This window comes from Anser brachyrhynchus (genome assembly GCF_964034855.1).
Source record: "Anser brachyrhynchus genome assembly, chromosome: 12".
NCBI lineage: Eukaryota > Metazoa > Chordata > Aves > Anseriformes > Anatidae > Anser > Anser brachyrhynchus.
In genome coordinates, this window is record NC_137707.1 from 22,049,997 (window position 1) to 22,120,998 (window position 71,002).

General features: G+C 50.8%; 2 protein-coding genes across 3 annotated transcripts; one reads left to right on the forward strand and one right to left on the reverse strand.

The window, feature by feature from the left end:
- Positions 1-21,849: 21,849 nt before the first annotated feature.
- LOC308176358 (uncharacterized protein) lies at positions 21,850-40,762 on the reverse strand (the record flags this gene model as incomplete). Its single annotated transcript, XM_080551982.1, has 3 exons — positions 21,850-22,186; positions 38,636-39,697; positions 40,739-40,762. 2 exons carry the CDS (start codon positions 40,760-40,762, stop codon positions 38,723-38,725), a joined length of 999 nt encoding a protein of 332 aa, XP_080408108.1. The 3' UTR covers positions 21,850-22,186; positions 38,636-38,722.
- On the forward strand, positions 33,086-57,170 carry LOC308176294 (uncharacterized protein; the record flags this gene model as incomplete). 2 transcript variants are annotated; one of them, XM_080551850.1, is made up of 5 exons in its annotated part: positions 33,403-33,472; positions 51,519-52,010; positions 53,146-53,189; positions 55,539-55,598; positions 56,834-57,170. In XM_080551850.1, 4 exons carry the CDS (start codon positions 51,962-51,964, stop codon positions 56,903-56,905), a joined length of 225 nt encoding a protein of 74 aa, XP_080407976.1. In that variant the 3' UTR covers positions 56,906-57,170. The 2 variants fall into 2 exon arrangements, with proteins under 2 accessions (XP_080407975.1, XP_080407976.1); XM_080551849.1 differs by lacking the exons at positions 51,519-52,010; positions 53,146-53,189; positions 55,539-55,598; positions 56,834-57,170 and adding exons at positions 33,086-33,148; positions 34,125-35,665 and having other exon boundaries at positions 33,334-33,472.
- Positions 57,171-71,002: the final 13,832 nt, after the last annotated feature.

The following is a 71,002-nucleotide window of genomic DNA, read 5'->3' on the forward strand; positions in this document are numbered from 1 at the left end:
TGTGCCAGCACCCCCAGAGCCATCCCTTGTCTCTCATAGGAGTACAACCAAAAGGGTTTAGACAAGTCCGGTAGACCCAAAGCTGGTGCTCGCATTAACTCCAATTTAAGCTTCTTAAAGGCAGCCCGTGCTTCCCCCGTCCAGACCAATTTTGATTGGTTATTCTTGATGAGGTCATATAGGGGTTTTACAATTAGTCCATAATTATTAATCCATAGACGGCACCAACCTGTCATCCCTAGAAAAGTTCGTAATTCCTTAATGGTCTGTGGTTCTGGAGTACGGCAGATAGTTTCTTTCTGTTCTGTTCCTAACTCCCTTTGTCCCCCTGAAATCTCAAACCCCAAGTAAGTTACACGTGACTGAATCAGCTGAGCCTTCTGTTGAGAGACTCGATACCCATTCAAACCCAGAAAATTAAGGAGACTTATCGTCCATTGCATGCAGCTGCTCTTATTCTCAGTGGCTATCAAAAGGTCATCAACGTATTGCAGCAGAACTCCTTCGGTGTTTGGGGCCTCCCAAACCTCAAGCTCTTTTGCTAGTTGATTCCCAAAAATCGTGGGGCTGTTTTTGAATCCCTGCGGCAATACGGTCCAGGTCAATTGAGCCTTTCGTCCTGAGTCTGGATTTTCCCATTCAAAAGCAAAAAGCTTCTGACTTTCTGGGGCTAAAGTCAGGCAGAAGAAGGCATCTTTTAAATCCAGTACGGTAAACCAAACTAAATTATCTTTTAATTTAGTCAGTAATGTGTACGGGTTGGCTACCACAGGGTGTATATCTTCAGTGATCTTATTTATAGCTCTTAAATCCTGCACTAATCTATAGTTCTTCCCATCTGGCTTCTTAATTGGTAGTATAGGAGTATTATATTCAGATTCACACTCAACCAGCAGTCCATGTTTTAAAAACTTATCCACTATCCCCTTAATTCCTTTCCTGTCTTCTAATCTTAGGGGATATTGCTTAATCTTAACTGGCCTTTCCCCTGGCTTTAATCTCACCACTATCGGGGCTGCATTTTTGGCTCTCCCAGGGATGTCAGTAGCCCAGACTCCTGGGTAAACTTGGTCTAAAATCTCCGAAGGTACTTTACCGATGGGGTCTGCTTGTATCAGCGTTAAGCTTAGCGCGGTTATCAGCTTTTCTTCTCTCACCTTTAACCCCACCTTCCCTTTTTCAAAGACAATTTCCGCTTCTAATTGTTCTAGTAAATCTCGCCCCAGCAAAGACTTCGGGGATCCTGGTAAATATAAAAACCTATGTATTCCCATCTGTTTCCCTAACTTATATTTTAAAGGCCTTAGGAAAAAGGCTTTCTCGTGCTGGCCTGTAGCTCCTATCACCATCACAAAATCCTCATCCTCTGGTATCAATTTCTGGTTTAACACAGAATAAGTCGCTCCTGTGTCAATTAAAAACTCCACTTCCTGTCCTGATTTCCCTAGCTTAATTTTAACCAGCGGATCTGCTAGGGTAGAATCCCCCGGTCCACTTCATTGGTCGGGAGATACACTAGCTACCATCAACCTGTTCTTCTCCCGTTGTTTCGGACATTCCCTTCTCCAATGACCCACTTCCCTACAATATGCACACTGATTCGGTCTCAGGGGAGGCTTTACTGACCTTCCCCTTATCCCATTCCCTCTTCCTTTTCCCCGAAAAGGTTCTTCTTGCCTCTGTAAGGCCGCAACAGTTGCCGCAGCAATAGCCCTACCCAGCCTTTGTTTCTCATTCCCTTCTTGATTCCTAAATACCCTCCATGCCTCTTCCACCAGCCTTTCTAAATCTCTCACATCCGGCTCTTTCATTTTCTGAAGCTTCCGCCTTATATCGTCCGCAGACTGACCCAAGAACAATGATACTAGCTGGACTTTACCTTCCTCAGAAGAGGGGTCTATCGTTGTAAATTTTTGCATTGCTGTCCTTAGTCGATCGAGAAATTCTGACGGGGTCTCAGTTTGCCCCTGTTTTATGGTATATAACCTAGACCAGTTTACAGACTTTGGTATCGCACTTTCCAAGGCGATCCTAATCCATTCCTGATATCTTTTTAATAACCTATAATCACCCTCATCATTATAGTCCCAGTTTGGGTCCACTCTGGGCACATATACCTCCACAGTTCCAGGTAAAACTCCTGACGTTACCTGGGTCTGTACTTGAGTTTGTGCATTCTTAATTACCAGTTGCTTTTCCGTTTCCGATAATGCTGCCAGCATTATCTCTATATCTTTCCAATCGGGATCTAAATTCTTTACAATCAGCTCAAACCTCCGGGCCACTGATTCTGGATCATCCCGGTATCCTTTCACAGCTTCCTTCCATGAATCTAACTCAGCAGTTGTGAAAGGTACTTTTATCCGAGCTGGTCCGTTAGCCCCCATAGCCTGTCGTAACGGGGCTTGAATAATGGGCCCGACCTTACTTCGGGTTCGAGCCGTGATCGGGGTAAAGTCTCCATTCCCCCAACTCTCATTTTTCTTATCTATTCTGCCGTTTCCTGAGCTCGCCCCCACGCCTCGTTCTATTATCTGGGGCGGGAGGACATAATCCTCCATTCTCTCCTCTGACTCATTCAATTTCAAACATCTCTGCCCGATACTGCACGCCGAACAACATCTTTTCATTTTTCCTGCCCCTTCCTTCTTCATATCCTTTTCTATTGCCAGGATCAAAGGATCCTGTGGGACTAAGTTAATTCCACACTCCTTCTGCCATTCCGGGTGGTTTCTCAAAGTGAAAAACATATCTGCGTATGACACCTCATCCCACTTTCCTTCTCTCCTTAGAAACAACATTAACTGTAGTAAAGTATTATAATTTAAGGTTCCATTCAGTGGCCATTTTTCCTCACAATCCAACTTATAAAGTGGCCCACGTTGCTCAGGGCAGTTATTTCCTCCCCGAGACGACATGGGGTGCGTTTTTCTGCCGTTTTCATTTGTGGTTTTCTACGCCATTCGCACTGCTTCCGTTATTGAGAAAACGGTTTGGGAAGCTGTGTCTGCCGTTCTCAGGATGAGGGCGGTAGCGCCCTCTGCCACCACCTGCTGGCGAAAAAAATCAGTAAGGCAGGCGGAGCCATGTAGGACTTCTCAGAGGTAAGAAGCCTTCAATGTATGGGGACCCCTAAACTTGTGCGCCAAGCCCACAAGACAAATGTCCGTGGCACGAAGCTCAAGGACGACTTCTCAAAGGTAAGCAGCTTTCCCTTTGTTTCCCCATTGATTCAAAGATCATAAATCCAATTTCTTTAAGTGATTTATTCTTTATTGACGGCGCCGGATGCACGGGGGATCTTTCCGCCTATCGTGCATCCCGAAGTGAAAAGCCGTCCCAAATTTATACATCACAGTGATTAATATTTTATTAACGCCTATACATATTCATTATCTAACCCCGCCTACTCTCGCTTCTCATGCTAATCAGTTTTTTGTGTCCTGCGCCTGCGCAGATCCTCTCAGTGGTCTTGGGCAGGGGTCGTCGAGCTGTGGTCGGTGGTCTCAGAGAGGAAGGCCGTAAGTCTTCCTCACAGTGTACTTTTCACCCTTGGTCAGGATTCTGCTGAATTAGCTTTCTTCCTAACCGCAAGGACTGTTTTTTCTTCGAATCTTCTGCTCATTATTTTCTTATCTTGGATTCCAATGTCTTGTTCGAGATATATTGCCCGTATGTCCTATTTTGAGATACATTGTCCGTACATCTGTTTCCTGCCCTACACCTAATGTTCTGTTCTCCTTTAATAGTTTCATTCTTAACCCTTTCTTATCTGGAATCGCCTCAGCTTCCCTAATCAATCCCCCCTTTTCTTTTCCCCATGCAAATTCTTTTGCATTGCATGCCCTTATCATTAGCAGTATCGCAGTGACATACATACAAATATTCCTACTACCAATAACATAACCAGATCAGTAAAAACTTGTTCTAACTATTGAAAGTTGGGTAACCATGAGGTTAACTTATTCCATATTTCCTCAAAGCCCCATGAAATGTTATCCTTACTAATCTTATACAGAACCTTTGTTTGTTTCTATATTTCCTCTATGTCGGTAGAGACCTTTCCGAATACAAAAATTCTTCTTCCCAGCCTCTACGATATGTATCTCTCAATACCTTGCCATGTACTTTCGTCAGGGAAGCTAATATTGCCATTCGTTGTAACAATTTCCAATTCCAAACAAGTATTACAAAAGACAATATTAAACTTATACCAACTAACATCAATAGAACAATAATTGGGTGACACAATGTGTTCAAAATCCCAGTTGCAGTTGGCGACCATCCAAAGAGTTTGTCCCACCAGCTATGATCTGTGTCTTGTTTTACTCTTTGCAAAACTCTGTTTATTTCTTTTGTATCATGGTGGACAGTGATTAAAGTCTTCTCTCCATCTTCCTGAATGCCTTTTAAAATTTTGATCAGGTCTTGGTGTTTAAGTAATTGCTTCACTAGCGTGAGGTTCATCCCAATAGGTGTGGGTAATAACTTGTGATACATTGTGTGGTTGGACTTGATCAACTGGTGGGATACCACTGGTGCTGAATATAAAAAATCACACCCGATGATTCTAACAAAGTTACAAATACAAAAGTTAGAGTGATTTTTGCTAGGTAGAGTTATGTTTTCCTCATCTACTTCTACAAAAGCACAAGCAGTTCTTAAACACACACAGCCTTGACCAATATATACAAGCACAGTCTTTTGACTAGTATTTGGATGAATTTCAAAGTGGCAAACACCTTGCTCAGTGTCAAGACAGACATCCTGAGCATCAATTGTGTTGCTCTCACAAATAAATCCTTGTTGTTCCCGGGTAACACATGATTCTAGATTCACAGACTGCCATTTCCCGTTCTTCATCCGGGCCCAGCTTCTATGCTCCGAAGGATAGAGCACTGTTTCCTCATGATTTAACCCTAGTGCAACAATGGGGTGGATAACATAAACTGTAGCATTACGTATAGTAAGCACAAAGGCAGTAGCCATGTTAATAATGGGATCATAGGTAAAATTTACCAGAGTCCACCAAGATTGGAACTTCTTTTCGAAATCATTGGCATTGTCCCAAACAATCTTTCGGACTTCAGCCGGAAAAATGCCTTCGCTTCCTTCCCTAATGATCAAGGCAGCCGTTGCCTGCATCCATAACTGTACCTGTATACAACTAAGAGCTAAAGATACATTATCTTGTGCCATACTAAGTGCATCTATTATTAGTCTGTGGTCCTGGTCTTCAGCCTTTTCCCATATTGGTAACACCTTTGAAACTTGCCATTGGCTAGTTCCCAATGCCAGTAAGGATGATTGCAGGGGCTGTTTTAGTTTTGTCAAATCGCTTGTTGCTGTGGCTAGCTTATTCATTAGTATTTCTGAATCAATTCCATTTAAAACTCCTAATCCTGTTCCTAGCATTCCAGTTAAGTCTCTTTGTGTTCTGCCCCTGAGGTGTACTTGCTTTTGTGACCATATTGTCCAGCCTTCTAATGATGTCTTCAGGAAAGGAGAACAGGCTGGTTGAACTGCTGAGATGTTAATTTGTATTAGCAATTCAACACGCTTGAGAGACCATTCTGGATTAAATAACAATTGTTGTTGGCCTGTGTTCCTTACTACATATGGGCCTGTTTCATAAATTTTGGGTTCCAGCTTGACTGGGGCTTGGGCATAGGTTGTAGGGGAAGGAAGTGCAATAGGGGGTCTCACTGTCGTAGGAAGTATAGCATATATTGTAAAATTTATCATGAGGCTCTCGCCTTCCTTGATCTCGAGCTTTTGACCATTATTAGTCCAAAAACAGTTAACTGCTACAGTCTGTGTTAATATAAAATTATACCAACAATCTAATTTACCTGGGCGGATACAACCTTCTTGTTGGCCACTTTTGGAAGTCGGTTTTACTAAAATCCCCGTTGCTTTCTCGTGGGCTGTTCCATTAATCATTCGGCACCCTATTTCAATTTCGTCCCCTACAGTTCTTTGGTGTATCCACCCTTCCCCTAAATTTTGCCATTCTGATAATGCATGTAAATGATCACCATTTGTTCGCCAAATAACCACAACAGCTAACTTTCCATTAATGTTCTTATCCTCCGTGGTTACGGCTTCAGACCAAGGCCACCCACCATTCTCTATCATCATAGAAGCACCTTCCAATTCTTGAATCACAATTACAACTATAAGCCACAGAAATAAAACAATTCTGTTAACTAAATTTCTGCTAACTACATTACTAAATACTCCTGACCATAGTGTCTTCATTTTGCTTGACTGAACTTTAGTTTCAGTTCACCGTCACCCAGCGTTACTTTCCAGGGGGCTTTTGGAGCTTTCTTCACTCTCGAATAATGGATCCAGGCCGTTTGCTCCTTAATCTTGATGGCGGTATGTGTTGTCAGCAGCACCTGGTATGGTCCCGTCCACTTTTCTTCCAAAGGGCGACCTGCAAATGCTTTTACATACACATAATCCCCAGGTTTAAAGGGGTGGATTGGTTGGTCCAGCCCTCTAGCCCTGGTTCCTGAGACAACTTTAGATATTTGATCCAACTGTTTTTGGAGTCCTATTAAATAATTATACAAGTATCCCGACCCCAGTTGCGTCAGGTCCTCCCCGCTGAACAAAAACTGATAGGGTCTTCCGTATAATATTTCAAAAGGGCTTAGATTTTCCTTTGTCCGTGGTTTTACTCTAATTCTAAGTAAAGCCAAAGGGAGAGACTGAGGCCATGATAAATTAGTCTCTTGCCCTATTTTGGCTGTTTGTTGTTTGATTAGATGATTCATCTTTTCCACTTGTCCGCTTGCCTGTGGTCTGTAAGGGGTATGGAGTTGCCAGTCTACCCCTAAGACCTTACTTACTTCTTGAACTATTTGCGCACAAAAATGAGAGCCTCTATCCGAGGACATTGCTGCCGGAATTCCGAAACGCGGTATTATCTCATTCAGTAAAACCTTAACCACTTCTCTTGCCTTGTTGGTTCGACAGGGAAAAGCCTCCGGCCACCCGGAAAAAGTATCTGTCAAAACCAACAAGTATCGATACCCCCCTTTTCTTGGCAGTTCTGAAAAATCTATCTGCCATTGTTGTCCTGGATAGTTTCCTTTACTGATTATTCCGAACTTTACCCTATTTTCTGTATTAGGGTTATGATGCAAACAAATACTGCATTGCTGGGTTACTTGTTTTACCGTAGTATACAGATTTCTTCCCACCAAGACTCGACTCAGATTTTTTATATAAGGTGTCTGCTCCCCAATGAGTCTTATTATGTTCTGCCATGACCATAGGCCATATTAAATTAGAGGGTAGTACAACCCTATTATCTTTCAGGTATACCCATCCATCACTCCTTGCTTTTCCTCCCAGGTCCCCAATTAACTTTTGATCTTCCTGTGTGTACCTAGGTTCCTGTCCTTCACCTAAAGTTTGTATTTTACCGTCTGGTATTAAAGTGAGCGCTTCTGCCTCAGCCAATCCGGCCACCCTTTTTGCTTCTTGGTCAGCCAATCGGTTCCCTACCTCGAAGTCAGCGGTTCCTTTTTGGTGTCCCCGACAATGTATAACAGCCACCTTCTCTGGGTGCTTTACCGCTTCCAACAACTTCAAAATCTCCTCAGCATATTTTATTTGTTTTCCTTGGGCCGTTAATAATCCTCGTTCCTTCCAGATAGCCCCATGTGCATGCACCACACCAAATGCATACTTAGAGTCTGTCCAGATATTTACTTTCTTTCCTGCTGCTAGTTCCAATGCCCGCGTAAGGGCAATTATTTCTGCTTTCTGAGCAGACGTCCCAGGGGGTAATGGTTTCGACTCAATTACCTGTTGAGTGGTCGTCACCGCATACCCTGCTTTGCGTTGTCCTTGTTTCACAAAGCTGCTTCCATCAGTATACCATGATTCGTCCGCGTCTTCCAAGGGCTCCTCCTTGAGATCTGGTCGGCTAGAATACACAGTTTCCATAGTTTCGATACAATCGTGGACCACTGGCTCGTCAGGAGCGTTACTAAGGAAAGAAGCTGGGTTCACAATGTTAGTAACCACAATTTCTACGTCATCTTGCTCCACCAGTATTGCTTGGTATTTTAAAAATCTTTGAGGGGATAACCAGTGTGCCCCTTTCTGCTCCAAGACTGCCGAGACAGTGTGTGATACCAGCACGGTTATCTTCTGTCCCATAGTGAACTTCCGAGCCTCCTGTATATTCATGATGACAGCGGCCACCGCTCGAAGGCAACCCGGCCAACCTTTACTTACTTCATCCAGTTGTTTAGAGAAGTAGGCCACAGCTCTCCTGTAGGGGCCCAGCTTCTGTGCCAGCACCCCCAGAGCCATCCCTTGTCTCTCATAGGAGTACAACCAAAAGGGTTTAGACAAGTCCGGTAGACCCAAAGCTGGTGCTCGCATTAACTCCAATTTAAGCTTCTTAAAGGCAGCCCGTGCTTCCCCCGTCCAGACCAATTTTGATTGGTTATTCTTGATGAGGTCATATAGGGGTTTTACAATTAGTCCATAATTATTAATCCATAGACGGCACCAACCTGTCATCCCTAGAAAAGTTCGTAATTCCTTAATGGTCTGTGGTTCTGGAGTACGGCAGATAGTTTCTTTCTGTTCTGTTCCTAACTCCCTTTGTCCCCCTGAAATCTCAAACCCCAAGTAAGTTACACGTGACTGAATCAGCTGAGCCTTCTGTTGAGAGACTCGATACCCATTCAAACCCAGAAAATTAAGGAGACTTATCGTCCATTGCATGCAGCTGCTCTTATTCTCAGTGGCTATCAAAAGGTCATCAACGTATTGCAGCAGAACTCCTTCGGTGTTTGGGGCCTCCCAAACCTCAAGCTCTTTTGCTAGTTGATTCCCAAAAATCGTGGGGCTGTTTTTGAATCCCTGCGGCAATACGGTCCAGGTCAATTGAGCCTTTCGTCCTGAGTCTGGATTTTCCCATTCAAAAGCAAAAAGCTTCTGACTTTCTGGGGCTAAAGTCAGGCAGAAGAAGGCATCTTTTAAATCCAGTACGGTAAACCAAACTAAATTATCTTTTAATTTAGTCAGTAATGTGTACGGGTTGGCTACCACAGGGTGTATATCTTCAGTGATCTTATTTATAGCTCTTAAATCCTGCACTAATCTATAGTTCTTCCCATCTGGCTTCTTAATTGGTAGTATAGGAGTATTATATTCAGATTCACACTCAACCAGCAGTCCATGTTTTAAAAACTTATCCACTATCCCCTTAATTCCTTTCCTGTCTTCTAATCTTAGGGGATATTGCTTAATCTTAACTGGCCTTTCCCCTGGCTTTAATCTCACCACTATCGGGGCTGCATTTTTGGCTCTCCCAGGGATGTCAGTAGCCCAGACTCCTGGGTAAACTTGGTCTAAAATCTCCGAAGGTACTTTACCGATGGGGTCTGCTTGTATCAGCGTTAAGCTTAGCGCGGTTATCAGCTTTTCTTCTCTCACCTTTAACCCCACCTTCCCTTTTTCAAAGACAATTTCCGCTTCTAATTGTTCTAGTAAATCTCGCCCCAGCAAAGACTTCGGGGATCCTGGTAAATATAAAAACCTATGTATTCCCATCTGTTTCCCTAACTTATATTTTAAAGGCCTTAGGAAAAAGGCTTTCTCGTGCTGGCCTGTAGCTCCTATCACCATCACAAAATCCTCATCCTCTGGTATCAATTTCTGGTTTAACACAGAATAAGTCGCTCCTGTGTCAATTAAAAACTCCACTTCCTGTCCTGATTTCCCTAGCTTAATTTTAACCAGCGGATCTGCTAGGGTAGAATCCCCCGGTCCACTTCATTGGTCGGGAGATACACTAGCTACCATCAACCTGTTCTTCTCCCGTTGTTTCGGACATTCCCTTCTCCAATGACCCACTTCCCTACAATATGCACACTGATTCGGTCTCAGGGGAGGCTTTACTGACCTTCCCCTTATCCCATTCCCTCTTCCTTTTCCCCGAAAAGGTTCTTCTTGCCTCTGTAAGGCCGCAACAGTTGCCGCAGCAATAGCCCTACCCAGCCTTTGTTTCTCATTCCCTTCTTGATTCCTAAATACCCTCCATGCCTCTTCCACCAGCCTTTCTAAATCTCTCACATCCGGCTCTTTCATTTTCTGAAGCTTCCGCCTTATATCGTCCGCAGACTGACCCAAGAACAATGATACTAGCTGGACTTTACCTTCCTCAGAAGAGGGGTCTATCGTTGTAAATTTTTGCATTGCTGTCCTTAGTCGATCGAGAAATTCTGACGGGGTCTCAGTTTGCCCCTGTTTTATGGTATATAACCTAGACCAGTTTACAGACTTTGGTATCGCACTTTCCAAGGCGATCCTAATCCATTCCTGATATCTTTTTAATAACCTATAATCACCCTCATCATTATAGTCCCAGTTTGGGTCCACTCTGGGCACATATACCTCCACAGTTCCAGGTAAAACTCCTGACGTTACCTGGGTCTGTACTTGAGTTTGTGCATTCTTAATTACCAGTTGCTTTTCCGTTTCCGATAATGCTGCCAGCATTATCTCTATATCTTTCCAATCGGGATCTAAATTCTTTACAATCAGCTCAAACCTCCGGGCCACTGATTCTGGATCATCCCGGTATCCTTTCACAGCTTCCTTCCATGAATCTAACTCAGCAGTTGTGAAAGGTACTTTTATCCGAGCTGGTCCGTTAGCCCCCATAGCCTGTCGTAACGGGGCTTGAATAATGGGCCCGACCTTACTTCGGGTTCGAGCCGTGATCGGGGTAAAGTCTCCATTCCCCCAACTCTCATTTTTCTTATCTATTCTGCCGTTTCCTGAGCTCGCCCCCACGCCTCGTTCTATTATCTGGGGCGGGAGGACATAATCCTCCATTCTCTCCTCTGACTCATTCAATTTCAAACATCTCTGCCCGATACTGCACGCCGAACAACATCTTTTCATTTTTCCTGCCCCTTCCTTCTTCATATCCTTTTCTATTGCCAGGATCAAAGGATCCTGTGGGACTAAGTTAATTCCACACTCCTTCTGCCATTCCGGGTGGTTTCTCAAAGTGAAAAACATATCTGCGTATGACACCTCATCCCACTTTCCTTCTCTCCTTAGAAACAACATTAACTGTAGTAAAGTATTATAATTTAAGGTTCCATTCAGTGGCCATTTTTCCTCACAATCCAACTTATAAAGTGGCCCACGTTGCTCAGGGCAGTTATTTCCTCCCCGAGACGACATGGGGTGCGTTTTTCTGCCGTTTTCATTTGTGGTTTTCTACGCCATTCGCACTGCTTCCGTTATTGAGAAAACGGTTTGGGAAGCTGTGTCTGCCGTTCTCAGGATGAGGGCGGTAGCGCCCTCTGCCACCACCTGCTGGCGAAAAAAATCAGTAAGGCAGGCGGAGCCATGTAGGACTTCTCAGAGGTAAGAAGCCTTCAATGTATGGGGACCCCTAAACTTGTGCGCCAAGCCCACAAGACAAATGTCCGTGGCACGAAGCTCAAGGACGACTTCTCAAAGGTAAGCAGCTTTCCCTTTGTTTCCCCATTGATTCAAAGATCATAAATCCAATTTCTTTAAGTGATTTATTCTTTATTGACGGCGCCGGATGCACGGGGGATCTTTCCGCCTATCGTGCATCCCGAAGTGAAAAGCCGTCCCAAATTTATACATCACAGTGATTAATATTTTATTAACGCCTATACATATTCATTATCTAACCCCGCCTACTCTCGCTTCTCATGCTAATCAGTTTTTTGTGTCCTGCGCCTGCGCAGATCCTCTCAGTGGTCTTGGGCAGGGGTCGTCGAGCTGTGGTCGGTGGTCTCAGAGAGGAAGGCCGTAAGTCTTCCTCACAGTGTACTTTTCACCCTTGGTCAGGATTCTGCTGAATTAGCTTTCTTCCTAACCGCAAGGACTGTTTTTTCTTCGAATCTTCTGCTCATTATTTTCTTATCTTGGATTCCAATGTCTTGTTCGAGATATATTGCCCGTATGTCCTATTTTGAGATACATTGTCCGTACATCTGTTTCCTGCCCTACACCTAATGTTCTGTTCTCCTTTAATAGTTTCATTCTTAACCCTTTCTTATCTGGAATCGCCTCAGCTTCCCTAATCAATCCCCCCTTTTCTTTTCCCCATGCAAATTCTTTTGCATTGCATGCCCTTATCATTAGCAGTATCGCAGTGACATACATACAAATATTCCTACTACCAATAACATAACCAGATCAGTAAAAACTTGTTCTAACTATTGAAAGTTGGGTAACCATGAGGTTAACTTATTCCATATTTCCTCAAAGCCCCATGAAATGTTATCCTTACTAATCTTATACAGAACCTTTGTTTGTTTCTATATTTCCTCTATGTCGGTAGAGACCTTTCCGAATACAAAAATTCTTCTTCCCAGCCTCTACGATATGTATCTCTCAATACCTTGCCATGTACTTTCGTCAGGGAAGCTAATATTGCCATTCGTTGTAACAATTTCCAATTCCAAACAAGTATTACAAAAGACAATATTAAACTTATACCAACTAACATCAATAGAACAATAATTGGGTGACACAATGTGTTCAAAATCCCAGTTGCAGTTGGCGACCATCCAAAGAGTTTGTCCCACCAGCTATGATCTGTGTCTTGTTTTACTCTTTGCAAAACTCTGTTTATTTCTTTTGTATCATGGTGGACAGTGATTAAAGTCTTCTCTCCATCTTCCTGAATGCCTTTTAAAATTTTGATCAGGTCTTGGTGTTTAAGTAATTGCTTCACTAGCGTGAGGTTCATCCCAATAGGTGTGGGTAATAACTTGTGATACATTGTGTGGTTGGACTTGATCAACTGGTGGGATACCACTGGTGCTGAATATAAAAAATCACACCCGATGATTCTAACAAAGTTACAAATACAAAAGTTAGAGTGATTTTTGCTAGGTAGAGTTATGTTTTCCTCATCTACTTCTACAAAAGCACAAGCAGTTCTTAAACACACACAGCCTTGACCAATATATACAAGCACAGTCTTTTGACTAGTATTTGGATGAATTTCAAAGTGGCAAACACCTTGCTCAGTGTCAAGACAGACATCCTGAGCATCAATTGTGTTGCTCTCACAAATAAATCCTTGTTGTTCCCGGGTAACACATGATTCTAGATTCACAGACTGCCATTTCCCGTTCTTCATCCGGGCCCAGCTTCTATGCTCCGAAGGATAGAGCACTGTTTCCTCATGATTTAACCCTAGTGCAACAATGGGGTGGATAACATAAACTGTAGCATTACGTATAGTAAGCACAAAGGCAGTAGCCATGTTAATAATGGGATCATAGGTAAAATTTACCAGAGTCCACCAAGATTGGAACTTCTTTTCGAAATCATTGGCATTGTCCCAAACAATCTTTCGGACTTCAGCCGGAAAAATGCCTTCGCTTCCTTCCCTAATGATCAAGGCAGCCGTTGCCTGCATCCATAACTGTACCTGTATACAACTAAGAGCTAAAGATACATTATCTTGTGCCATACTAAGTGCATCTATTATTAGTCTGTGGTCCTGGTCTTCAGCCTTTTCCCATATTGGTAACACCTTTGAAACTTGCCATTGGCTAGTTCCCAATGCCAGTAAGGATGATTGCAGGGGCTGTTTTAGTTTTGTCAAATCGCTTGTTGCTGTGGCTAGCTTATTCATTAGTATTTCTGAATCAATTCCATTTAAAACTCCTAATCCTGTTCCTAGCATTCCAGTTAAGTCTCTTTGTGTTCTGCCCCTGAGGTGTACTTGCTTTTGTGACCATATTGTCCAGCCTTCTAATGATGTCTTCAGGAAAGGAGAACAGGCTGGTTGAACTGCTGAGATGTTAATTTGTATTAGCAATTCAACACGCTTGAGAGACCATTCTGGATTAAATAACAATTGTTGTTGGCCTGTGTTCCTTACTACATATGGGCCTGTTTCATAAATTTTGGGTTCCAGCTTGACTGGGGCTTGGGCATAGGTTGTAGGGGAAGGAAGTGCAATAGGGGGTCTCACTGTCGTAGGAAGTATAGCATATATTGTAAAATTTATCATGAGGCTCTCGCCTTCCTTGATCTCGAGCTTTTGACCATTATTAGTCCAAAAACAGTTAACTGCTACAGTCTGTGTTAATATAAAATTATACCAACAATCTAATTTACCTGGGCGGATACAACCTTCTTGTTGGCCACTTTTGGAAGTCGGTTTTACTAAAATCCCCGTTGCTTTCTCGTGGGCTGTTCCATTAATCATTCGGCACCCTATTTCAATTTCGTCCCCTACAGTTCTTTGGTGTATCCACCCTTCCCCTAAATTTTGCCATTCTGATAATGCATGTAAATGATCACCATTTGTTCGCCAAATAACCACAACAGCTAACTTTCCATTAATGTTCTTATCCTCCGTGGTTACGGCTTCAGACCAAGGCCACCCACCATTCTCTATCATCATAGAAGCACCTTCCAATTCTTGAATCACAATTACAACTATAAGCCACAGAAATAAAACAATTCTGTTAACTAAATTTCTGCTAACTACATTACTAAATACTCCTGACCATAGTGTCTTCATTTTGCTTGACTGAACTTTAGTTTCAGTTCACCGTCACCCAGCGTTACTTTCCAGGGGGCTTTTGGAGCTTTCTTCACTCTCGAATAATGGATCCAGGCCGTTTGCTCCTTAATCTTGATGGCGGTATGTGTTGTCAGCAGCACCTGGTATGGTCCCGTCCACTTTTCTTCCAAAGGGCGACCTGCAAATGCTTTTACATACACATAATCCCCAGGTTTAAAGGGGTGGATTGGTTGGTCCAGCCCTCTAGCCCTGGTTCCTGAGACAACTTTAGATATTTGATCCAACTGTTTTTGGAGTCCTATTAAATAATTATACAAGTATCCCGACCCCAGTTGCGTCAGGTCCTCCCCGCTGAACAAAAACTGATAGGGTCTTCCGTATAATATTTCAAAAGGGCTTAGATTTTCCTTTGTCCGTGGTTTTACTCTAATTCTAAGTAAAGCCAAAGGGAGAGACTGAGGCCATGATAAATTAGTCTCTTGCCCTATTTTGGCTATTTGTTGTTTGATTAGATGATTCATCTTTTCCACTTGTCCGCTTGCCTGTGGTCTGTAAGGGGTATGGAGTTGCCAGTCTACCCCTAAGACCTTACTTACTTCTTGAACTATTTGCGCACAAAAATGAGAGCCTCTATCCGAGGACATTGCTGCCGGAATTCCGAAACGCGGTATTATCTCATTCAGTAAAACCTTAACCACTTCTCTTGCCTTGTTGGTTCGACAGGGAAAAGCCTCCGGCCACCCGGAAAAAGTATCTGTCAAAACCAACAAGTATCGATACCCCCCTTTTCTTGGCAGTTCTGAAAAATCTATCTGCCATTGTTGTCCTGGATAGTTTCCTTTACTGATTATTCCGAACTTTACCCTATTTTCTGTATTAGGGTTATGATGCAAACAAATACTGCATTGCTGGGTTACTTGTTTTACCGTAGTATACAGATTTCTTCCCACCAAGACTCGACTCAGATTTTTTATATAAGGTGTCTGCTCCCCAATGAGTCTTATTATGTTCTGCCATGACCATAGGCCATATTAAATTAGAGGGTAGTACAACCCTATTATCTTTCAGGTATACCCATCCATCACTCCTTGCTTTTCCTCCCAGGTCCCCAATTAACTTTTGATCTTCCTGTGTGTACCTAGGTTCCTGTCCTTCACCTAAAGTTTGTATTTTACCGTCTGGTATTAAAGTGAGCGCTTCTGCCTCAGCCAATCCGGCCACCCTTTTTGCTTCTTGGTCAGCCAATCGGTTCCCTACCTCGAAGTCAGCGGTTCCTTTTTGGTGTCCCCGACAATGTATAACAGCCACCTTCTCTGGGTGCTTTACCGCTTCCAACAACTTCAAAATATCCTCAGCATATTTTATTTGTTTTCCTTGGGCCGTTAATAATCCTCGTTCCTTCCAGATAGCCCCATGTGCATGCACCACACCAAATGCATACTTAGAGTCTGTCCAGATATTTACTTTCTTTCCTGCTGCTAGTTCCAATGCCCGCGTAAGGGCAATTATTTCTGCTTTCTGAGCAGACGTCCCAGGGGGTAATGGTTTCGACTCAATTACCTGTTGAGTGGTCGTCACCGCATACCCTGCTTTGCGTTGTCCTTGTTTCACAAAGCTGCTTCCATCAGTATACCATGATTCGTCCGCGTCTTCCAAGGGCTCCTCCTTGAGATCTGGTCGGCTAGAATACACAGTTTCCATAGTTTCGATACAATCGTGGACCACTGGCTCGTCAGGAGCGTTACTAAGGAAAGAAGCTGGGTTCACAATGTTAGTAACCACAATTTCTACGTCATCTTGCTCCACCAGTATTGCTTGGTATTTTAAAAATCTTTGAGGGGATAACCAGTGTGCCCCTTTCTGCTCCAAGACTGCCGAGACAGTGTGTGATACCAGCACGGTTATCTTCTGTCCCATAGTGAACTTCCGAGCCTCCTGTATATTCATGATGACAGCGGCCACCGCTCGAAGGCAACCCGGCCAACCTTTACTTACTTCATCCAGTTGTTTAGAGAAGTAGGCCACAGCTCTCCTGTAGGGGCCCAGCTTCTGTGCCAGCACCCCCAGAGCCATCCCTTGTCTCTCATAGGAGTACAACCAAAAGGGTTTAGACAAGTCCGGTAGACCCAAAGCTGGTGCTCGCATTAACTCCAATTTAAGCTTCTTAAAGGCAGCCCGTGCTTCCCCCGTCCAGACCAATTTTGATTGGTTATTCTTGATGAGGTCATATAGGGGTTTTACAATTAGTCCATAATTATTAATCCATAGACGGCACCAACCTGTCATCCCTAGAAAAGTTCGTAATTCCTTAATGGTCTGTGGTTCTGGAGTACGGCAGATAGTTTCTTTCTGTTCTGTTCCTAACTCCCTTTGTCCCCCTGAAATCTCAAACCCCAAGTAAGTTACACGTGACTGAATCAGCTGAGCCTTCTGTTGAGAGACTCGATACCCATTCAAACCCAGAAAATTAAGGAGACTTATCGTCCATTGCATGCAGCTGCTCTTATTCTCAGTGGCTATCAAAAGGTCATCAACGTATTGCAGCAGAACTCCTTCGGTGTTTGGGGCCTCCCAAACCTCAAGCTCTTTTGCTAGTTGATTCCCAAAAATCGTGGGGCTGTTTTTGAATCCCTGCGGCAATACGGTCCAGGTCAATTGAGCCTTTCGTCCTGAGTCTGGATTTTCCCATTCAAAAGCAAAAAGCTTCTGACTTTCTGGGGCTAAAGTCAGGCAGAAGAAGGCATCTTTTAAATCCAGTACGGTAAACCAAACTAAATTATCTTTTAATTTAGTCAGTAATGTGTACGGGTTGGCTACCACAGGGTGTATATCTTCAGTGATCTTATTTATAGCTCTTAAATCCTGCACTAATCTATAGTTCTTCCCATCTGGCTTCTTAATTGGTAGTATAGGAGTATTATATTCAGATTCACACTCAACCAGCAGTCCATGTTTTAAAAACTTATCCACTATCCCCTTAATTCCTTTCCTGTCTTCTAATCTTAGGGGATATTGCTTAATCTTAACTGGCCTTTCCCCTGGCTTTAATCTCACCACTATCGGGGCTGCATTTTTGGCTCTCCCAGGGATGTCAGTAGCCCAGACTCCTGGGTAAACTTGGTCTAAAATCTCCGAAGGTACTTTACCGATGGGGTCTGCTTGTATCAGCGTTAAGCTTAGCGCGGTTATCAGCTTTTCTTCTCTCACCTTTAACCCCACCTTCCCTTTTTCAAAGACAATTTCCGCTTCTAATTGTTCTAGTAAATCTCGCCCCAGCAAAGACTTCGGGGATCCTGGTAAATATAAAAACCTATGTATTCCCATCTGTTTCCCTAACTTATATTTTAAAGGCCTTAGGAAAAAGGCTTTCTCGTGCTGGCCTGTAGCTCCTATCACCATCACAAAATCCTCATCCTCTGGTATCAATTTCTGGTTTAACACAGAATAAGTCGCTCCTGTGTCAATTAAAAACTCCACTTCCTGTCCTGATTTCCCTAGCTTAATTTTAACCAGCGGATCTGCTAGGGTAGAATCCCCCGGTCCACTTCATTGGTCGGGAGATACACTAGCTACCATCAACCTGTTCTTCTCCCGTTGTTTCGGACATTCCCTTCTCCAATGACCCACTTCCCTACAATATGCACACTGATTCGGTCTCAGGGGAGGCTTTACTGACCTTCCCCTTATCCCATTCCCTCTTCCTTTTCCCCGAAAAGGTTCTTCTTGCCTCTGTAAGGCCGCAACAGTTGCCGCAGCAATAGCCCTACCCAGCCTTTGTTTCTCATTCCCTTCTTGATTCCTAAATACCCTCCATGCCTCTTCCACCAGCCTTTCTAAATCTCTCACATCCGGCTCTTTCATTTTCTGAAGCTTCCGCCTTATATCGTCCGCAGACTGACCCAAGAACAATGATACTAGCTGGACTTTACCTTCCTCAGAAGAGGGGTCTATCGTTGTAAATTTTTGCATTGCTGTCCTTAGTCGATCGAGAAATTCTGACGGGGTCTCAGTTTGCCCCTGTTTTATGGTATATAACCTAGACCAGTTTACAGACTTTGGTATCGCACTTTCCAAGGCGATCCTAATCCATTCCTGATATCTTTTTAATAACCTATAATCACCCTCATCATTATAGTCCCAGTTTGGGTCCACTCTGGGCACATATACCTCCACAGTTCCAGGTAAAACTCCTGACGTTACCTGGGTCTGTACTTGAGTTTGTGCATTCTTAATTACCAGTTGCTTTTCCGTTTCCGATAATGCTGCCAGCATTATCTCTATATCTTTCCAATCGGGATCTAAATTCTTTACAATCAGCTCAAACCTCCGGGCCACTGATTCTGGATCATCCCGGTATCCTTTCACAGCTTCCTTCCATGAATCTAACTCAGCAGTTGTGAAAGGTACTTTTATCCGAGCTGGTCCGTTAGCCCCCATAGCCTGTCGTAACGGGGCTTGAATAATGGGCCCGACCTTACTTCGGGTTCGAGCCGTGATCGGGGTAAAGTCTCCATTCCCCCAACTCTCATTTTTCTTATCTATTCTGCCGTTTCCTGAGCTCGCCCCCACGCCTCGTTCTATTATCTGGGGCGGGAGGACATAATCCTCCATTCTCTCCTCTGACTCATTCAATTTCAAACATCTCTGCCCGATACTGCACGCCGAACAACATCTTTTCATTTTTCCTGCCCCTTCCTTCTTCATATCCTTTTCTATTGCCAGGATCAAAGGATCCTGTGGGACTAAGTTAATTCCACACTCCTTCTGCCATTCCGGGTGGTTTCTCAAAGTGAAAAACATATCTGCGTATGACACCTCATCCCACTTTCCTTCTCTCCTTAGAAACAACATTAACTGTAGTAAAGTATTATAATTTAAGGTTCCATTCAGTGGCCATTTTTCCTCACAATCCAACTTATAAAGTGGCCCACGTTGCTCAGGGCAGTTATTTCCTCCCCGAGACGACATGGGGTGCGTTTTTCTGCCGTTTTCATTTGTGGTTTTCTACGCCATTCGCACTGCTTCCGTTATTGAGAAAACGGTTTGGGAAGCTGTGTCTGCCGTTCTCAGGATGAGGGCGGTAGCGCCCTCTGCCACCACCTGCTGGCGAAAAAAATCAGTAAGGCAGGCGGAGCCATGTAGGACTTCTCAGAGGTAAGAAGCCTTCAATGTATGGGGACCCCTAAACTTGTGCGCCAAGCCCACAAGACAAATGTCCGTGGCACGAAGCTCAAGGACGACTTCTCAAAGGTAAGCAGCTTTCCCTTTGTTTCCCCATTGATTCAAAGATCATAAATCCAATTTCTTTAAGTGATTTATTCTTTATTGACGGCGCCGGATGCACGGGGGATCTTTCCGCCTATCGTGCATCCCGAAGTGAAAAGCCGTCCCAAATTTATACATCACAGTGATTAATATTTTATTAACGCCTATACATATTCATTATCTAACCCCGCCTACTCTCGCTTCTCATGCTAATCAGTTTTTTGTGTCCTGCGCCTGCGCAGATCCTCTCAGTGGTCTTGGGCAGGGGTCGTCGAGCTGTGGTCGGTGGTCTCAGAGAGGAAGGCCGTAAGTCTTCCTCACAGTGTACTTTTCACCCTTGGTCAGGATTCTGCTGAATTAGCTTTCTTCCTAACCGCAAGGACTGTTTTTTCTTCGAATCTTCTGCTCATTATTTTCTTATCTTGGATTCCAATGTCTTGTTCGAGATATATTGCCCGTATGTCCTATTTTGAGATACATTGTCCGTACATCTGCTTCCTGCCCTACACCTAATGTTCTGTTCTCCTTTAATAGTTTCATTCTTAACCCTTTCTTATCTGGAATCGCCTCAGCTTCCCTAATCACCATCCTCTCAGGCGCCTTCTTTATGATGCTTGTACACACTTCAGGCTCACAACACTCATTTTCTCCTCTACTTAGTATTCCTAGTCCCCGCCTAACACCTCCCCACACACACTTTCCAAGGATCTATGTGCTCTTCTCAGGTCCCTCCTGAGGTCCTACAGATCTTTTAAATCTGCTTAGTGTCCTTTCCAGCTTGTACCGTGCCACTATTTTTTCCCTGCTCCTTTTGAGAATGTCCGTACCCTTCTCAGATCTTGATTGGGGTGGCTTTTTGGGATCCATCTGCATAGCCTTTTGTTTTTTAGGTAGTCTACTAAGGTATGTTACTTCGCCTGTGAGTTATTTTACTACATTGAATTGCTTTTTTGTGGTTTGTAATCTGTTACACTCCTAGATTATTTCCACCTATGTAAAGAAAGGTTTCAACTAATTACAGTCAAAAAAAAGTTATAGTTACCTACTTGCTCATATTGTCATTTCAATAATCAGAACTGAAGCAAACACACAGGAATTGTTACTTCTAGTAACACTCCACACATCATTGAGCTAAGCCAAATAAAAAATGCAGCTGCTGCTCCTCCTGCTCTCTTTATCCCTTCCTGTGCTTTGCCCCTCCTCCTTCTCAGGTGATTGGGACAGGGTGCCGGGTGGGGCCTAATGGTATATGAGCAGCAGGTGTCCTATATGAGAGCTCATATGAGAGCTCTGCCTGAGCTGCTCTTTGGGGGTAAGTGCTTTGTTTTTCCTTCAGTCAGTTGCAGGTTTTTTTTTTTTTTTTGGGGGGGGGGGGGGGGGTCAGAGTCTATGGGTTGATGTGTTTCCAAATTGAAACAGATAAGTACATCTATTTAAGGTAATGTCTAGTAGGCTCATTTAAAGTAAATTAATCTGTATTAGTAGTAGGTGCCTGTATTGCATGCAGCTCTTCTTCAGGTGAGTAATTCTTATAGTATAAGTAATTCTTTTCCCATGTTTCGTTCATGGTGTTGGTAGCGTGCCTTTTTGTGTGTTTGGCCTGGAGCTGTCCTGCCTGGCAGTTAGTGATGGTAGCTAACGTGGTGGTCCATCAGTGCAATAATACATTGTCCTGACTCTTTTGGGTCTGTCTCTTCTGGTCTGTCTCTGGGTGAATACTCAAGCTCTGGGCAGCTGGCACAGAGTCTTTTTTTCTTTTTTCCAGCAGTAGGTAAACCTTAGGAGGAACCAGTCAAAGGAAGCAGCACTGTCTGGAACTGTCAAGTTCTTGTTCGGCAACTCGGTTACTGGTTTGATCTACTTTTCGGATGTAGAGGCAAGTGGACTGCTGTCTTGAAATGATAAAATTAAAAACATGAAGTTTGTCAAACGTGGCAGTGCCTGTTTACAGACTGTTTATTGCTTTCGCCAGTGGTAGATAACGCTTACAAGGAATTGGTCAAAGGAAAGAGTGCCTTCTGGAACTGTGAAGCTCTGCATTGGTAACTCAGTGACTGGCTTGACCTACTGTCCAGCTCCAGAGGGAGGCAGACCCATGTTTTGAAATAAAAAAAAAAAAAATAAAAAAATTATGACACCGCTCTATGGCACCCAGAGGACCACCACTCTGTGTGGCAGTTAAAAGAATCTGATTTAGAGATGGAGAGCAGCAGAGGTAAAGCAGCTGGGAAGAGATAGGTATTGCAGTAGGTAGGCTGTGGTTATGAGGTGCCTCAGGGTGTGCTTTTCATCTTGTTTCTGCAGTTCCCTTGTGCAGTCTTGGAGAGGTGAGTTCCCCATGTCCTGGAGTGGTGCAAAAAGGTGAGAGAGTTAGTCACCTGGTCAGTTTCCTTCACCAAAGCTAAGGCAAGTCTTTCAAGAGAAAGCCCCGTTGCCTGTGCTGTGCTCTGCACGGTGTTGACCTAAGCCAGGCCAAAAACAGGGCTGCTGTTCCTCCTGCTCTTACTTCCTCTCATGTATGGCTCCTCCCCTTTCCCAGGTGATTGGGGTGGGGTGCTGGGCGGGGCCAAATGGTATATAAGCCCCAGGCATGCCATCAGAGAGCTTATTCTGCCTGGGCTGCTCTTAGGGGTAAGTGCTTTGTTTTTCCTTCTGTCAGTTGCAGGGTTCTTTAGGTGGGTCAGAGTCTCTGGATTTCTAGATTGTAAGTGCTTGGAATTCACTTGATAGAGGGCTATTTAGCAGAGGTTGCCGGCTTGCTCGTTTTTGGGACGGTGGGATACACTTCTGTTTTGGGGTTATATTTTAATCTCTAGATGTATCAAACCACTTGTGTAACTCTCCAGAGGACTAAAAAGAGCTTGATTACACGCTGCAAGAGGCTTGACTAGAGTCACAGTATTACCAAGAGACCGAGCAGGGTCATACCAGAGTTACCTTTTTCATCTGTAAAGGGTAAGTCTGTGATCGGTGCTGCCTGGGCCGTGTTTCCCGTGGCACTGCCCAGGCAAGAATCTCAGAGCTACCGAGCAGCTGAAGTAAAGGAGCTGGGAAGAGAGAGGTGTTGCATCAGGTGTGCTGTGGCTGTGAGGTGCCTTATGGTGTGCTTTTCTTTTGTCTCTGCAGGGGCTTTGTGCAATCTTGGACAGGGAAATCCTTATGTCACGGAGCAGTGAGGGAAGGTGAGAGTGTTGTGAGCCTGATCGTCCCTTAACTGAAGTGAAGGGATGTAGTGGGTTTACGTGGCAAGGTTATGGTAGTAGGGGGGCCATAGGGTTGGCTTTTGTGAGAAGAATCTAGAAGCTGCCCCATGTTAGTTAAGGGCCCTACTGCTGACCAGAGTGGAGCCAATAAGTGATGTTGTTTGTGCCTCTGTGAGAGCATATTTAAGACAGGAAAAAAAAACATGCTGCACCACACAGCAGCTGAAAGACTGAGAGGAGTGAGGAACAGCCTTGCAGGCGCCAAGGTCAGTGAAGGAGGGGGAGAAGTGCTCCAGGCACTGGAGCAGAAGTCCCATGCAGCCTGCGGCGAGGACCATGGTGAAGCAGGCTGCCCACTTGCAGCCCATGGAGTACCACGGTGGAGCAGAGTTCCACACTGCAGCCCGTGGAGGAGACCACGGTGGAGCAGGTGGACTTGCACTGATGGAGGCTGCAGCTTGTGGAAGACCCCTGCCGGAGCAGATTCTGGGGTGGACCTGTAGCCCGTGGAGAGGAGACCATGCAGGAGCAGGTGACCTGGCAGGAGCCCGTGGGGGACCCAGGTTGAAGCAGTTTGCTCCTGAGGGATGGACCTCGTGGTACAGACCTATATCTGGAGCAGTTTTTGAAGAGCTGCTGCCTGTGGGAAGCCCGTGCCAGATCAGTTCACCAAGGACTGCATCCTGTGGGAGGAACCCCACAGCACAGGGGATGAGAGTGACAGAGAAGGAGTGGCGGTGAAGAAGTGCTATAGACTGACCATTCCCCTGCACTGCTTGGGGGGAGAAGGTGGAAGAGGGTGGATGGGGGGGGGAAGGTGCTTGTGGTTTATTTCCTTTCTTTCTCATTTCTCTAGCTTGTTAGTAATAGGTAATAAATCTTACTATCTCCCTATGCTGAGTCTGTTTTGCCCGTCACGATAAATACTGTGTGATCTCCTCGTCCTTATCTCAGCTGTTGAGCCCTTTTCATATTTTCTCCCTGTTCCTCTTTGAGGAGGGGGAGTGAGAGAGCGGTTGTGGTGGAGCTCAGTTGCCCACCCCGGTAAAACCACCACAAGGGAAGATGTTCAGGTGTCTCCCTCTGAGGGTCTGAGGTGAGGCTGTTTGGGCCAAAGGAGCGGTGTGGCAGGTGGTTGCTTGCAAGCACAGTGGTCATTTTGTCCTTTTGTGTTGCCAGGTGGCATGGGTGATGCTGTCTACTCCTTTTGAGCTTGGATCTAATTTCCAGGTACAGAGGCAAGTGGACTGGTGTTTTAAAATGATAAAATGAAATACGGGGTCACTTGCATTGTTGAGGGATGGGTGCTAATGGTGGCAGCTGAACGTTTATCTTCTGTGTTTTTCTTTGTTCAGGCGGAAACGCAGTGTGCAATACAGGATGTCATGACCCGAGCTGCCTCTGGAGTGACTCTGGTGGGCGATGAAGAGATGTAGCAGTTGCTTTTGGGGTGCGGTTGTCACTGCAGTTTTTTTAACTACATCAAATAGAGTAAAATTCCAGTTTGTCTTTTAGAGGTGGTATAGGCGGCTTCAGAGAACGGGTGGAAGCATCTGCCATGTGGGGTAGGTAAGCAGCTGAGGTAAAGGAGGGGATGAGGGTAACTGTCCTGAGGGTGCTGTGGCTTTTGCTGCTGTGGTTGCTTTCTCTTCTGTTTATCAGGTGCCACAGGCAAGGTGGGCTGTGATAGTCTTTAGAATAGGAGCAAAGCAGGTCACTGGAATGCTGTTTGGTTCCTGAGAAGGGGGTTGTGGAGGGGAGAAGCCTTCAATATTCAAAGCTGAAGCAAAAGCATGGGCATTGCTGTTTCTAGAAACACCCCAGTTCTCTTGTCTGCACTCTGCATGGTGTTGAGCTAAAATCCAGATGGAAAAAAAAAAACCACAGCTGCTACTTGTCCTGCTCTACTTTGTTGGTTTTTGCCCCTCCCCTTTCCCAGGTGATTGGGTTTGGGTGCTGGGCGGGGCCAAATGGTATATGAGCCCCAGGTATGCCATTGGAGAGCTCTTTCTGCCTGGGCTGCTCTTAGGGGTAAGTGCTTTGTTTTTCCTTCTGTCAGTTGCAGGGTTCTTTAGGTGGGTCAGAGTCTCTGGATTTCTAGATTGTAAGTGCTTGGAATTCACTTGATAGAGGGCTATTTAGCAGAGGTTGCCGGCTCGCTCGTTTTTGGGACGGTGGGGTACACTTCTGTTTTGGGGTTATATTTTAATCTCTAGACGTATCAAACCACTTGTGTAACTCTCCAGAGGACTAAAAAGAGCTTGATTACACGCTGCAAGAGGCTTGACCAGAGTCGCAGTATTACCAAGAGACTGAGCCAGGGTCATACCAGAGTTACCTTTTTCATCTGTAAAGGGTAAGTCTGTGATTACCCCTGCTGGGGCTGTTGTGTGTGCATGGCTTTTTGGCATTTGTGGAGCTCAGTTGTTTTTGTTTGTATGTTCTTACTTGTTTTTTGAAGGGCAAATAGTGTGTATGCTGAGTGTGGTTGGCAAGAAGAGGTGGGGAGCTGTCTGGCTGGAGAGCTGTTCAGGACTGGTAGGTTTGTTTTCTAGGAGCGTGCGGCATCCTTCCTGAAGTGGGATGCGACTGATTGTTGGGCAGGAATGTTCCAGCTGTGGTGTGTCTTAAACAATGTAGCTTGTGTAGTGTGTGTTGTGTGGCCCAGGCAGAGTTCGCTGAGGTGCTGTGAGTGAAGAGTCTCAGTAAGAGCTGGTGAGCAGCTATAGTAAAGGAGCTGGGAAGAGAGAGGTATTGCAGCAGGTCCACTGTGGCTGTGAGGTGCCTCAGTATGGGTGACGCGTTCGGTGACAAACTGGAGCTGATTGATATGGTGATGCACTAAGGGTTAAGAAGAAGGTTACTCAGAGGCATAGAGTGGTAACCAGGCTAGAATAAGAGACAGTGGGAACCAGTAAGGCGGAGTTGTTAGGCTCGGATGGGTCTATAGCGGGCTATGCGTGATCAAAAGGAATGCACCAATCAGAAGCCTGTAACTGTGTTTGCCAGCAGTGCGTGTAGGAGCCCAGAAAAACTATGTAAGATATGTAAGATATGGCATCGGGACAATAAAGGGTCTCCATTTCTCAACTATCCTGGAGTCCGTGTCGTCATTCCCTTCAAATGGTGACCACGACATGATAAGGGGTGGAGCGATGCTGTACGGGCATCCGGAGGGAACCCAGCCGAATGAATCAAGCTTGCAGCTGGACTGCAGCTTCAACCCCGGGACATCGCCTGAAGGACAGGTGAGCGGCTGGGCATTCACGATGGGAGCCAATATCTCAGCAGAAGAGGCAATAGTAAAATTATTAACGCATTTATTAATGAAAAGGGGTGTAAAATATGACCCATTTAAGATAAAGCTACTGTCGAAGCTTTTGCAAAAACAAGGGGTCCCCTCGATGGTCTCAGCTGTGTTTGATGTAAAGACTTGGGAACAAGGGGGGAGAAAGTGTGGGAGGCAGCATCAAGTGGGGATACAAATGCTGCTGGGCTGCGGGCCCTCACCTTGCTCCTCCCTGCTGCCGGAGGGCAGCGCCATGGCGGCGGGCAGGGTCCGGCACCAGTGGCAGTCCCCGGAGCAAGGCAGGAGCTCACCGGAGAGGAAGAGCCATGGCTCGTCGGGCTGCAGAGCTGACAAGTTAAGACCACCTTCATCAAGCCCTTCCGGTATTATTTGCCGGACTTCCTCGTTGGACACACTTGCTGCTCCCTATCTTGCTGGACAGTGGCCTCGTGATAATCGTGGCCAAGCTGTTCCACGTATGAGAGACAAAGCCACTCAGGCTGAAAGTGCCTGGGCTGAATAATATTTAGAAAAGAAGAGAAGCTCACACAAACGTTCAGCATCGTGGGGCAATCAAATGGTTTTGCAAGATGTCTTTTGTATGAAAAGGTGTATTTTAGAACAAAGACTTTTGTGGTGTGTAGCAGATAGTGTTTAAAAGACACTTTTCTGGTGCCAATTCTCTCCCCCCTTTCCCCACACACACTTTTTTTAGTAGGGAAGTTTCTTTTTACTTGGCTGTTTTACAGCTACTGGGACCAAAGGATTGCTGAAGTATTTCAGCAGTCTCAAATTATGTGACCTTGCTGAACAGCCTCAGCCCTAAACAAAATAAGACAAGTTAACGTGTTTGAAAATTTTAAAACTGAAGAGTATCTAAAAAGCAGTGTTAGCATGTGGTGTACTTTTTTTGTTGATATCATAAATTTGTGCTTCAGGGAAGTCCCACGTAAATAACTGTCTTATAGCAATAAGCTTTACTGAGCAAGTAAGCATAAATCACACTGGCCCATGCAAGTCCTGCGTTCAGGGTGAATTGAGCCCCTCTTTAAAACATCATGCAAACGTTCAGCAATTGAAAAATGTACCAGGAGGTATTAAAATATTAGGTCTGTTGAACTAGTAAATGAGCAGAATTTGATTTGCTCTCTTTCTTCCCATTAAAATAGATAGATGTGTGCAGATGGGACTAGAGAGCTCTATTTTCAAGTAACAGCTCTGATTTACACTGAAGAAGTTGTTGAGGGGGAGAAGGTTTTAAAATTAGTGGGTTTGTGCATCAGATTTGCGTAATATGACCAGTTGATGGTTCTTCTCTAGGTTTTGCGGATATTAATTTGTTCTGAAACAGTTGCAGAGAAAGTTGAAGTCTAAGATGTACTGCTTTAGATAGGTTGTTTAAAACTGGTGTGACTGGATTCACAGAAGATGGGATCATTCAGGTGAAGGAAGGCTGTGATTCTGTTGATTGCTGTGGCAGCTCTACTTTAATGTGAATTCACACTACAGACTCAGAATTGAGTAAATACAACAGCTCTTGTTTTAAGACCAGCTTTTACATGTATGCACCCAAAAATTGGCCTTAAATTTCACATGTGCTGTCTTGTGCCATAGCAGAGCTGCAAGGTAAAGTATTTAAATCAATTTTAAAATCTCTTTGAGAGTGTGTAGAACTTTTTTTTTAAAAAAAAAAAAACCCTCTTATGTATGGAGTTGGAATATTTGGCTTTCTGGGGGGTTAATCTGTGCGTTGTTCAAGCACAGTCTTAATGAAAGAGTTCAAGTTCTTTTAGCACACTTTAAAACCTAACTATGCATAGACCTAGTCAGTTCCTTGATTAACTACTTTGGAGCTTAAAAAAAAAAAAAACCCTTAATGTGGTTCAGCTGTCATTTCCTTGTTTGATGCTGTAGTCCTGTAGCAACAAATTTAAGTACTTGAGAAAGTAAAAGATAATGATTATTTTGTTTATCGCGTTTGTTGCAGTTATAATAGTTACACCATGCCTGCTGCAAGGATTGCAGAAAATGATTGTTTGTGGCACACAATTTGGCTTGTAGAAACAAAGAAAGGGGGAATTATGGGTGACGTGTTCGGTGACAAACTGGAGCTGATTGATATGGTGATGCACTAAGGGTTAAGAAGAAGGTTACTCAGAGGCATAGAGTGGTAACCAGGCTAGAATAAGAGACAGTGGGAACCAATAAGGAGGAGTTGTTAGGCTCGGATGGGCCTATAGCGGGCTGTGCATGATCAAAAGGAATGCACCAATCAGAAGCCTGTAACTATGTTTGCCAGCCATATGCAGCGCGTGTTGGGGCCCAGAAAAACTATGTAAGATCTGGCATCGGGACAATAAAGGGTCTCCATTTCTCGACTGTCTTGGAGTCCGTGTTGTCATTCCCTTCACCTCAGGGTGTGCTTTTCTCTTGTCTCTGCAGGTGCCTAGTGCAGTCTTGGACAGGGAAATCCCCATGTCACGGAGCAGTGAGGGAAGGTGAGAGTGTTGTGAGCGAGGTCATCCCTTATCGGAAGCGAAGGGAAAGACGTTCGGGTGTTTCCCTCTGAGGGTCTGAGGTGAGGCTGTTTGGGCCAGAGGAGCGATGTGGCAGGTGGTTGCTTGCAAGCACAGTGGTCATTTTGTCCTTTTGTGTTGCCAGGTGGCATGGGTGATGCTGTCTACTCCTTTTGAGCTTGGATCTAATTTCCAGGTACAGAGGCAAGTGGACTGGTGTTTTAAAATGATAAAATGAAATACGGGGTCACTTGCATTGTTGAGGGATGGGTGCTAATGGTGGCAGCTGAACGTTTATCTTCTGTGTTTTTCTTTGTTCAGGCGGAAACGCAGTGTGCAATACAGGATGTCATGACCCGAGCTGCCTCTGGAGTGACTCTGGTGGGCGATGAAGAGATGTAGCAGTTGCTTTTGGGGTGCGGTTGTCACTGCAGTTTTTTTAACTACATCAAATAGAGTAAAATTCCAGTTTGTCTTTTAGAGGTGGTATAGGCGGCTTCAGAGAACGGGTGGAAGCATCTGCCATGTGGGGTAGGTAAGCAGCTGAGGTAAAGGAGGGGATGAGGGTAACTGTCCTGAGGGTGCAGTGGCTTTTGCTGCTGTGGTTGCTTTCTCTTCTGTTTATCAGGTGCCACAGGCAAGGTGGGCTGTGATAGTCTTTAGAATAGGAGCAAAGCAGGTCACTGGAATGCTGTTTGGTTCCTGAGAAGGGGGTTGTGGAGGGGAGAAGCCTTCAATATTCAAAGCTGAAGCAAAAGCATGGGCATTGCTGCTTCTAGAAACACCCCAGTTCTCTTGTCTGCACTCTGCATGGTGTTGAGCTAAAATCCAGATGGAAAAAAAAAAAACCACAGCTGCTACTTGTCCTGCTCTCTACTTGGTTGTTTTTTGCCCCTCCCCTTTCCCAGGTGATTGGGTTTGGGTGCTGGGCGGGGCCAAATGGTATATGAGCCCCAGGCAAGGCCTGAGGGGGAGCTCTTTCTGCCTGGGCTGCTCTTAGGGGTAAGTGCTTTGTTTTTCCTTCTGTCAGTTGCAGGGTTCTTTGGGTGGGTTGGAGTCTATGGACTGATGCGTACCGGTCTCTACTTGGAAATGCACATCTCTTTGAATCACAGAATCGTCTAGGTTGGAAGAGACCTCCAAGATCATCTAGTCCAACCTCTGTCCTAACACTAACAAGACCTCTACTAAACCATATCACTAAGGGCTACATCTAAATGTCTTTTAAAGATCTCCAGGGATGGTGACTCAACCACCTCCCTGGGCAGTCCATTCCAATGCCTAACAACCCTTTCAGTAGAGAAGTTCTTCCTAACATCCAACCTAAACCTCCCCTGGTGCAACTTTAGCCCATTCCCCCTCGTCCTGTCACCAGGCATGTGGGAGAATAGACCAACCCCCACCTCTCTACAGCCTCCTTTAAGGTACCTATAGAGAACAATAAGGTCACCCCTGAGCCTCCTCTTCTCCAGGCTGAACAAGCCCAGCTGCCTCAGCCGCTCCTCGTAAGACTTGTTCTCCAGACCCCTCAGCAGCTTCATTGCCCTTCTCTGGACTCTCTCGAGCACCTCCATGTCCTTCTTGTAGCGAGGGGCCCAAAACTGAACACAGTACTCGAGGTGCGGCCTCACCAGAGCCGAGTACAGGGGGACAATCACCTCCCTAGACCTGCTGGCCACACTGCTGCTTATACAGGCCAGGATGCTGTTGGCCTTCTTGGCCACCTGAGCACACTGCTGGCTCATATTCAGCTGACTATCAACCAGTACTCCCAGGTCCTTCTCAGCCAGGCAGCTTTCCAACCACTCATCTGCCAGCCTGTAGCCCTGCTTGGGGTTGTTATGCCCCAGATGCAGGACCTGGCACTTGGCCTTGTTGAACTTCATACAGTTGACCTCAGCCCATCGGTCCAGCCTATCCAGATCCTCCTGCAGAGCCTCCCTTCCCTCAAGCAGATTGACACACGCACCTAACTTGGTGTCATCTGCAAACTTACTGAGGGTGCACTCGATCCCCTCATCCAGGTCATCGATAAAGATATTAAAGAGGACTGGCCCCAGCGCTGAGCCGTGGGGGACTCCGCTAGTAACCGGCCTCCACCTGGATTTAGCTCCATTCACCATTACTCTTTGGGCCTGGCCATCCAGCCAGTTTTTAACCCAACAAAGCGTATGCCAGTCCAAGCCACGAGCAGCCATTTTCTTGAGGAGAACGCAGTGGGAAACAGTGTCAAAAGCCTTACTGAAGTCAAGGTAGATAACATCCACAGCCTTCCCCTCATCCACCAAGTGCGTCACTTGGTCATAGAAGGAGATCAGGTTCAGATTTTTCTTCCTATGCAAAAAGAAAGGTTTAAGCCAATGCCAGCTGAAAAAGATCAGTTACTTGCTTGGTCATATTGTCCTCCCAATATTCAAAGCTGAAGCAAAAGCCTGGGGATTGTTGCTTCTAGAAACACCCCAGTTCTCTTGTCTGCACTCTGTATGGTGTTGAGCTGAAAACCAGATGAAAATAAAGAAAAACACACCTGTTGCTTGTCCTGCTCTGTCTACTTTGTTGTTTTTTGCCCCTCCCCTTTCCCAGGTGATTGGGTTTGGGTGCTGGGCGGGGCCAAATGGTATATGAGCCCCAGGCAAGGCCTGAGGGGGAGCTCTTTCTGCCTGGGCTGCTCTTAGGGGTAAGTGCTTTGTTTTTCCTTCTGTCAGTTGCAGGGTTCTTTGGGTGGGTTGGAGTCTATGGACTGATGCGTTCCGGTCTCTACTTGGCAATGCACATCTCTTTGAGGTAAGGGCTAGAAGGATCTGTTAGAGGAAAGCAATCTATATAGTAGGAGTAGGTGCCCTTATTGCATGCAGCTCTTCTTCAGGTGAGTAATTGTTAGAGCGTGTTTACGGATAGGGTGGTAATGTTAGCTTGTGTGTTCTAGGTCCCTTAGGATTTTGACAGATTGACTGGGGCTTCCTGTGAGTCTTGGCCTGTATGTCAAATATTATCCAAGTTAGAGCTGTGGTGGTAAAGTGATGGAGCAGGGTTTAGGAGAACTGGATCCTGGAAGCTTCCTGTGCAAGCATGTATCTGAAAAAAGCAGCAGGATGCAGGTAAGGTGTAGTCTTTTCCAGGGTTGGGGGCAGTTTGTTATATTTCTGGAGCTTTTGCCTGTGGTTTGTCTGGCTGTGGAGTCTTTAGACCTTGCAGCCTTCCAGATGTTAAGTGCTTGGAATTCACGTCCTAGAGGTATGTTTTAGGAGGGGTTGCTGGCTAACTTGTGTTTGGGAAATCGTGGGGGACGGTTCCTTTTTTGGGGTTCTATTTTAATCTCTAGGTATATCAAGGCATTTGCGTAACTGTCGAGAGGATTCACAAAGAGCCTCAGTATGCATGGCAAGGGCCTTGACTGCATAAGGGCAGTATGAGGAAGAGACTGAGCAGGGTCACCTTCCTCATCTGTAGAGGATAAGTCTGTGATTACCCTTGCAGGGGCTGCTGTGCATTCCTGGCCTTTTGGCCTTTGTGGACCTGAGGGTGGTTTTTTTCTGGCTCTGGTCTCTGTGCTTGAGACCTCTGCAAGGAGCTGTACTGTTTGCGCGTCCATCATGGGCGTGGCCTTCTCTCTGTTTCTTGTAGGCCAGGTCATGGGCATGGACTAAGCTGGAAACTTGAAAGAGGCACAAGGGTGAGCGGATGGCAGTGTGGGCCCTGAGTTGGTGGGTGCATTGTGTTAGTCTGTTTGGCCTGTCGGGCAGGCTTTGCAAGCACTTGTGACAGCATTGTGCATCTCCTGCCATGTTCCTGAGGGGCGTCAGCGGGTCCAGTTCCTGAAATGCTGAGCCATCAGCATAGCCTTTTGGTTTTCAGATAGCCTACTCGAGTGTGTGATTTTTCCTGTGAGTGATGTTATTTCATGGAATTGGTTTTTCTTTTTTAGTGTGTCATCTGTGGTGCTCGTAGATTTTTCTTCCTATGCAGAAAGAAAGCTTTAATGCCAGCTGAAGAAGATCAGTTACTTGCTTGGTTGTATGGTCCTCTCAATATTCAAAGCTGAAGCAAAAGCCTGGGGATTGTTGCTTCTAGAAACACCCCAGTTCTCTTGTCTGCACTCTGCATGGAGTTGAGCTAAAAACCATATGGGAAAAAAAAAAACCCACACCTGTTGCTTGTCCTGCTCTGTCTACTTTGCTGGTTTTTGCCCCTCCCCTTTCCCAGGTGATTGGGTTTGGGTGCTGGGCGGGGCCAAATGATATATGAGCCCCAGGCAAGGCCTGAGGGGGAGCTCTTTCTGCCTGGGCTGCTCTTAGGGGTAAGTGCTTTGTTTTTCCTTCTGTCAGTTGCAGGGTGCTTTAGGTGGGTCAGAGTCTCTGGATTTCTAGATTGTAAGTGCTTGGAATTCACTTGATAGTGGGCTATTTAGCAGAGGTTACCGGCTCGCTCGTTTTTGGGACGGTGGGCTACACTTCTCTTTTGGTCTTATATTTTAATCTCTAGATGTATCAAACCACTTGTGTAACTCTCCAGAGGACTAAAAAGAGCTTGATTACACACTGCAAGACGCTTGACCACAGGCGCAGTATTACCAAGAGACTGAGCAGGGTCATACCAGAGTTACCTTTTTCATCTGTAAAGGGTAAGTCTGTGATTACCCCTGATTGGCTGTTGTGTATGCATGGCTTTTTGGCATTTGTGGAGCTCAGTTGTTTTTGTTTGTATGTTCTTACTTTTTTTTTGAAGGGCAAATAGTGTGTATGCTGAGTGTGATTGGCAAGAGGAGGTGGGGAGTTGTCTGGCAGGGGAGCTGTTCAGGACTGGTAGGTTTGTTTTCTAGGAGCATGCGGCATCCTTCCTGAAGTGGGATGCGACTGATTGTTGGGCAGGAATGTTCCAGCTGTGGTGTGTCTTAAACAATGTAGCTTGTGTAGTGTGTGTTGTGTGGCCCAGGCAGAGTTCGCTGGGGTGCTGTGAGTGAAGAATCTCACTTAGAGCTGGTGAGCAGCTATAGTAAAGGAGCTGGGAAGAGAGAGGTATTGCAGCAGGTCCACTGTGGCTGTGAGGTGCCTCAGTATGGGTGACGCGTTCGGTGACAAACTGGAGCTGATTGATATGGAGGTGCACTAAGGGTTAAGAAGAAGGTTACTCAGAGGCATAGAGTGGTAACCAGGCTAGAATAAGAGACAGTGGGAACCAGTAAGGCGGAGTTGTTAGGCTCGGATGGGTCTATAGCGGGCTATGCGTGATCAAAAGGAATGCACCAATCAGAAGCCTGTAACTGTGTTTGCCAGCAGTGCGTGTAGGAGCCCAGAAAAACTATGTAAGATATGTAAGATATGGCATCGGGACAATAAAGGGTCTCCATTTCTCAACTATCCTGGAGTCCGTGTCGTCATTCCCTTCAAATGGTGACCACGACATGATAAGGGGTGGAGCGATGCTGTACGGGCATCCGGAGGGAACCCAGCCGAATGAATCAAGCTTGCAGCTGGACTGCAGCTTCAACCCCGGGACATCGCCTGAAGGACAGGTGAGCGGCTGGGCATTCACGATGGGAGCCAATATCTCAGCAGAAGAGGCAATAGTAAAATTATTAACGCATTTATTAATGAAACGGGGTGTAAAATATGACCCATTTAAGATAAAGCTACTGTCGAAGTTTTTGCAAAAACAAGGGGTCCCCTCGATGGTCTCAGCTGTGTTTGATGTAAAGACTTGGGAACAAGGGGGGAGAAAGTGTGGGAGGCAGCATCAAGTGGGGATACAAATGCTGCTGGGCTGCGGGCCCTCACCTTGCTCCTCCCTGCTGCCGGAGGGCAGCGCCATGGCGGCGGGCAGGGTCCGGCACCAGTGGCAGTCCCCGGAGCAAGGCAGGAGCTCACCGGAGAGGAAGAGCCATGGCTCGTCGGGCTGCAGAGCTGACAAGTTAAGACCACCTTCATCAAGCCCTTCCGGTATTATTTGCCGGACTTCCTCGTTGGACACACTTGCTGCTCCCTATCTTGCTGGACAGTGGCCTCGTGATAATCGTGGCCAAGCTGTTCCACGTATGAGAGACAAAGCCACTCAGGCTGAAAGTGCCTGGGCTGAATAATATTTAGAAAAGAAGAGAAGCTCACACAAACGTTCAGCATCGTGGGGCAATCAAATGGTTTTGCAAGATGTCTTTTGTATGAAAAGGTGTATTTTAGAACAAAGACTTTTGTGGTGTGTAGCAGATAGTGTTTAAAAGACACTTTTCTGGTGCCAATTCTCTCCCCCCTTTCCCCACACACACTTTTTTTAGTAGGGAAGTTTCTTTTTACTTGGCTGTTTTACAGCTACTGGGACCAAAGGATTGCTGAAGTATTTCAGCAGTCTCAAATTATGTGACCTTGCTGAACAGCCTCAGCCCTAAACAAAATAAGACAAGTTAACGTGTTTGAAAATTTTAAAACTGAAGAGTATCTAAAAAGCAGTGTTAGCATGTGGTGTACTTTTTTTGTTGATATCATAAATTTGTGCTTCAGGGAAGTCCCACTGTCTTATAGCAATAAACTTTACTGAGCAAGTAAGCGTAAATCACACTGGCCCATGCAAGTCCTGCGTTCAGGGTGAATTGAGCCCCTCTTTAAAACATTATGCGAAAGTTCAGCAATTGAAAAAATGTACCAGGAGGTATTAAAATATTAGGTCTGTTAAACTAGTAAATGAGCAGAATTTGATTTGCTCTCTTTCTTCCCATTAAAATAGATAGATGTGTGCAGATGGGACTAGAGAGCTCTGTTTTCAAGTAACAGCTCTGATTTACACTGAAGAAGTTGTTGAGGGGGAGAAGGTTTTAAAATTAGTGGGTTTGTGCATCAGATTTGCGTAATATGACCAGTTGATGGTTCTTCTCTAGGTTTTGCGGATATTAATTTGTTCTGAAACAGTTGCAGAGAAAGTTGAAGTCTAAGATGTACTGCTTTAGATAGGTTGTTTAAAACTGGTGTGACTGGATTCACAGAAGATGGGATCATTCAGGTGAAGGAAGGCTGTGATTCTGTTGATTGCTGTGGCAGCTCTACTTTAATGTGAATTCACACTACAGACTCAGAATTGAGTAAATACAACAGCTCTTGTTTTAAGACCAGCTTTTACATGTATGCACCCAAAAATTGGCCTTAAATTTCACATGTGCTGTCTTGTGCCATAGCAGAGCTGCAAGGTAAAGTATTTAAATCAATTTTAAAATCTCTTTGAGAGTGTGTAGAACTTTTTTTTTAAAAAAAAAAACCCTCTTATGTATGGAGTTGGAATATTTGGCTTTCTGGGGGGTTAATCTGTGCGTTGTTCAAGCACAGTCTTAATGAAAGAGTTCAAGTTCTTTTAGCACACTTTAAAACCTAACTATGCATAGACCTAGTCAGTTCCTTGATTAACTACTTTGGAGCTTAAAAAAAAAACCCTTAATGTGGTTCAGCTGTCGTTTCCTTGCTTGATGCTGTAGTCCTGTAGCAACAAATTTAAGTACTTGAGAAAGTAAAAGATAATGATTATTTTGTTTATCGCGTTTGTTGCAGTTATAATAGTTACACCATGCCTGCTGCAAGGATTGCAGAAAATGATTAATTGTTCGTGGCACACAATTTGGCTTGTAGAAACAAAGGAAGGGGGAATTATGGGTGATGCGTTTGGTGACAAACTGGAGCTGACTGATATGGAGGTGCACTAAGGGTTAAGAAGAAGGTTACTCAGAGGCATAGAGTGGTAACCAGGCTAGAATAAGAGACAGTGGGAACCAGTAAGGCGGAGTTGTTAGGCTCGGACTGGCCTATAGCGGGCTATGCATGATCAAAAGGAATGCACCAATCAGAAGCCTGTAACTATGTTTGCCAGCCATGTGCAGGGCGTGTAGGGGCCCAGAAAAACTATAAGATCTGGCATCTAGTATCCTAGTATCTAGGACCAAGTGTGTCCTGCCAGAATACACCAATTTTGCCTCTTCTGATGGGGTAAATTCATGTCTGCAATATAAACATTAATTGGTATTACTGCAGGGATGAATTTGGCTGCTTAGTACAGGAACAAGCCTGTTCATCTGGATAGATGTGCTTCCTTGAACATTGGCCAATGCCTAATGTCTGAAAGGCAAAAGAAAGTTTTCCTGGCGAACTTGTTTAACAATATAGTAGGTCCATGGGGAAAAAGAACGCATTTTCCTATGCCCATTAGTATTACTGATGACTTATTCCGATGCAGAATGGAAGTGTAAATGTTTCAAAGGAAAATACAAGGTGAAAGCTTCTGTTCTGAGTTAAACTGTCTGAGAGAACAACTGGGAAGAACTGGAGGCAGCAATCAGAGGCAACAGTGAGAGTCTGGGCCCCTATAACCTATATTTGGTTCCTTTGGGAAACAAAATACAGCCATAAATGTCCTCTAGGGCTTCCTGTGCACCCACAGCATTTCCTGTGTAGAAAGGTAGTTTGTCCTTAACGCATGGCAAACTCTTGGGCTGAGTTCATGAGACCTAAAGACTGCTTCTTAGAAACTGCTTCTCAGTGTTTCATGTAAGTTCATACATAATAGCTAGTTTAAACTAGAATTTCAAGGGTTCACAGTACTTCATCATATATCATTTTTCTGTGAATTTTATTTTTATACATACCTGGTCAAAGAATATTCACAAAATACTGTATTCAGAGATTAATGGCAAAATATAGTGAAATCAGTGAATAATTTTAAGTGGAAAACTGCAATTATAGTCATACATTCTGTAGTTTTGCACAGGGTAAAGCATGAGGATACTGTTGAAAACCTTATACAGTAACAGCAGCAGGTGACACACACTCTCAGAGGTGCCAGAGCACATCCGGAGTGGGGAAGGGGAATATTAAACCACAGAATACAGCTGTCTCAGGAAATCACGCAGCAGATACAGGAGTTCATTTCCCAAAAGAGGGAAATAATATGATTAGAAATTTTCGAGATCTCTAATTTTCCAGTTTTTGAAAAATCAAGCTATTCTGCTAAGATGTTGTCTTTTGTCTCCAAGACTGTGCCCTCACCAAATGAAAATTGAAACCTAAAAACTTCTAGGGAAGGGCAGAGGAAACAATGAATGCATTATCATCATCCGTTTATTTTGTGGCATCTATAGAATCTAAACATCAGCTCAGCTGCTGAAGATAGTTTCCTACACTAGAGCACCTGGGGGTCCCAAATTCTGCTGCCAGGGGTTGTCCTCCGGGGCACCTAGGGGGTCCTAAATACTGTTGCTGGGGATTGTCCTCCACGTCTCCGGGGGGGAGGGGGGGGGGTCACAAAGCGGGCCACCAGGAGGTTGTCCGCCGCAGCAAGCGGTTCATGCTGTAGGTGTCAGAGTGTGAGCACTGGGGCACCTGGGTGTCAAAAATACTATCAGCAGGGATTTTCCTCCTGGGTAGCTGGGGGTCCCAAATACTGTCATGGGGTGTTGTCCTCTGGGGCACCTGAGGGTACAAAATACTGTTGCCGGGGGTTGTCCTCCGGGGCACCTCAGGGGTCCCAAATACTGTTGCCGGGGGTTGTGCTCCGGGGCACCTGGGGGGTCCCGAATACTGTCAGCGTGGATTGTCCTCTGGGGCACCTGGGGGGTCCCAAATACTGTCACAGGGGGTTTTCCTCCGGGGCACATTGGGATCCCAAAGGGGGGGGGGTCACCAGGGGTTTGTCTGCCGTAGCTTGCAGTTCATGCCGAAGGTAGCAAGGACTGTCCTCCGGGGCACCTGAGGGTGCAAAATACTGTCACAGGGGGTTGTCCTCCGGGGCACCTGGGGGGGGTCCCAAATACTGTCACCTGTGGTTGTCCTCCAAGGTACATCGAGTTCCAAATACCGTCGCCGAGGCTTTTCCTCCGGAGCACATTGGGATCCTAAAGGGGGGGTCACCAGGGGTTTGCCTGCTGTAGCTCGCGGTTCACGCCGAAGGTCAGCGGGGACTGTCCTCCGGGGCACCTGAGGGTTCCAAATTCTGTCACCGGGGGTTGTTCTCCGGGGCACCTGAGGGTGCAAAATACTGTCACAGGGGATGTTCCTCCGGGTCTCCTGGGGGTCCCAGAATGTGAAAGCGGGCGATGTGTACTTGGACACCTGGGGGTCCCAAATACTGTCAGCGCGGATTGTCCTCCGGGGTACGTGAGGGTCCCAGATACTGTCACCGGGGATTGTCCTCCGGGGCACCAAATACTGTCACCCGGGATTGTCCTCAGGGGTACCTTGGGTGTCCCAAATACTGTCCCCAGGGGTTGTCCTCCGGGGCACCTGAGGGTCCCAGATACTGTAAACGGGGATTGTCCTCCGGTGCACCTAGGGGTCCCAAATACTGTTGCCGGGGGTTGTTCTCCGGGGCACCTGGGGGGGTCCCAAATACTGTCACCTGTGGTTGTCCACCGATGTACATCGAGTCCCAAATACCGTCGCCGAGGTTTTTCCTCCGGAGCACATTGGGATCCCAAAGGGGGGGGGGGGCTCACCAGGCGTTTGCCCGCTGTAGCTCGCGGTTCATGCCGAAGGTCAGCGGGGACTGTCCTCCGGGGCACCTGAGGGTCCCAAATACTGTCCCCAGGGGTTGTCCTCCGGGGCACCTGAGGGTCCCAGATACTGTAAACGGGGATTGTCCTCCAGGGCACCTGGGGGTCCCAAATACAGTCGACGGGAGTTGTTCTCTGGGGCACCTGAGGGTGCAAAATACTGTCACGGGGGGTTTTCCTCCGGGTCTCCTGGGGGTCCCAGAATGTGAAAGCGGGCGATGTGTACTTGGACACCTGGGGGTCCCAAATACTGTCAGCACGGATTGTCCTCCGGGGTACGTGAGGGTTCCAGATAATGTCACCGGGGATTGTCCTCCGGGGCACCAAATACTGTCACCCGGGATTGTCCTCAGGGGTACCTTGGGTGTCCCAAATACTGTCCCCAGGGGTTGTCCTCCGGGGCACCTGAGGGTCCCAGATACTGTAAACGGGGATCGTCCTCCGGTGCACCTAGGGGTCCCAAATACTGTCGCCGGGGATTGTGCTCCGGGGCACCTGGGGGTCCCAAATACTGTCAGCGTGGATTGTCCTCCGGGGTACCTGAGGGTCCCAGATCCTGTCACCCGGGATTGTCCTCAGGGGTACCTTGGGTGTCCCAAATACTGTCCCCAGGGGTTGTCCTCCGGGGCACCTGAGGATCCCAGATACTGTAAACGGGTATCGTCCTCCGGGGCACCTAGCGGTCCCAAATACTGTCGTCGGGGGTTGTGCTCCGGAGCACCTGGGGGTCCCAAATACTGTCAGCGTGGATTGTCCTCCGGGGCACCTGGGGGGGTCCCAAATACTGTCACCTGGGTTTTTCCTCCGGAGCACATTGGGATCCCAAAGGGGGGGGTCACCAGGGGTTTGTCCGCCGTAACTCGCGGTTCACGCCGAAGGTCAGCGGGGACTGTCCTCCGGGGCACCTGAGGGTCCCAGATACTGTAAACGGGGATTGTCCTCCGGGGCACCTGGGGGTCCCAAATACATTCGACCGGAGTTGTTCTCCGGGGCACCTAAGGGTGCAAAATACTGTCACGGGGGATGTTCCTCCGGGTCTCCTGGGGGTCCCAGAATGTGAAAGCGGGCGATGTGTACTTGGACACCTGGGGGTCCCAAATACTGTCAGCGCGGATTGTCCTCCGGGGTACCTGAGGGTCCCAGATACTGTCACCGGGGATTGTCCTCCGGGGCACCAAATACTGTCACCCGGGATTGTCCTCAGGGGTACCTTGGGTGTCCCAAATACTGTCCCCAGGGGTTGTCCTCCGGGGCACCTGAGGGTCCCAGATACTGTAAACGGGGATTGTCCTCCGGTGCACGTAGCGGTCCCAAATACTGTTGCCGGGGGTTGTTCTCCGGGGCACCTGGGGGGGTCCCAAATACTGTCACCTGTGGTTGTCCACCGATGTACATCGAGTCCCAAATACCATCGCCGAGGTTTTTCCTCCGGAGCACATTGGGATCCCAAAGGGGGGGGGGGGGGGGGCTCACCAGGCGTTTGCCCGCCGTAGCTCGCGGTTCATGCCGAAGGTCAGCGGGGACTGTCCTCCGGGGCACCTGAGGGTCCCAAATACTGTCCCCAGGGGTTGTCCTCCGGGGCACCTGAGGGTCCCAGATACTGTAAACGGGGATTGTCCTCCAGGGCACCTGGGGGTCCCAAATACAGTCGACGGGAGTTGTTCTCCGGGGCACCTGAGGGTGCAAAATACTGTCACGGGGGGTTTCCTCCGGGTCTCCTGGGGGTCCCAGAATGTGAAAGCGGGCGATGTGTACTTGGACACCTGGGGGTCCCAAATACTGTCAGCACGGATTGTCCTCCGGGGTACGTGAGGGTTCCAGATAATGTCACCGGGGATTGTCCTCCGGGGCACCAAATACTGTCACCCGGGATTGTCCTCAGGGGTACCTTGGGTGTCCCAAATACTGTCCCCAGGGGTTGTCCTCCGGGGCACCTGAGGGTCCCAGATACTGTAAACGGGGATTGTCCTCCGGGGCACCTAGCGGTCCCAAATACTGTCGCCGGGGATTGTGCTCCGGGGCACCTGGGGGTCCCAAATACTGTCGCCGGGGGTTTTCATCCGGGGCACCTGGGGGTCCCAAATACTGTCAGCGTGGATTGTCCTCCGGGGTACCTGAGGGTCCCAGATCCTGTCACCCGGGATTGTCCTCAGGGGTACCTTGGGTGTCCCAAATACTGTCCTCGGGGGTTGTTCTCCTGGGCACCTGGGGGGGGTCCCAAATAGGGAACCCAAAAGGGGCCGCCTTTGGAACCCCCAGGAGACCCGGAGGACAATCCCCGCTGACAGTATTTGGGACTACAGTTGATCCGGAGGACATCTTTTGGTGACAGTATTTGGGCCACGAGGTGTCCCAGTACACATCGGCCACATTCACAATTTGGGACTCCAGGTGCCCCGGAGGACAACCCCCGGCGACAGTATTTGGGAGCCCCCCCCAGGTACCCCGGAGGATAAGAACCGGTGGAAGTATTTTGGACCCTCAGGTGCCCGGGAGGACAAACCCAGGCGACGGTATTTGGGACCCCCAGGTACCCCGGAGGACAACCCCCGGTGACAGTATTTGGTACCCCGAGGTGCCCCAGTGCCCTCCCCCTGAGATTTCCGCCGTGCATCACCGAACAGCCTTCTGGTGGCCGCCTTTGGGACTCTCAGGAGGCCCGGAGGACAATCCCCGCTGCCATTCTTTTGTAACCCCAGGTGCCCCCGAGGACATCTTTTGGTGACAGTATTTGGGCCACCAGGTGTCCCAGTACACATCGGCCACTTTCACAATTTGGGACTCCAGGTGCCCCAGAAAAAATCTCCCCGTGACAGTATTTTCGACACCCAGGTGGCCCAGTGTTCACCCCCTGAGGCCTCCGGCTTAACAGCGTGCACCACCGGACAACCTCCTGGTGATCCCTTTGGGAACCCCCCCCCCAGGTTCCCCGGAGAACAACCCCCGGTGACAGAATTTGCAACACCCAGTTGCCCCAGTGCTCACCCCCTGAGACCTCCGGTTTGAACAGCATGCACCACCGGACAACCTCCTGGTGACCCCCCCTTTGGGATCGCAAGGTTCCTCGGAGGACAATCCCTGGTGACGGTATTTGGGACCCCGAGGTGCCCCGGAGGACTAAGCCCCGTGACATAATTTGGGACCCCCCAGGTACCCCGGAGGACAACCCCCGGTGACAGTATTTGGGAGCCCCCCCAGGTACCCCGGAGGACAATCCCCGCTGACAGTCTTTTGTAACCCCAGGTGCCCCGGAGGACATCCTCTGGTGACAGTATTGGACCCCCTGGTGTCCCAGTGCACATCGCCCACTTTCACAATCTGGGACTCCAGGTGTCCTGGAGGACTACCAGCGGTGGAATTATTTTGGACCCTCAGGTGCCCGGGAGGACAAACCCAGGCGACGGTATTTGGGACCCCCAGGTACACGGAGGACAACCCCCGGTGACAGTATTTGGTACCCCGAGGTGCCCCAGTGCCCTCCCCCTGAGATTTCCGCCGTGCATCACCGAACAGCCTTCTGGTGGCCGCCTTTGGGACCCTCAGGAGACGTGGAGGGCAACCCCAGGCGACAGTATTTGGGACTCCAGTTGCCCCGGAGGACATCTTTTGGTGACAGTATTTCGGCCACGAGGTGTCCCAGTACACATCGGCCACTTTCACAATTTGGGACTCCAGGTGCCCCAGAAAAAATCTCCCCGTGACAGTATTTTCGACACCCAGGTGGCCCAGTGTTCACCCCCTGAGGCCTCCGGCTTAACAGCGTGCACCACCGGACAACCTCCTGGTGATCCCTTTGGGAACCCCCCCCCCAGGTTCCCCGGAGAACAACCCCCGGTGACAGAATTTGCAACACCCAGTTGCCCCAGTGCTCACCCCCTGAGACCTCCGGCTTGAACTGCGTGCACCACCGGACAACCTCCTGGTGACACCATTTTGGGACCCCCAGGAGACCCGGAGGGCAACCCCCGGTGACGGTTTTTGGTACCCCGAGGTGCCCCAGTGCACATCCCGTGAGACCTCCGCCGTGCACCACCGGACAACCTTCTGGTGGCCGCCTTTGGAACCCCCAGGAGACCCGGAGGACAATCCCCGCTGACAGTATTTGGGACTCCAGTTGCCCCGGAGGACATCTTTTGGTGACAGTATTTGGGCCACGAGGTGTCCCAGTACACATCGCCCACTTTCACAATCTGGGACTCCAGGTGTCCCGGAGGACAACCAGCGGTGGAATTATTTTGGACCCTCAGGTGCCCGGGAGGACAAACCCAGGCGACGGTATTTGGGACCCCCAGGTACCCCAGAGGACAACCCCCGGTGACAGTATTTGGTACCCCGAGGTGCCCCAGTGCCCTCCCCCTGAGATTTCCGCCGTGCATCACCGAACAGCCTTCTGGTGGCCGCCTTTGGGACCCTCAGGAGACGTGGAGGGCAACCCCAGGCGACAGTATTTGGGACCCTCAGGAGGCCCGGAGGACAATCCCCGCTGACATTCTTTTGTAACCCCAGGTGCCCCCGAGGACATCTTTTGGTGACAGTATTTGGGCCACGAGGTGTCCCAGTACACATCGGCCACTTTCACAATTTGGGACTCCAGGTGCCCCAGAAAAAAATCTCCCCGTGACAGTATTTTCGACACCCAGGTGGTCCAGTGTTCACCCCCTGAGGCCTCCGGCTTGAACTGCGTGCACCACCGGACAACCTCCTGGTGACACCATTTTGGGACACCCAGGAGACCCGGAGGGCAACCCCCGGCGACGGTATTTGGGACCCCGAGGTACCCCAGTGGCCACCCCTTGAGATCTCCGCCGTGCACCACCGGACAGCCTTCTGGTGGCCGCCTTTGGGACCCCCCCCAGGTTCCCCGGAGAACAACCCCCGGTGACAGAATTTGCAACACCCAGTTGCCCCAGTGCTCACCCCCTGAGACCTCCGGTTTGAACAGCATGCACCACCGGACAACCTCCTGGTGACCCCCCCTTTGGGATCGCAAGGTTCCTCGGAGGACAATCCCTGGTGACGGTATTTGGGACCCCGAGGTGCCCCGGAGGACTAAGCCCCGTGACATAATTTGGGACCCACCAGGTACCCCGGAGGACAACCCCCGGTGACAGTATTTGGGAGCCCCCCCAGGTACCCCGGAGGACAATCCCCGCTGACAGTCTTTTGTAACCCCAGGTGCCCCGGAGGACATCCTCTGGTGACAGTATTGGGACCCCCTGGTGTCCCAGTGCACATCGCCCACTTTCACAATCTGGGACTCCAGGTGTCCCGGAGGACTACCAGCGGTGGAATTATTTTGGACCCTCAGGTGCCCGGGAGGACAAACCCAGGTGACGGTGTTTGGGACACCCAGGTACCCCGGAGGACAACCCGCGGTGATAGTATTTGGGAGCCCCCCCCCCCCCCCCCCCCACGTACCCCGGAGGACAACGACCGGTGACAGGCTTTTGTAACCCCAGGTGCCCCCGAGGACATCTTTTGGTGACAGTATTTGGGCCACCAGGTGTCCCAGTACACATCGCCCACTTTCACAATTTGGGACTCCAGGTGCCCCAGAAAAAATCTCCCTGTGACAGTATTTTCGACACCCAGGTGGTCCAGTGTTCACCCCCTGAGGCCTCCGGCTTAACAGCGTGCACCACCGGACAACCTCCTGGTGATCCCTTTGGGACCCCCCCCCACCCCCAGGTTCCCCGGAGAACAACCCCCGGTGACAGAATTTGCAACACCCAGTTGCCCCAGTGCTCACCCCCTGAGACCTCCGGCTTGAACAGCGTGCACCACCGGACAACCTCCTGGTGACCCCCTTTGGGATCGCAAGGTTCCTCGGAGGACAATCCCTGGCGACGGTATTTGGGACCCCGAGGTGCCTCGGAGGACTAAGCCCCGTGACATAATTTGGGACCCCCCAGGTACCCCGGAGGACAACCTCCGGTGACAGTATTTGGGAGCCCCCCCAGGTACCCCGGAGGACAACGACCGATGACAGTATTTGGGACCCCGAGGTGCCCCAGTGCCCGCCCCCTGAGATCTCCGCCGTGCACCACCGAACAGCCTTCTGGTGGCCGCCTTTGGGACCTCAAGGAGATCCGGAGGACATCTTTTGGTGACAATACTTGTGAGCCCCCCCAGGTACCCCGGAGGACAACGACCGATGACATTCTTTTGTAACCCCAGGTGCCCCCGAGGACATCTTTTGGTGACAGTATTTGGGCCACCTGGTGTCCCAGTACACATCGGCCACTTTCACAATTTGGGACTCCAGGTGCCCCAGAAAAAAATCTCCCCGTGACAGTATTTTCGACACCCAGGTGGTCCAGTGTTCACCCCCTGAGGCCTCCGGCTTGAACTGTGTGCACCACCGGACAACCTCCTGGTGACACCATTTTGGGACACCCAGGAGACCCGGAGGGCAACCCCCGGTGACGGTATTTGGGACCCCGAGGTACCCCAGTGGCCACCCCTTGAGATCTCCGCCGTGCACCACCGGACAGCCTTCTGGTGGCCGCCTTTGGGACCCCCCCCAGGTTCCCCGGAGAACAACCCCCGGTGACAGAATTTGCAACACCCAGTTGCCCCAGTGCTCACCCCCTGAGACCTCCGGCTTGAACAGCGTGCACCACCGGACAACCTCCTGGTGACCCCCTTTGGGATCGCAAGGTTCCTCGGAGGACAACCCCCGGCGATGGTATTTGGTACCCCAGGTGCCCCAGTGCACATCGCCCGGTGGTCTCCGGCATGAGCCGCGTGCTACCGCGGACAAACTCCTCGTAACCCCCTTTAGGCCCCCCCCCCCTCTCCCCCCTCCCCCGGAGACGCGGAGGACAACCCTCGGTGACAGTATTTGGTACCCCGAGGTGCCCCAGTGCCCACCCGCTGAGATCACCTCCGTGCACCACCGGACAACCTCCTGGTGACCCCCTTTGGGACCGCAAGGTTCCTCGGAGGACAACCCCTGGCGACGGTATTTGGGACCACGAGGTGCCCCGGAGGACTAACCCCCATGACATAATTTGGGACCCCCCCCAGGTACCCCGGAGGACAACCCTCGGTGACAGTATTTCCAATACCGAATTGCCCCAGTACTCACCCACCTGAGACATCCGGCGTGAACCGCATGCACCACCAGACAACATCCTCGTGACCCCCTTTGATGGCCCCCCCCCACCCTGTGCCCAGGAGGACAACCCCCGGCGACGGTATTTGCGACCCCAAAGTACCCGGAGGACTAACCCCGGTGACAGTATTTGGGACCCCGAGGTATCCCAGAGGACAACCATCGGTGGAAGTATTTTGGACCCTCAGGTGCCCGGGAGGACAACCCTAGGCGACGGTATTTGGCACACCCGGTGACAGTATTTGGGACCCCGCGGTGTGCCAGTGCTCACCCCCTGAGACCTCCGGCGTGAACAGCGTGCACCACCGGACAACGTCCTGGTGACCCCCTTTGATGCCCCCCCCCGTTGGAGACGCAGAGGACAACCCCTGGTGACAGTAGTAGTAGTGACTTTTTATTTACCTTTTGACATATGGTACATCCTCTGCATATTTGCTTCAATAAAGTGTATCTTCCTACACACACACACTTTTTTTTAGCACAACATCACACATTGCTTGCATCTCCCAATGACTCTCTTGATGTAAAACATCATATTTGCCTCATTGGTGCTTTATTCAGCATTTCTCTCCCATCAGGGAGTATCCCATTTCCCTCAGACTTCATGGCTCCTGATTCCTTAAAAAAATATTTCTCTTAAAAACTTTTAAGTTCTTTCTTAGTTTTCAACAATTCCCTGCATTGTCTCTGGATGTATTCTCCGTTTTCCCTCAGACATTAGATGCCTTAAATACGTGACTTCTCTTTCTACATACTGTAATTTATTTTTTAATACTCCCAAGCTCTGCTTTCCCAGAAAGTTGAATAGCTTGTTAGTAGCTTTCGTCACAACTGTTTTCTCCTGTCCTGACAATAAACGATCATCCACATATTGTAACAGTAATACCTCCTCGGGAGGTTGGAATTACTCCAAAGTTTGTTCTAGAACTTGCCCAAATAAATTGGTGGCCCTGTAAACCCCTGAGGTAAAACTGTCTATCTGTATTGCTGCTTCTGCCCCATTTCAGGGTCTTTCGACTGAAAGGCAAATATATCTTTGCTCTCAGGGTCTGAGAGCACCCCATTAATAATACCGTTATTCTCGCCTAACAATTTACTATTTGAATGCCCAATTTCGTCATCAAATCCCTTCCCAACAAGTTAGTCCCTGCATTGGGTACATACAATAATTGCCCAGTGATCATTTTATCCGCTAGTCTCAGCTTGGTATCCCCCAAAGGTGGCACTGTTATCCCAGCCACTTCTACCCCCATCGCTTTTTAGGGTTTCATTAGATAATTTAATCCCTGATAATTTACAGGCCAGTAATGACCTAGCTGTCCCAGTGTATTAGGTTCAATGGCAAGCTTCGGGGGGGGGGGTTGCATTGGCAGCCCCCAGGAGGAGAATCCAGAAACCGCACCATGGCAGATAAGGGACAATTTCATGTGGCCCCCAAAGGGGCCCACCGGTGCCCAGACCCAAGCCATGAGCAACACAGTCTGTGCCTCTGTGAGAGCACATCCATGAAAACAAACAAACACCTGCTGCTCAACAGCAGCTGGGAGAGCGAGGAGTGAGAAACCTCCTCGCAAACACCAAAGTCAGCACAAAAGGAGGGGGTGGAGGCTCTCTAGGCACCGGAGCCGAAGCCCCCTGCGGCCTGTGGAGAAGCCCCTGGTGGAGCAGGCTGCCCCCCCCAGTCCCCCCCGTTTCTATATACTTCGGAAACTGACCAAACGCCACAGCAAATGTACCAAAACTTCTAGACTGTTACTTAGATAATGCCTACATCCTCTTTCCCTGCTCGTTCAACTTTCCCAACTCAGTCAAAAAACAGCTCTGTCAAACATTACATACCGCACCTTTAACACCTTCAATAACCCTTTTTAACACCTCTTTTCATCTTTCTCCAGCCTGTACTTTCCCATTTTCCTTCTCTCCTCCTATTCCTATTTGAAGTGGCCACCCTGGCCACACTTCAAAGCCTGTCCCTGAGATTTCCTTGCTTGACATTCCATCTCTCTTCTTCTCCTTTCCATCCTGGCCCTGACTCCTCTTGAAAATTTTCTTCCTCTTTCTCCAACCCTCTGCCTCACTACCTGCTACACTGTCAATACCATTAGTTTCTATCTTTGCTTTTCCTTCTCATCTCCCCTCCTGACACACACCTCCAGGGCCTCCTGCAGGAGGGCCCCCCACAGTTACTATTCACTACATCCCCCCACCTTCTGGAGCTTTTTCTGCATATCTTGCCAGGCTTTAATCACAAAATGAACTTTCAAGAGCCCTTGGGATACCGGGTCCTCGGGATTAATCCACAAGTACTTTCTCATTCTGACCCCAAGTCTCTCGTATGATTTCTGTGTTGTGCATTATTATTATTCCAGCCAGGACCGGCAAGTGGGTATTTCTGCCCTGCCAGTATTACTCCTGGTCCTGCAGGATGAGATATTTCTCCCGTTTTTGTATAGCAGCTCTCCTCCTTATCATTCCCATTTCTTTCCCTGCAAACAACGTACTTATAGACATAATTCCTCCCCAAGAGTATAAATTAGGTCCTAGGAACTGGTCTAATAGTTCAGCTAGCCTGTTGTGGTCCTCAATTAAAGACTTCATCTCCTTCTTAAAAGTCCTAACCCCTCTACCGGTAAGGAGAGGGGGAGTTCACCTAAAAGGATACACAGTTAGTTTTAGTACTGTTAGTGTCAGGGAAGGCAAAATTCTCAATATCTCTTCTACCTTGTTCTAATTCTTGCCAGAGCCTAGAGTACACTCCTTCTCTAGGAACAGTGTTAATTGCAGTCCCTGTCTCCCTTCCTGGAGCGACTGCTGCTGCCACCGGTGCAATATTAGAATTATAGGCAGCGTAACTTGGCTCCTTCTCCAAAAAAGGAATCTTATTGTTTACACATAAATTTAAAGCCAGAATTTTCATCAGACCTGTATTTTGGCCAAAATACTGCTGTATCCTTAGTTGGTTCTTTTGTCCAGACTAACACACAATATTTAACTTTTTTTTTTCTTTTCTTTTATCATCTCCTCAAATTTTGAGATTATTTTTCCAATTTCTTATCATTCTTCAGGAAGAACGTTCGGTAGGCACTCCCCCAGGGATATTTCCCCGTCCCCTGGAACTCATATTTCCCGTTTTTCCTAGCCCTTGTTAGTGTGCTGCTACAGAAATTTCCCTCCTGCAGGGTACCACACACTAACGTTCCGATTCTGGAAAATGGGGGTGTAATGCCAAGCACTTCACCGTGCAAAGATTACTGTACACCAAATTTCCCTGGTGTACTGCCAAACACTTCCCTGTGCAAGGGCTTACCGTATACCAAATTTCCCGAGACTTTGCCTTTCTCTCCCTTATCTCACGCTTCATACATCTCCGGCTGCACCCCTCGCGGAGCGACAGAACCGCGGATCAGGACTCCACACTCTCTTCCTACAAAAGTCCATCTCAATCACACGTCAAACAGAGTCTCACCCAACCCCCAAGGCAATACTTAATATTTCTTACCTTGGTCTGTGCACAGAGTTACCGGATCAATTCTTAAACCCAGAGTGCCTACCTTCTTCCCTTCCCCACTACTTCATGGATCCTGCCTCTTTAATCAGTTCCGGCCCTCTGTCAGTTCTCCGCAGAACCACCACCGTCGATGCACAGGTCCACTGAAATCAGCGGGGCATGCCTTCCTGCTGCTGCGGCGGTGGGGCTCCCCAGCAGGTGATTAGATCCCAGACGAGCCCCCAGATTTTTGAGAAACACTCCATAGCCAATAACTTAGGCTCAGACTAGTATCTCAGTGAACTAGTAATTTATTCGCGATTGCAGTGGCGGGCGCCCGACAAGCAGGAGAGCGCACCTACTAGCTCCAAAACACAGTTTATATACTTTTTGATGACAGGACCCTCCCCTGTTTCCCCACTGAGTGGGTAATCCAGGTTCACAATCTATCTGATGCTTCCCAGACAATGCATGGCCTTCAGTTGCCGGCCTGTTAAATTTCAAATTTCTTTTGACTGTTTTACTGTTTGAAGTGGTAATGTTTCTCCACTTATCTGACTTCACTTAACACCGTGATTTTCACCTAATTGTTCTAAGGAGTCTGGTTGTCTGCACTTTACAACGTCGCCTGCTAAGCTTTCTTATCGATGCAAGCATATCTCAATACCCCATTCCTTACCTTTAAACAATGTAACTCTGCAAAAATAACGTTTTTATTCCCACAAGTGTTTCACAGATAAGGCTCCATGTTCACTCAATCACTTAAGTGTAGTCCTGGCTTAAAGCGTACGTGTGGCTAATGATTGTTACTCAAGTGGCTATGGAGTTCCAAACGTTTGTTTTTAAATATAGAGAGAGATAGATATACATACACATACGTATACGTATGTATATACATAAATGAAACTGAGTCTGTGGAGTAAAAGACTTCTCTGCTTGTTGCATTTACTCATGTATCAACAGATTCATGCAAGAGCTGATCCAAACTGGGTGCCAAGCTGTGCCTTTTTTTCCTCTGGAATACACAATCTGTGCACCTCAGGTGTACCTGGTCTGTTAACTATCTCTTACATTGTGCCACCCCGTTAATATCAGTGGATGTACCCAGCACCACGTTGGGGCTACACATAACGTGGAAATTTCTGGTATGTTAATGTTACTCTGTTAACAAAACTGATGTACTAGCTGCTTGCTGTTGCTATTTTGTTTGTTTTTCTTTTCCGTAGTCTCCCCAAAAGTTTTTGCGGACACCTGTATCTTTTCTGTTCTTCCAGGATTCATTTGTCAGGAAAGATGACCATGAAATCCGAGGGCTGTGGACAACCCTCTACCAGATGGTTGTTGCAGATGCCTTCGGTCACATCATTCGTCCTTTTAGCTCGCCCTTTATCTTGAGTTGAATTTTTGTGCAGTGCTATGTTTGCAGTGGTAACATTGCGTCCGAGGTGTTTTTGATTAAAAATGATCCTAACTGTAATAGTGAATTCACTGAGCGTGGCTTTGTATTATGACTCCCACCATCATAACATTTTTCTCCTTTGTAACAGATAGGACAAAAGCTCTTTCCGGAGAGATGGAGAAGGAATTAATTATACCTTTGCCTCATCCTGTGAGACCAGAAGACATGGAGTAACTGTAAGCTGTGATTCTTAGGAGAAATACTAAGAGTCTCGGGTTCCTTTTCTGCCTGCCCCCCAAGGTCTTGGGCATGTTGGGTTCACACTGGGGAGGGCATGTTGCTCAGGGCAGTTATTTCCTCCCTGAGACGACGTGAGGTGCGTTTTTCTGCTGTTTTCACTTGTGGTTTTCCACACGGTTCGCAGTGCTTCCGTTACTGAGAAAACACTTTGGGAAGCTGTGTCTGCCCTTCTCAGGATTTTCTGCCACCACCTGCTTGTGAAAAAAAATCGGTAACACAGGTGGAGCCATGTAGGACTTCTCAGAGGTAAGCAGTCAACATACGGGGACCCCCTAAGCTCGTGCGCCGAGCATGCGAGACAAATGTCCATGGCACGAAGATCAAGGACGACTTCTCAGAGGTAAGTAGCTTTCCCTTTGTTTCCCCGTCCTCTCAGGAGCCCTCTTTATGATGCTTGTACACACTTCAGGCTCACAACGCTCATTTTCTTCTCTACTTAGTATTCCTAGTTACTGCCTAACCTGCCCTCCCCTCCCTTTCCAAAGACCTACGTGCTCTGCACAGGTCCCTCCTGAGGTCCTACAGATCTTTTAAATCTGCTCAGCGTCCTTTCCAGCTTGCACTGTGCAATTCTATTTTCCTGCTCCTTTTGAGAATGTCTGTACCCTTTTCAGATCTTGATTGGGTTGGCTTTTTTGGACCCATCTGCATAGCCTTTTGTTTTTTAGATAGTCTACAAAGGTATGTTACTTCTCCTGTGAGTTATTTTACTACATTGAATTGTATTTTTGTGGTTTGTAATCTGTTACACTCCTAGACTATTTCTATCTATGTAAAGAAAGGTTTCAGCTAATTAAAGTCAAAAACAGTTTTAGTAACCTGCCTGGTCATATTGTCATTTCAATAATCAGAAATGAAGCAAAAGGACAGGAATTGTTGCTTCTAGTAACAGTCCATGCACCACTGAGCTAAGCCAAATAAAAAATGTAGCTGCTGTTCTCTTTATCCCTTCCTGTGCTTTGCCCCTCCTCTTTCCCAGGTGAGGGAGCAGATGAGAGTAACTGTCCTAGGGATGCTATGGCTTTTGCTGCTGCGGTTGCTTTGTCTTCTGTTCATCAGGTGCCACAGGCAAGGTGCGCTGAGGTAGTCTTTAGAATAGGAGCAAAGCAGGTCACTTGAATGCTGCCTGGTTCCTGAGAAATGGGTTGTAGAGGAGAAAAAGCTTTCAATATTCAAAGCTAAAGCATGGGCATTGCTGCTTCTAGAAACACCCCAGTTCTGTTGTCTGCACTCTGCATGGTATTGAGCTAAGCCAGATTAAAAAAAAAAAAAATAAAAACCACAGCTGCTGCTGCTCCTGCTCTTTCTACTTTATTGTGCTTTGCCCCTCCCCTTTCCCAGGTGATTGGGTCAGGGTGCTGGGTGGGACCTAATGGTATATGACCCACAGAGCTCATTCTCATTCTGCCTGGGCTGCTCTTTGGGTAAGTGCTTTGTTTTCCCTTCAGTTAGTTGCAGGTTTTTTTTTTTTTTAGGTGGGTCAGAGTCTATGGGTCGATGCATTTCCAAGTTGAAAGAGGTAAGTGCATCTATTTAAGGTAACATCTAGTAGGATCATTTAAAGTAAATTAATCTGTACAGTAGTAGATGCCTTTATTGCATGCAGCTCTTCTTCAGGTGATTCTTATAGCATAAGATATTTTTCACAAAATAAGACCAAAAGTCAAATGAATGAAAAAAGAGAAGTTGAGGAAACTGCAATGACAGAGGATGAAAAATGGAACGTGGACACAAAGAACTGGAGCCTCATGTCTCTTGTGAATATACTTTCTTTGAGTCCTGATCAACAAAACAGAAGAAATCAAGTTGTATCAAGTTCCACACTTCATATATACTTAAAATGCTGATTCTTTCAACCTGTATCATGCATTAAAGCAATAGAGGCCCTAAAATGACAAGTACGCTGCTTCATAATCTTTTCCCATGTTTTGTTCATGATGCTTGTATTGTGCCTTTTTATGTGTGTCTTTGGCCTGGAGCTGTCCTGCCTGGCAATTAGTGATGGTAGCTAGTCGATGATAAAATTAAAAACATGAAACGATTGGGCGGCCGCCAGGGTAACGCGCCCATTGCCGTGCAGGCAGACACCAGGTCCACGGCAGTTGCTGGCTGCTCCGTTTGAGCTCGGATCCACTTTCTAGGTGCAAAGGCAAGTGGACTGCTCTTCTGAACTCTTTTAAATATAGGATAACTTGTGGTGTTGAGGGGTGGGTGGTAATGCTGGCAGCAGAATGGTTATCTTCGGACTGTGTTTTCCTTTGTTCAAGCTGAAACACGTTATTGCGTGTAATCTGTTATGCTCCTAGATTTTTCTTTCTATGTAAAGAAAGGTTTGAGTTAATTCCAGCTGAAAACATTTCAGTTACTTGCTTGGTCATATTGTCCTTTCAATATTCAAAGCTGCAGCAAAAGCATGGGGATTGTTGCTTCTAGAAACACCCCAGTTCTCTTGTCTGCAGTCTGCATGCTATTGAGCTAAACCAGATTTAAAAAAAAAAACACAGTAAACAAAAACAAGAAACAAACCACCACAGCTGCTGCTCCTGCTCTTTCTACTTTATTGTGCTTTGCCCTTCCCCTTTCCCAGGTGATTGGGTTTGGGTGCTGGGCGGGGCCAAATGGTATATGAGCCCCAGGTATGCCATTAGAGAGTTCATTGTGCCTGGGCTGCTCTTAGGGGTAAGTGCTTTGTTTTTCCTTCTGTCAGTTGCAGGGTTCTTTGGGCAGGTTGGCGTCTATGGATTTCTAGATTTTAAGTGCTTGGAAATCACTTACTAGAGGGATATTTAGCAGAGGTTGCTGGCTCACTTTTTTTTTGGTATGGTGGGATACACTTGTGTTTCTGGGCTATATTTGAATCTCTAGACGTATGAAGCCACTTGTGTAACTCTCCAGAGGACTAAAAAGAGCCTGATTACACAGTACAAGAGGCTTGACCACGTAGGCGCAGTATTACCAAGAGACTGAGCAGGGTCGTATCAGAGTTACCTTTTTCATCTGTAAAGGGTAAGCCTGTGAATACCCCTGCTGGGGCTGCTGTGTGTGCATGGCTTTTTGGCATTTGTGCAGCTCAGTTGTTTTTTCTGCGTGTGTATGTTCTTACTTTTTTTTTTTTTCTTTTGAGAGCCAAATAGTGTGTATGCTGAGCGTGGTTGGCAGGAGGAGGTGGGGAATTGTCTGGCAGGGGAGCTGTTCAGGACTGGTAGGTTTGGTTTCTAGGAGCGTGCGGCATCCTTCCTGTGCGATGCCACTGATTGTTGGGCAGGAATGTTCCAGCTCGTGTGTCTTAAACAATGTAGCTTGTGCAGTGTGTGTTGTGTGGCCCAGGTGGAGTTTGCCGCGGTGCTGTGAGCGAAGAATCTCAGTTCGAGCTGGTGAGCAGCTGAAGTAAAGGAGCTGGGAAGAGAGAGGTATTGCAGCAGGTACGCTGTGGCTGTGAGGTGCCTCAGGGTGTGCTTTTCTCTAGTCTCTGCAGGTGCTTCGTGCAGTCTCGGATAGGGAAATCCCCGTGTCACGGAGCAGTGAGGGAAGGTGAGAGTGTTATCAGCCTGGTGATCCCTTATCTGAAGCGAAGGGAAGACGTTTGGGTGTTTCCCTCTGAGGGTCTGAGGTGAGGCTGTTTGGGACAGAGGAGCAGTGTGGCAGATGGTCACTTGCAAGCACAGCGGTCATTTTGTCCTGTGTTCCCATGTGGCATGGGTGTTGGTGGCCGTTCCTTTCGAGCTTGGATCTAACTTGCAGGTACAGAGGCAAGTGGACTGCTGTTTTGAAACGAAAACATTAAATATGGGGTCACCTCTGTTGTTGAGGGATGGGTGCTAATGCTGTCAGCTGAATGTTTATCGTCTGACTGTTTTCCTTTGTTCAGGCTGAAACGCAGCGTGCAGTACAGGACGTCACGACCCGAGCTACATCTGGAGTGACTCCGGTGAGTGATGAACAGAGGTAGCTGTTATTTTTGGGGTGCGGTTGTCGCTGCAGTTTTTTTAACTACATCAAATAGAGTAAAATTCCAGTTTGTCTTTTAGAGGTGGTATAGGCGGCTTCAGAGAACGGGTGGAAGCATCTGCCATGTGGGGTAGGTAAGCAGCTGAGGTAAAGGAGGGGATGAGGGTAACTGTCCTGAGGGTGCAGTGGCTTTTGCTGCTGTGGTTGCTTTCTCTTCTGTTTATCAGGTGCCACAGGCAAGGTGGGCTGTGATAGTCTTTAGAATAGGAGCAAAGCAGGTCACTGGAATGCTGTTTGGTTCCTGAGGCAGGTGTTATAGAGGAGAAAAGCTTTCAATATTCAAAGCCGAAGCCAAAACATGGGGATTGTTGCTTCTAGAAACAACCCAGTTCTCTTGTCTGCACCCTGCATGCTGTTGAGCTAAGCCATATAAATAGATACATAAACCACAGGTGTTGCTTCTCCTCTTTCTACTTTGTGCTTTGCCCCTCCCCTTTCCCAGGTGATTGGCTTTGGGTCCCAGGCAGGGCCTAGTGGTCATTGAGTCACAGGCATCCCATCAGAGAGCTCATTCTGCCTGGACTGCACTTTAGAGAAAGTGCTTTGTTTTTCCTTCAGTCAGTTGCAGGGGTCTTTAGGTGGGTCAGAGTCTCTGGACTGATGCGTTTCCAAGTAGAGACCGGTATGCCCATCTTTGTGAGGTAACAACTAGTAGGATCTGTTAGAGTAAACCAATCTAGTAATAGGTGCCTGTATTGCATGCAGCTCTTCCTCAGGTGAGTAATTGTTATAGCATGTTTATGGATAGGATGTCAATGTTACTTTGTGTGTTTGCTTTGTGGTTCTGGGTCCCTTATGATTTCTGCAGAATTAAGGCAAATATTATCAAAGTTACAACCTTGGTGGCAAAGAGATGGAGCAGAGTTTAGGAGATAAGTGTCATCGAAGCTCCCTGTGTAAGCATGTATCTGAAAAGAGCAGCAGTAGATGTGTAAGGGGTAGTCTTTTTCAGGGTTAGGGACAGTTTGTTACATTTTTGGAGCTTTTGCCAGTGGTTTGGGTGGCTGTAGAGTCTTTAGACCTTGCAGCCTTCTAGATTTTAAGTGCTTGGAATTCACATAATAGAGGTGTGCTTAAGAGGTGTTGCCGGCTAACTTGTTTTCGGGAAATGGTGGGGTACGGTTCCTTTTTTTTGAGTTATCTTTTAATCTCCAGGTATATCAAACCATTTGCATAACTGTCCAGAGGCTTCACAGGGAGCTTCAATACGCATCAGAAGGGGCTTGACCGCATAAGTGCAGTATGAGGAAGAGACTGAGAAGGTCACCGTTCTCATCTGTAAAGGATAAGTCTGTGATTACCCCTGTTGGGGCTGCTGTGCATTCATGGCCTTCTGGTATTTGGGGACTCTCTGGAGTCGCGGCGGTGCATCCCCAGTGGGGCCCGTGCGCTCCCTGGAGTCGCGGCGGTGCGTATCCAGGGGGGCCCGTGCGCTCTCTGGAGTCGCGGCGGTGCGTATCCAGGGGGGCCCGTGCGCCCTCTGGAGTCGCGGCGGTGCGTATCCAGGGGGGCCCGTGCGCCCTCTGGAGTCGCGGCGGTGCGTATCCAGGGGGGCCCGTGCGCCCTCTGGAGTCGCGGCGGTGCGTATCCAGGGGGGCCCGTGCGCCCTCTGGAGTCGCGGCGGTGCGTATCCAGGGGGGCCCGTGCGCCCTCTGGAGTCGCGGCGGTGCGTATCCAGGGGGGCCCGTGCGCCCTCTGGAGTCGCGGCGGTGCGTATCCAGGGGGGCCCGTGCGCCCTCTGGAGTCGCGGCGGTGCGTATCCAGGGGGGCCCGTGCGCCCTCTGGAGTCGCGGCGGTGCGTATCCAGGGGGGCCCGTGCGCCCTCTGGAGTCGCGGCGGTGCGTATCCAGGGGGGCCCGTGCGCCCTCTGGAGTCGCGGCGGTGCGTATCCAGGGGGGCCCGTGCGCCCTCGGGACTCGCCGCGGTGCGTATCCAGGGGGGCCCGTGCGCCCTCGGGACTCGCCGCGGTGCGTATCCAGGTGGCGCCCGTGCGCCCTCGGGACTCGCCGCGGTGCGTATCCAGGGGGGCCCGTGCGCCCTCGGGACTCGCCGCGGTGCGTATCCAGGGGGGCCCGTGCGCCCTCGGGACTCGCCGCGGTGCGTATCCAGGGGGGCCCGTGCGCCCTCGGGACTCGCCGCGGTGCGTATCCAGGTGGGGCCCGTGCGCCCTCGGGACTCGCCGCGGTGCGTATCCAGGTGGGGCCCGTGCGCCCTCGGGACTCGCCGCGGTGCGTATCCAGGTGGGGCCCGTGCGCCCTCGGGACTCGCCGCGGTGCGTATCCAGGTGGGGCCCGTGCGCCCTCGGGACTCGCCGCGGTGCGTATCCAGGTGGGGCCCGTGCGCCCTCGGGACTCGCCGCGGTGCGTATCCAGGTGGGGCCCGTGCGCCCTCGGGACTCGCCGCGGTGCGTATCCAGGTGGGGCCCGTGCGCCCTCGGGACTCGCCGCGGTGCGTATCCAGGTGGGGCCCGTGCGCCCTCGGGACTCGCCGCGGTGCGTATCCAGGTGGGGCCCGTGCGCCCTCGGGACTCGCCGCGGTGCGTATCCAGGTGGGGCCCGTGCGCCCTCGGGACTCGCCGCGGTGCGTATCCAGGTGGGGCCCGTGCGCCCTCGGGACTCGCCGCGGTGCGTATCCAGGTGGGGCCCGTGCGCCCTCGGGACTCGCCGCGGTGCGTATCCAGGTGGGGCCCGTGCGCCCTCGGGACTCGCCGCGGTGCGTATCCAGGTGGGGCCCGTGCGCCCTCGGGACTCGCCGCGGTGCGTATCCAGGTGGGGCCCGTGCGCCCTCGGGACTCGCCGCGGTGCGTATCCAGGTGGGGCCCGTGCGCCCTCGGGACTCGCCGCGGTGCGTATCCAGGTGGGGCCCGTGCGCCCTCGGGACTCGCCGCGGTGCGTATCCAGGTGGGGCCCGTGCGCCCTCGGGACTCGCCGCGGTGCGTATCCAGGTGGGGCCCGTGCGCCCTCGGGACTCGCCGCGGTGCGTATCCAGGTGGGGCCCGTGCGCCCTCGGGACTCGCCGCGGTGCGTATCCAGGTGGGGCCCGTGCGCCCTCGGGACTCGCCGCGGTGCGTATCCAGGTGGGGCCCGTGCGCCCTCGGGACTCGCCGCGGTGCGTATCCAGGTGGGGCCCGTGCGCCCTCGGGACTCGCCGCGGTGCGTATCCAGGTGGGGCCCGTGCGCCCTCGGGACTCGCCGCGGTGCGTATCCAGGTGGGGCCCGTGCGCCCTCGGGACTCGCCGCGGTGCGTATCCAGGTGGGGCCCGTGCGCCCTCGGGACTCGCCGCGGTGCGTATCCAGGTGGGGCCCGTGCGCCCTCGGGACTCGCCGCGGTGCGTATCCAGGTGGGGCCCGTGCGCCCTCGGGACTCGCCGCGGTGCGTATCCAGGTGGGGCCCGTGCGCCCTCGGGACTCGCCGCGGTGCGTATCCAGGTGGGGCCCGTGCGCCCTCGGGACTCGCCGCGGTGCGTATCCAGGTGGGGCCCGTGCGCCCTCGGGACTCGCCGCGGTGCGTATCCAGGTGGGGCCCGTGCGCCCTCGGGACTCGCCGCGGTGCGTATCCAGGTGGGGCCCGTGCGCCCTCGGGACTCGCCGCGGTGCGTATCCAGGTGGGGCCCGTGCGCCCTCGGGACTCGCCGCGGTGCGTATCCAGGTGGGGCCCGTGCGCCCTCGGGACTCGCCGCGGTGCGTATCCAGGTGGGGCCCGTGCGCCCTCGGGACTCGCCGCGGTGCGTATCCAGGTGGGGCCCGTGCGCCCTCGGGACTCGCCGCGGTGCGTATCCAGGTGGGGCCCGTGCGCCCTCGGGACTCGCCGCGGTGCGTATCCAGGTGGGGCCCGTGCGCCCTCGGGACTCGCCGCGGTGCGTATCCAGGTGGGGCCCGTGCGCCCTCGGGACTCGCCGCGGTGCGTATCCAGGTGGGGCCCGTGCGCCCTCGGGACTCGCCGCGGTGCGTATCCAGGTGGGGCCCGTGCGCCCTCGGGACTCGCCGCGGTGCGTATCCAGGTGGGGCCCGTGCGCCCTCGGGACTCGCCGCGGTGCGTATCCAGGTGGGGCCCGTGCGCCCTCGGGACTCGCCGCGGTGCGTATCCAGGTGGGGCCCGTGCGCCCTCGGGACTCGCCGCGGTGCGTATCCAGGTGGGGCCCGTGCGCCCTCGGGACTCGCCGCGGTGCGTATCCAGGTGGGGCCCGTGCGCCCTCGGGACTCGCCGCGGTGCGTATCCAGGTGGGGCCCGTGCGCCCTCGGGACTCGCCGCGGTGCGTATCCAGGTGGGGCCCGTGCGCCCTCGGGACTCGCCGCGGTGCGTATCCAGGTGGGGCCCGTGCGCCCTCGGGACTCGCCGCGGTGCGTATCCAGGTGGGGCCCGTGCGCCCTCGGGACTCGCCGCGGTGCGTATCCAGGTGGGGCCCGTGCGCCCTCGGGACTCGCCGCGGTGCGTATCCAGGTGGGGCCCGTGCGCCCTCGGGACTCGCCGCGGTGCGTATCCAGGTGGGGCCCGTGCGCCCTCGGGACTCGCCGCGGTGCGTATCCAGGTGGGGCCCGTGCGCCCTCGGGACTCGCCGCGGTGCGTATCCAGGTGGGGCCCGTGCGCCCTCGGGACTCGCCGCGGTGCGTATCCAGGTGGGGCCCGTGCGCCCTCGGGACTCGCCGCGGTGCGTATCCAGGTGGGGCCCGTGCGCCCTCGGGACTCGCCGCGGTGCGTATCCAGGTGGGGCCCGTGCGCCCTCGGGACTCGCCGCGGTGCGTATCCAGGTGGGGCCCGTGCGCCCTCGGGACTCGCCGCGGTGCGTATCCAGGTGGGGCCCGTGCGCCCTCGGGACTCGCCGCGGTGCGTATCCAGGTGGGGCCCGTGCGCCCTCGGGACTCGCCGCGGTGCGTATCCAGGTGGGGCCCGTGCGCCCTCGGGACTCGCCGCGGTGCGTATCCAGGTGGGGCCCGTGCGCCCTCGGGACTCGCCGCGGTGCGTATCCAGGTGGGGCCCGTGCGCCCTCGGGACTCGCCGCGGTGCGTATCCAGGTGGGGCCCGTGCGCCCTCGGGACTCGCCGCGGTGCGTATCCAGGTGGGGCCCGTGCGCCCTCGGGACTCGCCGCGGTGCGTATCCAGGTGGCGCCCGTGCGCCCTCGGGACTCGCCGCGGTGCGTATCCAGGTGGCGCCCGTGCGCCCTCGGGACTCGCCGCGGTGCGTATCCAGGTGGCGCCCGTGCGCCCTCGGGACTCGCCGCGGTGCGTATCCAGGTGGCGCCCGTGCGCCCTCGGGACTCGCCGCGGTGCGTATCCAGGTGGCGCCCGTGCGCCCTCGGGACTCGCCGCGGTGCGTATCCAGGTGGCGCCCGTGCGCCCTCGGGACTCGCCGCGGTGCGTATCCAGGTGGCGCCCGTGCGCCCTCGGGACTCGCCGCGGTGCGTATCCAGGTGGCGCCCGTGCGCCCTCGGGACTCGCCGCGGTGCGTATCCAGGTGGCGCCCGTGCGCCCTCGGGACTCGCCGCGGTGCGTATCCAGGTGGCGCCCGTGCGCCCTCGGGACTCGCCGCGGTGCGTATCCAGGTGGCGCCCGTGCGCCCTCGGGACTCGCCGCGGTGCGTATCCAGGTGGCGCCCGTGCGCCCTCGGGACTCAGTGCAGTGCATCCCCAGGTGGCGCCCGTGCGCCCTCGGGACTCAGTGCAGTGCATCCCCAGAGGTGCCAGTGCGCGCTCTGGACTCACTGCAGTGCATCCCCAGTGGTGCCAGTGCACTCTCGGGAGTCACCGGGGTACATCCCCAGTGGTGCCAGTGCGCTCTCGGGAGTCACCGGGGTACATCCCCAGTGGTGCCAGTGCGCTCTCGGGAGTCACTGAAGTGCATCCTCAGTGGTGCCAGTGCACTGTATGGAGTCACTGCAGTGCATAGCCAGTGGTGCCAGTGCACTCTCTGGACTCACCGGGGTGCATCCCCAGTGGTGCCAGTGCACTCTCTGGACTCACTGCACTGCATCCCCAGTGGTGCCAGTGCACTCTCGGGAGTCACTGCAGTGCATATCCAGCGGTGCCAGTGCACTCTGTGGACTCACTGCAGTGCATATCCAGCGGTGCCAGTGCACTCTCGGGAGTCACTGCAGTGCATCCGCAGTGGTGCCAGTGCACTCTCTGGACTCACTGCAGTGCATTCTAGGCGGTGCCAGTGCACTCTCTGGAGTCACTGAAGTGCATTCCCAGTGATGCCAGTGCACTCTCTGGACTCACTGCAGTGCATCCCCAGTGGTGCCAGTGCACTCTCTGGAGGCACTGCACTGCATCCCGAGTGGTGCCAGTGCACTCTCTGGAGTCACTGCAGTGCATCCCGAGTGGTGCCAGTGCACTCTCTGGACTCACTGCAGTGCATCCCCAGTGGTGCCAGTGCACTCTCTGGACTCACTGCAGTGCATTCTAGGCGGTGCCAGTGCACTCTCTGGAGGCACTGCACTGCATCCCCAGTGGTGCCAGTGCACTCTCTGGAGTCACTGCACTGCATCCCGAGTGGTGCCAGTGCACTCTCTGGAGTCACTGCAGTGCATCCCGAGTGGTGCCTGTGCACACTCTGGAGGCACTGCACTGCATCCCCAGTGGTGCCAGTGCACACTCTGGAGGCACTGCACTGCATCCCCAGTGGTGCCAGTGCACACTCTGGAGGCACTGCAGTGCATCCCCAGTGGTGCCAGTGCACTCTCTGGACTCACTGCACTGCATCCCCAGTGGTGCCAGTGCACTCTCTGGACTCACTGCAGTGCATCCCCAGTGGTGCCAGTGCACTCTCTGGACTCACTGCAGTGCATCCCCAGTGGTGCCAGTGCACTCTCTGGACTCACTGCACTGCATCCCCAGTGGTGCCAGTGCACTCTCTGGACTCACTGCAGTGCATCCCCAGTGGTGCCAGTGCACTCTCTGGACTCACTGAACTGCATCCCCAGTGGTGCCAGTGCACTCTCTGGACTCACTGCACTGCATCCCCAGTGGTGCCAGTGCACTCTCTGCACTCACAGCACTGCATCCCCAGTGGTGCCAGTGCACTCTCTGGACTCACTGCAGTGCATCCCGAGGTGTGCCCATGCACTCTCTGGACTCACTGCACTACATCCCCAGTGGTGCCAGTGCACTCTCTGGACTCACTGCACTGCATCCCCAGTGGTGCCAGTGCACTCTCTGGAGTCACTGCACTGCATCCCCAAGGTGCCAGTGCACTCTCTGGACTCACTGCAGTGCATCGCCAGTGGTGCCAGTGCACTCTCTGCACTCACGGCACTGCATCCCCAGTGGTGCCAGTGCACTCTGTGGACTCACTGCACTGCATCTCCAGTGGTGCCAGTGCACTCTCTGGACTCACTGCACTGCATCTCCAGTGGTGCCACTGCAATCTCTGGACTCACTGCAGTGCATCCCCAGTGGTGCCAGTGCACTCTCTGGACTCACTGTACTGTATCCCCAGTGGTGCCAGTGCACTCTCTGGACTCACCGGGGTGCATCCCCAGTGGTGCCAGGGCACTCTCTGGACTCACTGCACTGCATCCCCAAGGTGCCAGTGTACTCTCTGCACTCACTGCACTGCATCCCCAGTGGTGCCAGTGCACTCTCTGGACTCACTGCAGTGCATCCCCAGTGGTGCCAGTGCACTCTCTGGACTCACTGCACTGCATCCCCAGTGGTGCCAGTGCACTCTCTGGACTCACTGCACTGCATCCCCAGTGCTGCCAGTGCACTCTCTGCACTCACTGCACTGCATCCCCAGTGGTGCCAGTGCACTCTCTGGACTCACTGCACTGCATCCCCAGTGGTGCCAGTGCACTCTCTGGACTCACTGCACTGCATCCCCAGTGGTGCCAGTGCAGTCTCTGGACTCACTGCAGTGCATCCCCATTGGTGTCAGTGCATTCTCTGGACTCACTGCAGTGCATTCCCCAGTGGAGCCAGTGCACTCTCTGGACTCACTGCACTGCATCCCCAGTGGTGCCAGTACACTCTCTGGACTCAGTGCAGTGCATCCCCAGTGGAGCCAGTGCACTCTCTGGACTCACTGCACTGCATCTAGTGGTGCCAGTGCACTCTCTGGACTCACTGCACTGCATCCCCAGTGGTGCCAGTGCAGTCTCTGGACTCACTGCACTGCATCCCCAGTGGTGCCAGTGCACTCTCTGGACTCACTGCACTGCATCCCCAGTGGTGCCAGTGCACTCTCTGGACTCACTGCACTGCATCCCCAGTGGTGCCAGTGCATTCTGTGGACTCACTGTACTGAATTCCCCGTGGTGCCAGTGCACTCTCTGGACTCACTGCACTGCATCACCAGTGGTGCTAGTGCACTCTCTGGACTCACTGCACTGCATCACCAGTGGTGCCACTGCACTCTCTGGACTCACTGCACTGCATTCCCAAGGAGCAAGTGCACTCTCTGGACTCAATGCACTGCATCCCCAGTGGTGCCAGTGCACTCTCTGGACTCACTGCACTGCATCACCAGTGGTGCTAGTGCACTCTGAGGACTCAGTGCAGTGCATTCCCAGTGGTGCCAGTGCACTCTCCGGACTCACTGCACTGCATCCCCAGTGGTGCCAGTGCACGCTCTGGACTCACTGCACTGCATCCCCAGTGGTGCCAGTGCACTCACTGGACTGACTGTACTGCATTCCCAGTGGTGCCAGTGCACTCTCTAGACTCAATGCACTGCATCCCCAGTGGTGCCAGTGCACTCTCTGGACTCACTGCAGTGCATCCCCAGTGGTGCCACTGCACTCTCTGGACTCATTGCACTGCATCACCAGTGGTGTCACTGCACTCTCTGGAATCACTGCACTGCATCCCCAGTGGTGCCAGTGCACTCTCTGCACTCACTGTACTGCATCCCCAGTGGTGCCAGTGCACTCTCTGGACTCACTGAACTGCAACACCAGTGGTGCCAGTGCACTCTCTATAGTCACTGCAGTGCATTCCCAGTGGTGCCAGTGCACTCTGTGGACTCACTGTACTGCATCCCAGTGCTACCAGTGCACTCTCTAGAGTCGCTGCAGTGCATCCCCAGTGGTGCCAGTGCACTCTCTGGACTCACCGCACTGCATCACCAGTGGTGCCAGTGCACTCTCTGCACTCACGGAACTGCATCCCCAGTGGTGCCAGTGCACTCTCTGGACTCACTGCACTGCATCCCCAGTGGTGCCACTGCACTCTCTGGACTCACTGCACTGCATCCCTAAGGTGCCAGTGCACTCTCTGGACTCACTGCAGTGCATCCCCAGTGGTGCCAGTGCACTCTCTGGACTCACTGCATTGCATCCCCAGTGATGCCACTGCACTCTCTGGACTCACTGCACTGCATCCCCAAGGTGCCAGTGCACTCTCTGGACTCACGGCACTGCATCCCCAGTGGTGCCAGTGCACTCTCTTGACTCACTGCACTGCATCACCAGTGGTGCTAGTGCACTCTCAGGACTCAGTGCAGTGCATTCCCAGTGGTGCCAGTGCACTCTCTGGACTCACTGCACTGCATCCCCAGTGGTGCCAGTGCACTCTCTGGACTCACTGCAGTGCATCCGCAGTGGTGCTACTGCACTCTCTGGACTCACCGGGGTGCATCCGCAGTGGTGCCAGTGCACACTCTGGACTCACTGCAGTGCATCCCCAGTGGTGCCAGTGCACTCAGTGGACTCACTGCACTGCATCCCCAGTGCTGCCAGTGCACTCTCTGCACTCACTGCACTGCATCCCCAGTGTTGCCAGTGCACTCTCTGGACTCACTGCACTGCATCCCCAGTGGTTCCAGTGCACTGTCTGGACTCACTGCAGTGCATCCCCAGGGGGGCCAGTGCACTCTCTGGACTCACTGCAGTGCAGCCACTGAGGTGCCAGTGCACTCTCTGTACTCACTGCAGTGCATTCCCAGTGGTGCCTGCGCACTCTCTGGACTCACTGCAGTGAATCCCCGGTTGTGCCAGTGCACTCTCTGGACTCACTGCACTGCATCCCCAGTGGTGCCAGTGCACTCTTTGGACTCACTGCAGTGCAACCCCAGTGGTGCCAGTGTACTCCATGGACTCGTTGCACTGCATCCCCAGAGGAGTCTGTGCAGTCTCTGGACTCACTGCACTGCATCCCCAGTGGTGCCAGTGCACTCTCTGGACTCACTGCAGTGCATCCCCAGTGGTGCAAGTGCAGTCTCTGCACTCACTGCAGTGCATCGCCAGTGGTGCCAGTGCACTCTCTCGACCCACTGCAATGCATCCCCACTGGTGCCAGTGCACTCTCTGGACTCACTGCAGTGTATCCCCTGTGGTGCCATTGCACTCTCTGGACTCACTGCACTGCATCCCAGTGGTGCCAGTGCAGTCTCTGGACTCACTGCAGTGCATCCCCAGTGGTGCCAGTGCACTCTCTGGACTCACTGCAGTGCATCCCCAGTGGTGCCAGTGCACTCTCTGGACTCACTGCACTGCATCCCCAATGGTGCCACTGCACTCTCTGGACTCACTGCACTGCATCCCCAATGGTGCTACTGCACTCTCTGGACTCACTACAGTGCAGCCCCTGAGTTGCCAGTGCACTCTCTGTACTCACTGCAGTGCATTCCCTGAGTTGCCAGTGCACTCTCTGTACTCACTGCAGTGAATCCCCAGTGGTGCCAGTGCACTCTCTGGACTCACTGCACTGCATCCCCAGTGGTGCCAGTGCACTCTCTGGACTCACTGAACTGCATCCCCAGTGGTGCCAGTGCACTCTGGGGACTCACTGCACTGCATCCCAGTGGTGCCAGTGCACTCTCTGGACTCACTGCACTGCATCCCCAGTGGTGCCAGTGCAGTCTCTGCACTCACTCCAGGGCATCTCCAGTGGTGCCAGTGCAGTCTCTGGACTCACTGCACTGCATCCCCAGTGGTGCAAGTGCAGTCTCTGCACTCACTGCAGTGCATCTCCAGTGGTTCCAGTGCACTCTCTGGACTCACTGCAGTGCATCCCCAGTGGTGCCAGTGCACTCTCTGGATCACTGCAGTGCATCCCCAGTGGTGACAGTGCAGTCTCTGGACTCACTGCACTGCATGCCCTGTGGTGCCAGTTGAATCTCTGGACTCACTGCACTGTATCCCCTGTGGAGCCTCTGCACTCTGTGGACTCACTGCACTGCATCCCCAGTGGTGCCAGTGCACTCTCAGGACTCACTGCAGTGCAACCCCAGTGCTGCCAGTGCACTCTCTGGACTCACTGCAGTGACTCCCCGGTGGTGCCAGTGCACTCTCTGGACTCACTGCACTGCATCCCCAGTGGTGCCAGTGCACTCTCTGGACTCACTGCAGTGCATCCCCAGTGGTGCCAGTGCACTCTCTGGACTCACGGCACTGCATCCCCAGTGGTGCCAGTGCACTCTCTGGACTCACTGCAGTGAATCCCCGTTGGTGCCAGTGCAATCTCTGGACTCACTGCACTGCTTCCCCAGTGGTGCCAGTGCACTCTCTGGACTCACTGCAGTGCATCCCCAGTGGTGCCAGTGCACTCTCTGGACTAACTGCACTGCATCCCCAGTGGTGCCAGTGCACTCTCTGGACTCACTGCACTGCATCCCCAGTGGTGCCAGTGTACTCTCTGAACTCACTGCACTGCATCCCCAGTGGTGCCTGTGCAGTCTCTGGAGTCACTGCACTGCATCCCCAGTGGTGCCAGTGCAGTCTCTGCACTCACTACAGTGCATCTCCAGTGGTGCCAGTGCACTCTCTCTACTCACTGCAGTGCATCCCCAGTGGTGCCAGTGCACTCTCCGGACTCACTGCAGTGCAACCACAGTGGTGCCAGTGTACTCCATGGACTCAGTGCACTGCATCCCCAGTGGAGCCTGTGCACTCTCTGGACTCACTGCAGTGCATCCCCAGTGGTGACAGTGCACTCTGTGGACTCACTGCACTGCATCCCCAGTGTTGCCAGTGCACTCTCTGGACTCACTGCACTGCATCCCCAGTGGTTCCAGTGCACTGTCTGGACTCACTGCAGTGCATCCCCAGGGGGGCCAGTGCACTCTCTGGACTCACTGCAGTGCAGCCCCTGAGGTGCCATTGCACTCTCTGTACTCACTGCAGTGCATTCCCAGTGGTGCCTGTGCACTCTCTGGACTCACTGCAGTGAATCCCCGGTTGTGCCAGTGCACTCTCTGGACTCACTGCAGTGCATCGCCAGTGGTGCCAGTGCACTCTCTGGACTCACTGCACTGCATCCCAGTGGTGCCAGTGCACTCTCTGGACTCACTGCAGTGCATCCCCAGTGGTGACAGTGCACTCTCTGGACTCACTGCAGTGCATCCCCAGTTGTGCCAGTGCACTCTCTGGACTCACTGCACTGCATCCCCAATGGTGCCACTGCACTCTCTGGACTCACTGCACTGCATCCCCAATGGTGCCACTGCACTCTCTGGACTCACTACAGTGCAGCCCCTGAGTTGCCAGTGCACTCTCTGTACTCACTGCAGTGCATTCCCTGAGTTGCCAGTGCACTCTCTGTACTCACTGCAGTGAATCCCCAGTGGTGCCAGTGCACTCTCTGGACTCACTGCACTGCATCCCCAGTGGTTCCAGTGCACTCTCTGGACTCACTGCAATGCATCCCCAGTGGTGCCAGTGCACTCTTTGGACTCACTGCAGTGTATCCACTGTGGTGCCAGTGCACTCTGGGGACTCACTGCACTGCATCCCAGTGGTGCCAGTGCACTCTCTGGACTCACTGCACTGCATCCCCAGTGGTGCCAGTGCACTCTCTGGACTCACTGCGCTGCATCCCCAGTGCTGCCAGTGCAGTCTCTGGACTCACTGCACTGCATCCCCAGTGGTGCAAGTGCAGTCTCTGCACTCACTGCAGTGCATCTCCAGTGGTGCCAGTGCACTCTCTGGACTCACTGCAGTGCATCCCCAGTGGTGCCAGTGCACTCTCTGGATCACTGCAGTGCATCCCCAGTGGTGACAGTGCAGTCTCTGGACTCACTGCACTGCATCCCCTGTGGTGCCAGTTGAATCTCTGGACTCACTGCACTGTATCCCCTGTGGAGCCTCTGCACTCTGTGGACTCACTGCACTGCGTCCCAGTGGTGCCAGTGCACTCTCTGGACTCACTGCACTGCATCCCCAGTGGTGCCAGTGCACTCTCAGGACTCACTGCAGTGCAACCCCAGTGCTGCCAGTGCACTCTCTGGACTCACTGCAGTGCATCCCCAGTGGTGCCAGTGCACTCTCTGGACACTCTGCAGTGAATCCCCGGTGGTGGCAGTGCACTCTCTGGACTCACTGCACTGCATCCCCAGTGGTGCCAGTGCACTCTGTGGACTCACTGCAGTGCATCCCCAGTGGTGCCAGTGCACTCTCTGGACTCAGTGCACTGCATCCCCAGTGGTGCCAGTGCACTCTCTGGACTCACTGCAGTGAATCCCCGTCGGTGCCAGTGCAATCTCTGGACTCACTGCAGTGCATCCCCAGTGGTGCCAGTGCACTCTCTGGACTCACTGCAGTGCATCTCCAGTGGTGCCAGTGCACTCTCTCTACTCACTGCAGTGCATCCCCAGTGGTGCCAGTGCACTCTCTGGACTCACTGCAGTGCAACCCCAGTGGTGCCAGTGTACTCCATGGACTCAGTGCACTGCATCCCCAGTGGAGCCTGTGCACTCTCTGGACTCACTGCAGTGCATCCCCAGTGGTGACAGTGCAGTCTCTGCACTCACTCCAGTGCATCTCCAGTGGTGCCAGTGCACTCTCTGGACCCACTGCAATGCATCCCCACTGGTGCCAGTGCACTCTCTGGACTGACTGCACTTCATCCCCAGTGGTGTCAGTGCACTCTCTGGACTCACTGCAGTGCATTCCCAGTGGTGCCAGTGCACTCTCTGGACTCACTGCAGTGCATCCCCAGTGCTGCCAGTGCACTCTCTGGACTCACTGCACTGCATCCCCAGTCGTGCCACTGCACTCTCTGGACTCACTGCACTGCATCCCCAGTGGTGCCAGTGCACTCTCTGGACTCCATGCACTGCATCCCCAGTGGAGCCAGTACACTCTCTGGACTCACTGCAGTGCATCCCCAGTGGTGCCAGTGCACTCTCTGGACTCACTGCACTTCATCCCCAGTGGTGCCAGTGCACTCTCTGTAGTCATTGCTCTGCATACCCAGTAGAGACAGTGCACTCTCTAGACTCACTGCAGTGCATCCCCAGTAGTGCCAGTGCACTCTCTGCACTCACTGCAGTGCAGCCCCAGTGGTGCCAGTGCACTCTCTGGACTCACCGCAGTGCATCCCCAGTGGTGCTAGTGCACTCTCTGGACTCACTGCACTGCATCCCCTGTGGTGCCAAGGCACTCTCTGGACTCACTGCTCTGCGTTGCCATTGGTGCCAGTGCACTCTCTGGACTCATTGCAGTGCATCCCCAGTGGTGCCAATGCACTCTCTGGACTCACGGCACTGCATCCCCAGTGGTGCCAGTGCACTCTCTGGACTCACTGCAGTGCATCCCCAGTGGTGCCAGTGCACTCTCAGGAGTCACTGCGCTGCATCCCCAGTGGTTCCAGTGCACTCTCTGGACTCACTGCATTGCATCCCCAGTGATGCCACTGCACTCTCTGGAGGCACTGCACTGCATCCCCAGTGGTGCCAGTGCACTCTCTGGACTCACCGCACTTCATCCCCAGTGGTGCCAGTGCACTCTCTGGACTTGCCGGGGTGCATCCCCAGTGGTGCCAGTGCACTCTCTGGAGTCACCGGGGTGCATCCCCAGAGGTGCCAGTGCACTCTCTGGACTCACTGCACTACATCCCCAGTGGTACCTGTTCACTCTCTGGACTCATGGAACTCAATCCCCAGTGGTGCCAGTGCACTCTCTGGACTCACTGTACTGCATTCCCAGTGGTGCCTGTGAAGTCTCTGGACTCACTGCAGTGCATCCCCATTGGTGCCAGTGCAATCTCAGGACTCACAGCAGTGCAGCTCCAGTTGGTGCCAGTGCACTCTCTGGACTCACTGCACTGCATCCCCAGTGGTGCCAGTGCACTCTCTGGACTCACTGCATTGCATCCCCAGTGGTGCCAGTGCACTCTCTGGACTCACTGCAGTGCATCCCCTGTGGTGCCATTGCACTCTCAGGACTCACTGCACTGCGTCCCCAGTGGTGCCAGTGCACTCTCTGGACTCACTGCACTGCATCCCCATTGCTGACAGTGCCCTCTCTGGACTCAGTGCACTGCATCCCCAGTGGTGCCAGTTCACTCTCTGGACTCACTGCAGTGCATCCCCAGTGGTGCCAGTGGCTCTCTGGACTCATTGCACTTCATCACCAGTGGTGCCACTGCACTCTCTGGACTCACTGCACTG